This window comes from Saccoglossus kowalevskii, chromosome 11 (genome assembly GCF_978046115.1).
Source record: "Saccoglossus kowalevskii chromosome 11, keSacKowa6.1, whole genome shotgun sequence".
Lineage (NCBI taxonomy): Eukaryota > Metazoa > Hemichordata > Enteropneusta > Harrimaniidae > Saccoglossus > Saccoglossus kowalevskii.
The window spans coordinates 27,948,334-28,020,422 of record NC_140651.1 but is presented as its reverse complement, the minus strand read 5'-3'; the positions used below and the strand labels follow the sequence as shown (position 1 = coordinate 28,020,422).

At 33.8% G+C, this 72,089-nt stretch overlaps 1 protein-coding gene across 4 annotated transcripts; it reads left to right on the top strand.

Moving 5' to 3' along the window:
* Positions 1-16,158: 16,158 nt before the first annotated feature.
* foxO3 (forkhead box O3) lies at positions 16,159-69,398 on the top strand. Of its 4 annotated transcripts, XR_014930818.1 has the most exons (4): positions 16,159-17,104; positions 17,572-19,166; positions 61,661-61,786; positions 68,009-69,398. XR_014930818.1 is itself a non-coding variant. In XM_085504857.1 (3 exons), the coding sequence occupies exons 1-2, from the start codon at positions 16,733-16,735 to the stop codon at positions 19,135-19,137; spliced, it is 1,938 nt and encodes a 645-aa protein (XP_085360983.1). In that variant the 5' UTR covers positions 16,159-16,732; the 3' UTR covers positions 19,138-19,166; positions 20,032-20,416. The 4 variants fall into 4 exon arrangements, 3 of the variants coding, with proteins under 3 accessions (XP_085360983.1, XP_085360982.1, NP_001158440.1); XM_085504857.1 differs by lacking the exons at positions 61,661-61,786; positions 68,009-69,398 and adding an exon at positions 20,032-20,416; XM_085504856.1 differs by lacking the exons at positions 61,661-61,786; positions 68,009-69,398 and adding an exon at positions 19,628-20,416.
* The last annotated feature ends 2,691 nt before the right edge of the window (positions 69,399-72,089 follow it).

The following is a 72,089-nucleotide window of genomic DNA, read 5'->3' as shown; positions in this document are numbered from 1 at the left end:
ATGTAATTTTGAATATTTTTGGTAGTTTTAATTTATAACATTTGCACAGTACATCTGCGCTCCTCGTTTCTATCTATAGTTACGAATATTTACATAAATTACTAAGTTAAAATTATTTATGAGAATACAAGCCAACAAGCTCACAACATTCCGTTGTCTTTTATTGCTAAAATTACACAAAGCTGAAAAGAGAGGAGTTCGAGTTATTCAGTCAATGTTTGTATTGTCATTAGCAGTTCACGTGTGTAGATAAAAAGCACCCTAAAATATAACTATAGGGAATGTTCTGTGTAGAACCCAAGCTGTTGGATATATAAAATGTTGTTTACATTCTGATGTCTAAAATTCTCAAACAAATAAATGCACTTATATTATTAAAGTCAGAAACAACACTGGCACGTTTCACCCTATGCTCATTAAAGGGCAGAGGTTGTCGTGCAGCACATGTGTGAAACTTACGTTGACAAACATTGATTTCCCACAATCCAATTCGCCCTTCTAATCTGACCAGGGAGCGATGTGCACTGACATTACCTACCGTAGTTAAAGCTTAGTGACCTATCAGTTTGTACTTGTTGGTCTGCGCAAACATAGAGAAATACTTTTTGTATTTTTTTAAGTTAACTAGTCTCATTTAAACATCTGTTTTCTAAGATAAGATTGGCATTGCTGTCTTGGTATGCAGTGCTGTGTTCTAACCAGACACAGGACATTTGCCTCATGGATTAAATTTTTGTTAGATGATTTCTATGGACAATTTGTCTAATTTTTTCAGAAGTGCATGCATGTCTCTGCCTCAGGTTCCACATGGATTTATTTTGTCTCATATTTTCTAAACTGATGACAATTTTTTTTTCACATATTTATTTCCAAAGGAGAACCATGCTTTTTATGTTGCATGGTACTAAATTATTTATTTGGTGACTACATAGTCATGGCTGCAAACGTGTCAATAGCTGCAGACACTGAAAGTGTTCAAAGCGGTGATGAAGATGTAAGTTTTTATGAAATGTTAGAGACGAAAGGAAATCCACAAGAAACATATTCCTGGTAGGTGATTATGTTTCACACTTTCTATTATAACTTAAAATAATACATAGTACAATTATACATGGTAACAATGGTAAGTATATTTACTGTGAATTTGGTTGGGTTGGGTACAGGCAAATGTACAAAGTATTTTATTTTGTTGCCAGCTTGGTGTTTGATTACATTTGCATGGATGATTATAATAAGATAAATTGACCATTAATTGTAGGCCAATCTGCCTGTAAAGTGCATATATTCTAAAACCTTAATATACATTTGATTACATTTGCATAGACCACTGTTACATCACTTTTATTTTTAATTGTTTGCATTGTTTACAAATGGACATGATTAGCTTCATGAAGATACTACATAATTTTTCCTGTAGTGTTGGCTACAATAATTATGGTCAGTATCAGGATGAAAAAAGGAGTATACCAAGCTCTGAGAGTCTGCATGAACCACAAAGATTTGACTATGTAAGTCACAGTTATCATTCCAATAACTGTACTCTTATGTTGTATAGGTGTAACTCTTCATCTCCTTAAAAAATGAGATTAACCGAACTTCTAGTTACGGGCAACATAGAATTTTATTTTCGTTAAACGTTCACATTTAGTAACTCAAACTTTAAATAACAGTTAACCGAACTTCTTGTTACGGGCAACATAGATTTTTTGTTTTGTTTCAACATTCAAATTTAGTATTAAAGTAATTTTAAATATCAGTTTAACGAACTTCAAATTACGGGGAATATACAACGTTAACCAAAACAAAAATTCTAAGTTGCCCGGAACTCGAAGTTTGGTAACTGTTAACTGTTATTTAAAGTTTGAGTTACTAAATGTGAACGTTTAACGAAAATGAAATTCTATGTTGCCCCGTAATTAGAAGTTTGGTTAATTGTTATTTAAAGTTTCAGTTACTAAATGTGGACGTTTAACAAAAATGAAATTCTATGTTGCCCGTAACTCAAAGTTCTGTTAATTGTTAATTGAACATCAAATTGCAATTTGGGCGTGGTTTTTGAAATATGGGCATGGTCATATTTGTAACTCAATGTTTTCGTAACTCTATGTCCGTAACTGGAACAATTTAGCATCTCTAAAAAAAAGTCAAATATTATAATTAAAGTACAATCGTATTTGTAAATTATTTGCTCTGTTAGCACATAACAGAAGTGCACATAAACCAAACATTGCAACTTATGTATACAGGATCATTGAAATATGACTCATTTTGACAGATACTCTAGCCCCCTACTAATATAACAAATATTGTTTCTGTAGTGCATGCACTCTGGAAAAAAGTGTGTGTATGTAGAAATAAGGTTTAAAAGAGCGAGATCTTTTTCACAGATTTTTGTGACAGCTTGCATATATCAAAAAATGAATTATTGGTCAACCAAACATTCATTATATTTTTCTCTCATTGTTCATTAAATTTGAAAAAAAAATAAGAACCAACAGTGAACATTTAAATGTAATGTACACGATGACATGCTTATTTTTTTTCATCGTACTACAAAGTCTTATTGCCAATGTATATTTCTACATTTGAGGAATAAATGCAACTTGAACTATAGACTGGCGCAGTCGGGGCAATTAATTTTTTTTTTTTTTTTTAAGTTTAAATAAAATTTAAAAAAAATCGCGAAATGAAGCGGAATCACCTCGATTGGTTTATTCTGCAGGAATGTTATTGCTATTTAATATTCATGATGCACGTATTATAATGAGGTGGGCGCGGAAATACGTGCATAATGAGGTCAACATGGTAAAGGTCACATTGCAGACCCAACATGGCGGCACGTTGAAATTTGAGTTTGTGGTAGTCGTAAATAGACTTAAAAAGTAACTCGTACTAGTCGTAGAATTAAAAAAAATCGGCTGCTACAATCAGTCGACGTCTTCTCGGTCAGAGGTCAGTTTAAGAAACATTGTGATTGGCTTAGATGATTGTCAATTAGAACACTCATTAACATAATTACCTGTTGAAAAATCGATGGGTTGCCGGTTCCTGCAGTGTCGGTTGAGGGCCATGCAAAATAAACCAGTCGGGATGATTTCGCAGTTACAAGGGATTTCGCGCATCACCTCTATTTTGCAGAATTTTTTATTTTATTTAAACTACAAAAACAAATTAATCCTCGACTGCGCCAGTCTACTTGAACAACTACAATATCATTTGTTACATTACCACAGTGCCCTCTCACAATTTTGACTAAAATACTTTTGTTTTTATTTTGACAACATAGCATCCACTGTCATGATAATCACTCTTTTCAACGCTGCTATTCGTGGCACTTTGTTTTTGATTTTGAATCTTGGGTCAGTAGTATAATGTTGATGATACCAAGCTGAAGGTGAACAGACATATTATGTTCAAACTTAAATTAACAATATAATGGAACCTTGATGTGCATCGTTTTATATTTCGGTTTGGGTTCAAACTCACTTACGCACTGCAAATTTTTTATTTTCTCATTTAACAGATTCCAGAAAGTGGCTACAACACAGGCTCTGAGTTGGTGTTTTTGGAACAGTCTAATGAATATCCAGATTATGTGTGTCAGGATCATGTCCAGTATCAAAGAAGTTCAATGGAACCCAAAGAATTATTTTCAGTTTTTAATCATTTAGGTATGGTAACTGAGAATCAATATAAGTCAATCTCTGTGGTAGCTGATATTTATTCTTGATCTCATGCCAACACGCACAATGTTTTTTTTTTAAATATTTTGTGCTAGGTGACACAGTTCCAGACACTGTTGAATGTCACTGTTGTCTCCCCTGCCCTTTTTGTGTGTGTGCAAATATAGTGCATTTTGCCACAGAAATCATATTCCAGCTTGAGACTACATGAAAGGGATGTGTGACCAGCTTCTTATCATAATGCAAGGTCCGTAGCGATGGGAAAATCCTTTGAAAGTCTTTGGATTTTTTGAGGTCTGGATATTAATGATATTTAGCTTCTATTCTGGCATCAACCTGGCCTGGTCGAACATATGCGTCTTTGTACCCTAATGAAGGTTTTTCCAAAGTCACATTTCTTAGTGAATGAATCTCGGCCAGTAGATTTAACCTTCCTATTGAGTATGTGGCACACTCACCCAGGGTAGGGGTGGACCCATTTTTTGAGTTTAATTCCCTGTTAAGGTAGGATTCTAATTTGGGTCTACCGATCATCTACTCATTGTCTGCTACAAAACCATTACACTACCACAAAATGAGTGTGACATATGACATATGCCCACCATTCTTATTTTGCAGATAGTGTTATTAGAAAAAAAGTTAATATCGAAATAGAAAATTTGAGGCGAAATATCCAAAATTTAATAACAGACCAACAAGTACAGTACAGAGGAGCTCTTGGAGTGACCACATCTGTGGAAGATGCGCCTTCTGTAAGTGAATTATAAAGTGATTTGACTCAAATGTAAAACATTTTTGTTTAATTATGCCAATGATACTTATTTGTTCTGAATTATTGTGACCACATTCATAGAAACTTGATTCAAAAGTATTAGCCGAGAAACTAAACTAATAGCAAACATGCTTTGTATATTTTCCTTATTTCAAACATATCTAAACCATCAAATATATCACATATATACATACAGTCCCAAAACACCATGAAACCTGAGTGCACACTCACTGGAATATCATTACGTAATTTCTCAATCATGATAGTTAAAAACCTGACAACCACAGAATCAAATGCTGTTCATTATAATTTGTATAACTGTCATTGTGTTTAATTAAATATTATTTTTTCAGGAAAATACATCTGTTTCACAACATAGATTGGAAGAACCAGATCTTGGTGAGTGTTTGTGGAAAAAAACCTTATTGATACAAAAGACAAAATAATTTGTATAACAAGTGACACCTCTGTGAAATGTTAACTGTCTCTCTAAAAGTTGCCATTAAAATATTCTTTTCAAATAATGTGTTAAAAATTATTTTGAATCACCAGCATGTGTAGTAGGGTTATGGCCTGAAATTATAATGTGCCTGTCTAAAAACTTTCTCAAAAATCGAAAGATAGCAGTCTCTAGCCTTTAACCACAGACTTACAATCAATTTTTCGTTGATTAATTATCATTATTTTGTTTACTGGTAATTTTCAATCAGAATTGGACAGGTTTGTAAAGATTTTGCTTGTCAAATGAGATTTTGTGCCTGTCTGTAGACAGGTGGCTGGTTAAAAGCCTGTGTTTTTTTCTAGCTGAACCTTATCATCAGAGTAGAGAAATTTTATAATAATATTAAAAATGTTGCTTTTTTTTTCATTTTTCATAAATTTGGATATTAAGTAAATCAACAGTATAGATGAATGTACCTCTAGATGTTGTCAGTATTACCAATAAATTTATATTATTTTAAGTAAGAAGGACATATTTTAATAACATTATAGAGAGCATTCTTTGTTTGCATATGATGTATCTTATCATTTTCAGGATGTTTTGAAAATACAATACTGGATGATGGTACATGTGAAGCTATGAATGTGTGAGTCATAATCATGTTTAAAATTCTCAAAGTGTATGTGTATGTACTCTGGCAGTATGGGCTTTCATCAACCTCAGTACACTTGTCGTACTATTTTCATGCATATTTTACAGTATTTTTGTGATCTCATAATAACTATGTAAAGTAGTAATATCTATGTAAAGTAAAAATAATAAAGTCAAACACACTCGCAAACCAGTATCAACTTTCTTTCACCAAAATTGATGTGTAATAATGACTGCACTAAGTATTGACTAATGAAATCAATAGTTATTTTCAATGGATAATATCTAAAAAATATAGCTGCAACCATTTTGTTTTTAACAATTGAGAACCAAAGATTCACCATTTCTCATATGTGTAGATGCTCTAATAGAAGCCTCATACCCTCTGTTGCATTGTAACATTTTAAGAGAAGACTCGGTTTCTAATACACATTTTTCAGTATTGCACAGCATTAAACAGCAGAGAGCTAGATTTGACCAACAGTTCATCAATTAAGCTTCAAATAGTTCAGTTTATTGCCTTTGGCATTTCAATACATGATGATCTGTTTGTGAAAGTAACACTTCTTGGTAGATTGCATTTCTTATAATAAGTTTTAATTGCTGAATTCTTGCATCTTTTTATGCTAACCTTTTCACGACTTTATCTCATATTTTAGAATGAACCCTAATTTTAGAGCCAACAGACAAAATTTTATTAAATTTTCAATTTTTACTCAAAAAATTTGGATATTTTTGTCCAAACTTCTGAAGCAAATTGTGGACTATAAACGGTATTTTGTGAATTTGTGTTGAAAAGAGGGAATTGGTGATGAAACGGTTTAGTAGTCATGTGCATTTCTACCTAAAAATTAATGTAAACATTTTTTGAACAAGCTAGGTTTCACATTTGTGTCATTTTTTGTGGTGATGGTGTTGCAATAAATCTTGAAGGCAGATTTAAAACAAGTTTAAATTTGAAGATATAATTATCAATGGTTTGAGTCGTATTTGAGTAACCGCATTCAAAAAGTGAAAATTGGAAATGTATTTTCTGATATGACGTCTATATTAGAAACCGGTGTTCCACAGGGCTCCGTCTTAGGGCCATTATTGTTCTCAATGTACATGCGTCCATTGGGCGAGTTATTGCGACGTCACGGCGTAAAATATCATTTTTACGCCGATGACACACAGATTTATTTATCGGTTTCTGAAGATGATCAAATTCGCGCCCGGGTGATACTTCAGACATGTATTCAAGACGTTAGCGATTGGATGTCTTGTAATTTCCTACTTTTGAATGTGTCGAAAACTGAATTTGTGTGCATGTCGTCTCGGAGATTCTCACAAGACTCGTGTCCTTTGTCTAGTATCGCAATTGGTGAAGAATTGGTTAGTGCTTCGTCAAGTGCTAGAAACTTAGGTGTCTTGTTTGATTCGCAGCTATCTATGGAAACACACATTTCTACTATTTGTAGATCTGGATATTCCCATCTAAGAAATATTAATCGTATTCGTAAATCATTATCCCAATCTGATACTGAAAAGTTGGTACATGCATTCATATCTTCTCGCTTAGACAGCTGTAATTCATTATTGTCTGGTCTCCCTGTAACTAAGATAAAACCTCTTATTCGTGTACAAAATGCAGCAGCCCGCCTTGTCACTCGTGCTCAAAAATATGACCACATTACAGACATTTTTATTAAACTTCATTGGTTACCAGTTGTACAAAGAATCAATTTCAAATTACTTTTACTAGTGTATAAATCTTTGTATGGTTTTGCCCCAAATTATCTATGTGAATTAATCGAATTTTATGTACCTAGTCGTAGTTTAAGATCTGAATCAAAGTTTCTTATTAAAACTCGTCAGGTGTGTAGTAAAAAGTCCAAGGTGTTATACAAAGACCGTGCTTTTGAAAATTTAGGTCCTAAACTTTTTAATGAATTACCTCTGTCTGTTCGTTCTAGTCCTTCAGTAGACATTTTTAAATCCAGACTGAAAACGCACTTATTTAAATGTGCTTTTAATATTTGACTGATTGTTTATTGTATCAGCGCCTTTGATCTTCATATGTTGGAATTGTTGCGCTTAATTAAATAAAGTTATTATTATTATTATTATTATTACCAGATTATTCTGAGTGAGTTTCTTTTGATAGTTGTTTTACTTTTCAGTGAGGAATCTGTAAGCTCTTGTTATGGCATGAGTGAAAATGGTGAACAGGAATGTTGCAGGTAATTATTAGTAACTTTCTGCTAATGCAACTCTGAAATGCATGATCTGATTTGAACAAAAATGATGTTTTTGCCTGTTCTTGGCAATGCATGGTCGGTTTCATTTAACTTTCACATATAGGTAATACACAATACATTACATATATTGATAGACACAATTTCACAATCAAAGTGTAATAAAAATATTTCATTTTTATATGTCATTTTTAGTCTTAAAAAAATAGGGTGAAAAAGATGTGTTTTTTTCAATGTTTGAGCTTTGCATTGACCAATTTCATTCAAACTTTGAATATATACTTAATATTATGATACACAGCTTTCAAGAGACATAGTTCTGTGATTCAAGCACATTTTTGGGGTATTGTTCAGGCCAAATTGATTCACACACCACATGTACTTTGTCTTGAGGCGGGGGCTATGACATGTCATGTCTTGGATTTTGTAAATGGGGTAATGAAGCAATTTGGTTTTGCTAAAATATTTGATAACCAGCTTGTCGACAGAGAGCGCTGTGCAATGGCAAAATAAGTGATAATTTTACATGTTTGATTGAGCGCTGCAGCCAACAGTAATTCAGTGAAAATGATTCTAAATAGCAGTAATTTTGGGCAACTGATAGCTATAATAATAAGAAACAAAGACAACAATCTAGATTCAATAAATATGCACAATCAGCTGTTTTTGACTCCCATGTGCGAAGCACAAAATGGGAGTCTTTGCAGTTAGTGTGTCTGTATGTGTGTGTGTATGTGTGTCCGACTGTTCCACTGCTATCTCAAGAACCATACATCGGTTTTTGATGAAACTTGGTGCATAGATGCTCTGGGCCAATGCGCAGATTTGATTAGGTTTTGGTAAAAATCCATGCTCGTTAATTACCTAATTTGCATGATAATTAGCTAATTTTTAGCTGTTCTATGACTGTTCCACTGATATCTAAAGAAATACTCATTGGATTTTGATGAAACTTGGTACATAGATGCTCTGAACATATGCGCAGATTTGATTAGTTTTTGGAAAAAATCCGTGCATATTAATTACCTAATTTGCATGATAATTACCTAATTTTTAGCGGTTCCATGACTGTATCTAAACAACCACTCATTGGATTTTGATGAAACTTTGTACATACATGCTCTGAACTAATGCTAGGTTATGATTAGTTTTTGGTAATAATCCGTGGATACTAATTACCTAATTTGCATAATGATTAGTCAATTTTCGGTTTTTCCACTGATATCTCAAGTACTAATCATCACATTTCAATGAAACTTGGTACATAGATGTCATATGACACTGCACAGACCTGATAGTTTTTATGGTAATATCAGTACATATAATTACCTAATTTGCATAATTAATTAATTTTCAGCTTTTGATATAAGTAGTGAGCATTACATTTCAATGAAACTTGGTACTTACATACTCAAGGACTATGCAGAGATTGATTGTTTCGGATAAATATTTGTGTATATTAATCACCTAATTTGCATAATTAGTTAATTTTCAGCTTTTCCACGGGTATCTCAAGTACTAATCATTGCATTTCAATGAAACTTGGTACATAGATCCTTTAGGACTATGCAGAGACCTGATTAGTTTCAGGGTAAATAATTGTGCATATTAATTACCTAATTTGCATAATTAATTTTCAGCTTTTCTACTGATATCTAAAGTACTAATCATCACATTTCAATGAATCTAGATTTATGCAGAGACCCAATTAGTTTTTGATAAATATTTGTGCATATTAATCACCTAATTTGCATAATTAACCAATTTACAACTTTCACACTGATATCTCGGGTACTAATCATCACATATCAATGAATGTTTATACATGGATGCTGTAGGACAATAGACAGACCTGGATAATTGTGGGTTAAAATCTGTACATATTAATTACCCAATTTGCATAATTAACCAATTTTAAGCTTTCACACTGATATCTAAAGTACTAATTTCCATTTTAATGAAACTTAGTACAAAGATGCTCTAGGACAATGTACAAACCTAATTAGTTTGGGGTAAAACTCTGTTCATATTATTTCCCTAATTAGCATAATAATTCATAATTTTTTGGTTCTAATCACATTTCAATTAAACTTGGTACATAGAGTTTTTGTTACATTGCGCAGACCTCATTAGTTTTACAATCAAATCTGTTCATGTTAATTTTCTGATTTGCATAATTAGTTTTCAGCTAAGTAATTTCAAATTATATTTAATGTGTCTCCAATACTCTCAGCACATGGGAGTTCTTTCTAAGCTTTCTTTGATAACAATTATACCTATACAATTGACTTGTTTGATGAATTTGACCTCAAAATTGTGAAATTAGAATGTCAACTATGTTAATGTTATTGAAAAATTAAATTCTTTGATTGGAACTCAAAGCGATGAAAGGATATGTCCCACAATTAATTAAACTAAATATTCATCATATATATGTTGGTATTAATATATCAAATGCTTGTCACAGAGTATATGCAAGCTCCTTCTGATAACATCATTAATTTAGATAAGTGCTCTCATTCCACTCCAACTATTCATTGTATTTTGGCAACTGCATGTATAACATGTATTCTCAATTTATATTCTATATACCTAAAATTACATTACACTAGCTCTTACTGACATGTAGATTCCTTTAAAAGATCTAATGTGTTTCTTCATTCATTGGGAATACTTCTATGTTTTTATACACCTGGGTAGCATATGTCATCTGAGTACCATATGAATCATCCTAAAAACTGGCAGCTTAACAAGGTTAATTTTCAATACTGGAATTATTAATTCATTCTTTTGTCAAAGAATCATTTTAGTTGCATTGTCTGCACTATTAGAAGAAAGTCCATGTTTTATTGCTAAGATGTCCCTCTCAAATACTTTGATTTTCTTAAACACAATCAAATATTTTCTTCACAATTAAATCATTCTGAAACATTGAAATTGGGTGCCCTGGGAATGCTAAAGTTCATCCCTGCTATATCATATATATTTTCGTCATCCAGCTTGAAATAAAATCCCATTAATTTTTTTGTTTCAATTTCACTTACCTTATCGGCTCTATTAGAAGCATGTCTTATCCCTGGGCAGAACCAACATAAACTCAAAATATCACAAAATTTCACAAAGCAGCCATAAAAGAAATACAAATCAAAAACATACATTCTTATTTTAGAAATAAAATTCCTGTGTTTTACATTATTATATTCTCATTCTCAATTTGTTCATTTTTTCAGTGCATCGAATGAAGAATTAAGGAATATGTATTTAATACAACTACTGACATCATCAAGTATCATAACAACCGCTCTCCAAAGACAGGAGTATTCAACCTAATTATTTGATTTATAGTACTAGAGCTCTTAAAATAAACATTACACTACATCAGGTACATGGACTTAGTCTGTACTTAGCTGTTAATACTGTTTACATTGTGAACATGAGGGCTGGCTTCCTGCTCAGTATTGTCAACAAAAAAAGATATTTTTAGCTGCTGGTTGTTGAGTGTGTGACATAGTTACCGTTGCTGCTTTTACAAAATGGTTGCAACAACATTATATGAAAATCATATATATATATATATATACATCATGAGTGAAGATAAAATTGTGTCAATTGTACACATACCATATCTGCACAATTTTAAAAGCACAGATAAACCAAAATTTGACATTTATTTTATACTGGGTCATTAAACAATGACTTAATCATAGACACACCTCTGTCATTTACGCAAGTTCATGTGCTACTAATAGAGCGAATACTTCCACGTTTCCTACCACACGTAATGTAACAAAGTTCTTGAACAAATAATAAACAAGACTTTAAATGTACTCCTGGATACACGCTCTGTCATTAATTACTGATCTTATCAATCAAAAACAATGAATTGGTTTGTTAAATGCAGCTTGTAATCTGTATATTTATATACCGTATATCTGGTTATTTACTTTAGCATGTCAATTAACTGTCTGTGTCATTTGTCTTGTTCTATTTACATCAATACTAGAACTGTTGCAAGACCAGATAGGTTTTGTGCCAATTTATTTATAATAAGGCCAGACTATTTTTATTCCTTGTTTCTCGAGTTTTTATAAGGCAATTTTTTTGAGGAGGGCGGAAAAAACAATATATTAATTCTTTTTTTCCATTAGATTTGTGTGATTCGCAAAGAATTGTAGTTGAGATCATTGATCGGAGAGAAGAAATGAAATAAAAGTTGGCGGGCACAAAAAATTACGCTGAAATAAAATTTTCATTTTCGGCTCCTGTTCATTTGGCAGGCTCGCGAAACAAGGGATAACAAAAGTCTGGCCTAATTAACCTAATTTGCATAATGATTTACCATTTTTAGCAAGTGGAAAATAAGCTCTCTGTAATTTCTGAATACAAAATCAGTATTTAAAATATTATTTCATAAAGCTTTTTAACAATTGGGATTTTTTTTAAATGTAATGGATACCAACATTAGAAAAGGAAATGTTGTGTAAGCCTGGTATATGCACAAAGTTTGTTATTTAATATATTTACTAAACAAGAGATCACAAATTGTGAGGTGTGTATGATAGGTATTTAATTTCAATAAACATTCTTCAAATATATTGTTGTGTTTGATGCTACTTTATGTTTATTTTTTGTCTAAATTTTAGACATTGAAAGTCTAAAAGCACTGCTCAAGTTTTATATAGACTACCTGTAAATTGTAAGCATTCATACAATGCAGTGGACTATGGTCACATCTATAAATAGCACTTTGTATATATACATCTGTAATATCCGAAACTAAAATATGGTGGTAGACTGGAATATGAACAACAAATAATTTAGAACTGTTACACATGTCCTAGGACAGGAATATAGTATTAGGACATTTCAAATGTTAGCGCCCTCTCATGGTGAAAATATAATTCATTCGCGTATACAGCTTATCAGTAATGTCAAGTTTTTGTTAAAGAACGGTTGTCGTCGCGCCGCGTTCTGTTCGACGTGAGAATAATAGTATACAACGCATGTAAAATACATTGTTTATTCACGTGAAATTCGAACACGTGCTGCGCAACGACCACTGCCCTTTAATAACTATTGAAAACTTTAGTATGATTCACTGTTTAATTAGATTCGCAGCTTAGGCAAGACTTGAAGTCTATTTTGCACATTATAATACTAGTTATTTGCAGATGCTGGCTCACGTTCATCTTGAATTTTCGAGTTATAATGTTCCAGCTTGAAGAGAAGGATCGGAGGATACGAAACCGTTCAATTGGACGGTGACTAGCATCCATCATTACATGGGTCGAAACGCATGCGAGCCTGGTATAAACATCATGAATAAATAAACCTTGACAAATATTTATAGAAAACGCGAACAAAATCAGCTGTGGTCGTCACGGTACCATTTATTGCGTGGTAATCTTTCCTCGATTAAAATTCTTAACGATGGGTTATGCATTGGTTTCACTGTGTTTTTTCCATGATGATATAATCATGTTTTTGTTTGCTTGTACATTTCGCTCGATCCGAATCAAAAACCACAGTCACTCGATCCGCAAACACTTTACATTTTTGTTGTTTCAGGGTATTAATATGCTAGGTACATTGGTGTCGGGTATGGTGCGACATCAAGTAGACATAGTGATTTGTACCTCGGGGGCTTATTGCGCTTGTGGATTTTAACCCGGCTGTTCACTAAGATAAATTTTCAATTCCGTCTTTTCAAAGTTTCGTTCATGTCATATTTGCAGCGAAGACAACGATTTTTAGGAACAGACCGAGAAAATATGTGATCTTTTTTTTTTTCGCAAACTAGTGTACTCGTCCCATATTACGGTGTGTGCATTAACCAAAATTAAATCTCTTTCTAGACAGGATTGCATCGGGTCACGGGCAGCGTTTTAGCCAGCCACCAGTCCACCCACCAAACGGACTGCCAACTTTGATTTGGGACTGGCAACTTTTTCCCATTTTTCTGTTTTTTCCTATTGTTCTTTGATAATTTTACCAAAATAAATTCAAAACCATCTACGTTTTCATGAAGTTGAATTGTTTTGGACTGGCAGTTCCTGGCTAATAGCCTGGTCACGGGAAGCACGTGATGAAAGTGATTATAATTTCGCATACATGTCATACACTCGGTCGTTCTGTTGAATATTTGCGGATGCTAGGTAACCGTTATTATACGGTGGCATCGCATTTATTTCTAGGAGATATAGCGTTTCAGATAGTATTTCAGGCGTGTGAGCCGGGGTGTGTGTTACGCGTACCAGTGTTCTTATTTTCTACAATCTCTCACTCTGTTCAGGAAATCATTGAGAAAGGATACTTTGTCCGAAACGTCTGGTTACAATTCAATATTACCGAAAACTACGATTACCTACTATTATTTCCCATATAACATAGGAAGTATACGTAATGTTTGCTCGGACGCAGTTAACACGAGTAATTAAAAATAGTCGTCTTAAATTCGAAATGCGTAATGTCCATACAGAAAACATATCAAGAATTTGGGTGCATCTCGAATTAAATTTTAATAAAAAATGCTTCACATCAAATATTGATTGTTTAATATATTCGATCATCGATCAGAGAATCCGGAGGGCGATTTGTTTGTTTTTTCATGATACCCTAAGATGTTGAAAACTCAATCATAACCGAATCCACAGTTATTGTATGTTATATAGTTATTAAGTCATTCTTATGCGGATATCTTGCAAACACAGTAGCTATTGAACTTATTGTAGTCATATATTACTTGTCCAAGGCTTAAAACAAAATTGTACCCCAATACAACTTCCAATATTGCAAACATGTAATTAAATTGTTAATTTAAGTGATATTGTGCACTCCATATGTGAATATTTGTTTTTATTTAGAAATTAAGCAACGCGATCACTCTTACAGCCGCCGGTTTCCAACTGTGTTCATTGTGATCAACTTTTAATCATGAAAACATGACGCCAATGTCACTGGTTATTTTTTAAAACTCCTCGTGTATATGTTATAATAACGCGCATTGCGCATAATGAAACACATGTCCCTCGTTGATTTGGACATAATACTGGCTATGCATGGTCAAATGTTTGATCCGTAAGACCACGGCTACTACTTTTTAGTAACCGTGGTAAGACCAGAGATGCTGACTGGTTGGTTCCATCTGAGACGAGAACTTCTTACCACGTGACTGAAGTCCTCCGATGCACAGGGCCACGACTGGGTATCACGCAAAGCCTGCAGTGCTTTAATATGGAGCTCAGCTGCAAGTCCACAGCAACAGGTTACCTGTTTGTCATAGACACTACAGGTTATTATATACACCATAGTCTTAACATCTTTATAGAGTTCTTTTGTTCAACGTTTCAATTTAATTGACTTTTAAACGGCTTCCTGTCACGTTGGCAAGGTCAATGACTCGTTTATCTGATCCATTGTCTTATTCTTATAACTGTCGGGCGCTACGTTTCTTGCAATCAAAACATTGCAACCGAACAATAGGACACCGGTGGGTGGGTGGGTGGTTGGTATTTGTTTGTTTACGTTTTGAACACCGGGTGTGTTACGTGGTGCGTGACACTTTTTGTCAAGCCACAACGCAGGCGCAACACGAGTCTCGTCCATCATCATGGCGTTATCAAGTAAAATACAATAAAACTTCGGGATTATACGATGTTGGGCACTTGCTGTTAAACTTGTGTTCTAATCTAACGAGTCCAGAATACGCCATTGCACCACACTCACTTGGGCTGCATTCCACGCGTTAATTCGTCCCCGGACGGGCTGCGAGTGTTTCATGATAAGGCCCGGTGATAAGGAAGCCGGTCGGATTTTGCATACAATGTACATTATAGTGACGGTAAAAATCGGCTACACGTTTTATGGCAGGTCACTGTACACACTTTATAAAACGTACAGGCGTTACATTTTTGTTTAACAGTTGGTCAAAGTTCATTGTCCTGGGTTCACTCCAAAACAGTAGTGCGTGGTAATGTTTTGCTTTTTTGCAACTGTATACGACAACTTTCCCCCGACTCTGTCTTCCATTAATTTTCAATGTACGCAGTTGCTGTGTAATTGGTCCGTATAAATATAGTAGTATAAAACATTATTGTTCTACATGTGAGTAATTTCCGTAATTTGTCGCCAAAAATATGGTATGTAAATAAATGAGCAAACGTACTCGTTGTGAAAGTCTGGCATTTCGCCAAGCGATGTGTGTATTTTAGGGTACGTATGTATGTGCGTGCTTTCTCTTTCCCGCGGAAAAAATAGTTTGCCCCGCCCACCTCCCCGGCTCACAACAATGCTTACTATTCCACAAATTTGCATACTTGCGTAACATGAAGTTGTTATTACGATCAGCCTTGACCACAAATCAAAACATTGGGTCTGGGTGCGGTGGTGTGGTAGTCGTCCCGAAGCACGATTTAAGTGTATATACGCATGTGTAGGCCGCGCATTCGGCTCATGTAATGCCCGATATGTTAGAGAATCTAGGCGCAAAAAACAGTGGGTAGCGATTCTGTGCACAACCCGTTTTTTATCATCTAGTGGAAACTTGTGTCAAACTATAGTGGCACGTGTATGTGCGTGAGACCATCACGCCATTGGCCGGGTTTCGTGTGATTGACAGGCGGATGACGTTATCGCCAATGAAATCAATGGTAGTATGGTAATTGTCGAACAAGCCGGGCTATGATAGGTTGCTCAGTTGTCTTCGTGACCCCTTATGACCTCAGCTACGTCACGCAGCAATATGCAGATCGCCAGCGAACTCATTATGCCACAGCTCGCAGAGAATTGAGCTCGAGTGGTTTTTCACAGCGTCCGTGAAATGCTGGATTGAGCAGACTGTCTTCGCAACGTCTGGGTTGTAATATTACAGCGTGTTTCGTCTCTGTTTTTAGTACGTGGTACATCAATATTTACCAGTACATGTAATTGTGTCAGTTTCGGTGGGAAAATGGCAGATATACTGGAGATCGACCCCGATTTTGAGCCGCAAAGTCGTCCGCGATCGTGCACATGGCCCCTCCCCCGACCCGATTTCAGCGCACAGAAACCATCGCCTCCGCCGTCGGATCAAGCAGCTACACCTGAGACCGAGATTCCACAGGAAGGCATCGAAATAAAACAAGATCAGAGTACACCTAGTCGTAAGAATTCTTCACGGAGGAATGCCTGGGGAAATTTGTCATATGCCGATCTGATCACCAAAGCTATTGAAAGTGCACCAGATAAACGATTGACCCTATCACAGATTTACGAATGGATGGTCAAAAGTGTGCCGTATTTCAAGGATAAAGGCGATAGCAACAGTTCGGCTGGATGGAAGGTGGGTTACTTAAATGACATCTAAACTTGTCTTGCCTCTGTATACTATTTAACATGTAACTGTTATGTGATAAAAATACAAAATGAGGCGGCGTTTCAGTGCATGGCAACCCCTTATACCATTGCATTGACAAGACGTGTGAATAGATTAAACTAGAAAGAAGTCCGCCATCTTGACCAGAGAAATGTTAACTCGTGCCTGGCTGAAATACGACCTCGGGCACTAATCTTGTATGATTGCATTGAATATTCTTTTGCAAAGTATTATTACTACACTGCATCTGCCGAAGGAGATCGGAATAAATCACTCTATGTTGTAACGTTGTGCAATCGTTGGTTTTATATTACACCGGCCGTGTTTTGACTTTTTTGAAAGAAAAAAATGTCTGTCACTCACACGCTTGCACGGGTTTCTTTATTTACATTGTCATAATATTAAAGCCCTTGCTTTATTTCCCTTCTCTGCAGAACTCTATTCGCCATAACCTGTCATTACACAGCCGTTTTGTCAGAGTTCAGAATGAGGGAACTGGGAAAAGCTCCTGGTGGATGATAAATCCGGACGCCACTAAGACTGGTAAATCGTCTCGCCGTCGTGCAACCAGCATGGACACCAGCAACAAACAATTTGAAAAGAAACGTGGTCGTGCCAAAAAGAAGGCTGCCGAACTTGCAGCAAAATTAGCCGCTGCTGGTGAACGGCCCAAGTGGAGTCCGCAGACCCCTGATGGTAGCGACACCGGTATGGTAGAGTCACCGCTGCCAGCTTTCCAATTAAGCCCAGATTTCCGCCCTCGAACAAGTTCAAATGCAAGCAGTTGTGGCCGCCTATCCCCCATCATGGCTAACCAAGAATTGGATGACATGCATGACAACGAAGTGCCACCGATGTCTCCTGGGCCAATTGACTGGAACAGTACAGTGCCAGTCTCAAACTACCCTGGAGCAGAATTGTTACGTCAAACGACTGACCAGTTGACAAGTGCATTAGCTGAAACGATGACACTTAATTCTCCAGATCCAATGACTATTGACCAGTTGACACTGTCACCTCAGCCGCAGATCCAGCCAGCGCAGTCGCCAAGTCCAGGATTACCGGCAGTGTATACCAATCAGAACGGCAGCACATTCACACTATCAACACAGGCGCCGACTTTTGGAACCCAAAATGTCACATTGGCTAATACTTCTTTGTTCTTACCTTACAACACACAATCCGGCCTGTGCATGACTCAAGCTGGACAGACGTCACCATCTTCCTTGGGAATGATCTCTGAAAACCCATCCCCGCCACAGCTCAGCATGTCTAACATCCAACAAGTCTCTCAGACCCCACTGAATGAAGCCATGATTTCCCAAAATGATCCTATCCTACCTTCGGACTTGATCATTTCACAACAAGATCCCATGCTTTCGCAAATTTCTGGAAATGACTTGATGCTGCAGTCAGATCCTATGTTATCCATGGCACAGGAACAGAAATATGTTCCCAGTCGCTTGAATTTCAATATACCTTCTAGCGTCAATCTTACCCAACCTAATGTGATGACAGGATTTGGAAACAACTTGCAGCCATTCCAACAACAGCAACAACAACAACAACATAGTCGCTTACTGGCGCAGCTGATAGGTGGAAATGCCTTACAACAACAGTTGCAGCAGCAGCAGCAGCAGCAGCAACAACAACAACAACAGCAGCAGCAGCAGCAACAACAACAACAGATGTTGTCTAACCAGCGCACAAATTTTAGTATGCTGCAGAGTATGAACATGAACATGAACATGCCCGGATTGGCCACTGACCAGCTGACAAATATGCATGATAAATTTCCGAGTGACTTGGAACTGGACATGTTCAATGGAGGACTTGAGTGTGATGTTGACAGTATTATACGCAATGAACCCGATATCACTGAAACTGCTGCTTTGGATTTCAATAATTTGGAGGGAAATACCTCATCAACAATGGGAATGAATCTCACGTTCTCTACTAGTAGCGCTACATCTTCGTCTACCCAAAGTTGGGTACATTAACCAGGAAGTCACAATTAGTCGATAGTTAGGTAAGTCTATCTGCCAACTAATCAATTAACTATTTTGTTTGGAGGCCTTTTTTTGTGGGTAGAATCAAACAAAATCTGTACATGTATTATATTTGTTGAAAATTCATTTTTACTTCAGCTGTAATGTAAAAAATAGTCTTCATACTTTTCCATTCTATAACATGTCAGCAGATAGTATGAGTGATTACATTGTAAATTTATATAAAATTCAAAAAAGGTTCAATATTTCAATTACATAATATTGCAGTTATATTTTTTCACCAAAAATGTACATATAATCAGCTGCTGAACAAGCACTAACTTGGTTGACCCAATTAAGCAATTTAAAAATCACTCATCTCAATGCAAACACATGATTGTCACTGTTGCTATGATGTTGCTATGGGGCTGTAGCCTATACTGGCTTGTACATTTCAACAGTTTATTCACAAATATTGATTTTTGATGGCTTTATTCTTCAGTCTAAGAAAAAAATGGTCAGTGGTGGCTGTAGAAAAAACAATCATTTCAAGATCTGTAGTCATATTGTTCTGCCATGGTCACAGTACATTATGTGTCTATATATAGATGTGACAAAATCTCCCAGGGCATTGTTTCTCAAGTGGTCTTCTGATGTTTGAATGTGTGGACATTGTTCATTGGTCAATTTTAGGTTAATATCATCTGTAATGTTTAATATTTTTCTGTCAAACTACAATTAGTGTTGTCCCATTTACTACAGTTGGTATTCGGGGGAAGTGGTTTAATTCGGCTCATTGCCTAACTCTGCCAAATTATTTTTACTCAATTATTCATTTTTAATACAAACATAATGGCAATTACATTTTCACTTATACATTTCACAAATTATATTATTTTTTTAAAGGTGAAATGAAAAGAAAAACTCCATCGTACACCCTCCAAAATATTTAACCAGAAATAACCTTTTCTCAAGTGGATTTTTCTTACGGTAATTAATGTTTTGGGCTTGGGGTTTGTAAAAAAATATAAATAAAAACTTTTTTTTGTGAAATATTTTACATTTTATATGATAAATGATTATCAATTAAAGAAAACATAATTTTGATGTTGGGTTTATTTTGATGTAAAATTGTATAGAAATATAATGGCACTTATATAGTAAGAATGTTTATAGATATATATATATATATAAAGTAATGCTTTTATTTCAATTATGGATCAGCTTTTATTTGCAAAATTGTAGTTTGAATGAGTTTTAAGCAGACAAATATATTTACAAAAACACTTAACTTTTCTTCTTTCTTTGTATGGGGAATGTACTAGTGAAGATATAGTCGGTTACAAAGCCTAAAATTCTTTGTTATAGTGCATTTCATTGACGTAAAAGGATCTAGGATGTGGAATGTGTTATGCAATGCAATGCAATGCTTACATGTACAGTGAATAAGTGATGCAATGCTGGCATGTACAGTAAATATGTGATGCAATGCTGACATGTACAGTAAATAAGTGATGCAATGCTGACATACAGTGAATAAGTGATGCAATGCTGACATATACAGTAAATAAGTTATGGAATGCTGACATGTAGTGAATAAGTGCTGCAACGCTGACATGTACAGTGAATAAGTGATGCAATGCTGACATGTACAGTGAGTAAGTGATGCAATGCTGACATAAACAATAAATAAGTGATGCAATGCTGACATATACAGTAAATAAGTGATGCAATGCTGACATACAGTGAATAAGTGCTGCAATGCTGACATGTACAGTGAATAAGTGCTGCAATGCTGACATGTACAGTGAATAAGTGCTGCAATGCTGACATGTACAGTGAATAAGTGCTGCAATGCTGACATGTACAGTAAATAAGTGCTGCAATGCTGACATACAGTAAATAAGTGCTGCAATGCTGACATGTACAGTGAATAAGTGCTGCAATGCTGACATGTACAGTGAATAAGTGCTGCAATGCTGACATAAACAGTGAATAAGTGATGCAATGCTGACATGTACAGTGAGTAAGTAATGCAATGCTGATATAAACAGTGAATAAGTGATGCAATGCTGACATGTACAGTAAATAAGTGCTGCAGTGCTGAAATATACAGTGAATAAGTGATGCAATGCTGACATAAACAGTGAATAAGTGATGCAATGCTGACATGTACAGTGAATAAGTGATGCAATGCTGACATGTACAGTGAATAAGTGATGCAATGCTGACATGTACAGTAAGTGCTGCAGTGCTGATATGTACAGTAAATAAGTGCTGCAGTGCTTAAATATACAGTGAATAAGTGATGCAACGCTGACAAACAGTGAATAAGTGATGCAATGCTGACATGTACAGTGAATAAGTGATGCAATGCTGACATGTACAGTGAATAAGTGATGCAATGCTGACATGTACAGGAAATTGCTGCAGTGCTGATATGTACAGTAAATAAGTGCTGAAATATACAGTGAATAAGTGATGCAATGCTGGCATGTACAGTGAATAAGTGATGCAATGCTGGCATGTACAGTGAATAAGTGATGCAATGCTGACATAAACAGTGAATAAGTGATGCAATGCTGAAATGTACAGTGAATAAGTGATGCAATGCTGACATACAGTGAATAAGTGATGTAATTCTGACATAAACGGTGAATAAGTGATGCAATGCTGACATGTACAGTGAATAAGTGATGCAATGCTGGCATGTACAGTGAATAAGTGATGCAATGCTGACATATACAGTGAATAAGTGATGCAATAATGACATGTACAGTAAGTGATGCAATGCTTACATAAACAGTGAATAAGTGATGCAATGCTGACATGTACAGTGAATAAGTGATGCAATGCTGACATACAGTGAATAAGTGATGCAATGCTGACATACAGTGAATAAGTGATGCAATGCTGACATGTACAGTGAATACAGTAAGTGATGCAATGCTGACACAGTGAATAAGTGATGCAATGCTGACATACAGTGAATAAGTGATGCAATGCTGACATGTACAGTGAATAAGTGATGCAATGCTGACATACAGTGAATAAGTGATGCAATGCTTGCATGTACAGTGAATAAGTGATGCAATGCTGACATGTACAGTGAATAAGTGATGCAATAATGACATGTACAGTAAGTGATGCAATGCTTACATATACAGTAAATAAGTGATGTAATGCTGACATGTACAGTGAATAAGTGATGCAATGCTGACATACAGTGAATAAGTGATGCAATGCTTACATGTAGTGAATAAGTGATGCAATGCTGACATAAACAGTGAATAAGTGATGTAATGTTGACATGTACAGTGAGTAAGTGATGCAATGCTGACATAAACAGTGAATAAGTGATGCAATGCTGACATGTACAGTGAGTAAGTAATGCAATGCTGACATAAACAGTGAATAAGTGGTGCAATGCTGACATGTACAGTGAATAAGTGATGCAATGCTGGCATGTACAGTGAATAAGTGATGCAATGCTGACATACACTGAATAAGTGATGCAATGCTGACATGTACAGTGAATAAGTGATGCAATAATGACATGTGCAGTAAGTGATGCAATGCTTACATAAACAGTGAATAAGTGATGTAATGCTGACATGTACAGTGGATATGTGATGCAATGCTGACATGTACAGTGGATATGTGATGCAATGCTGACATGTACAGTGGATATGTGATGCAATGCTGACATACCTGTACATGATACAGTGAATAAGTGATGCAGTGCAGGATGTGAACTGTAATGCTGGCATAGCTGGAGTAGGCTTGGTGTGATAAATTTTCTCTAACACTGATAAAATTAAGGCACACCACTGCAGTAAACATGTTGCAACTCTGGTCTAGCTGGCAAGTCTGTATGCAAGCATGATGCTCTCATTGTTTGTAAAACCAAATGTGTCCATATGATCACACTAGTATATACTCCATTTAAGAAACATTTTTACAATCTGCCTGTTAACCCTTTGAGTGCCAAATTGCTTCTAGTTTTTAATCAAAATAGTTGACTACAAATGAAAGTTCTTGTGGATGGTGCTTGAAGTTGACTATGACAATAGTGATTTTTTTTAAATGATTTTTTGCCCGGCGACATTTCTGGACATTGAATGTCACTGTTGTCTCTCCTGACTTTTTTTTGTATGTGCAAGTGCTAGTGCTGACATATAGTGCATTTTTGCCACAGAAGTCATATTCAAGTTTGGGACTACATGACAGGGCTGTGTGTCCATGTCTCTATCAAATGGCAATTTAATGCGCTATCCTGGCATCAACTAGGCTCGGACCTCAATCAAGGTTCCCCTAAAGTTGCATTCATCAGTGAATGAATCTCTGCCAGCGTAATTGGCCTACCCATTGAGTCTGTGGCACACTCACCCAGGGTAAGGTAGGATTTGAACTTGGGTCTACTGATCATGAGTCTGATGCAACAACCACTATGCTACCAGTGACCGACTAGTTATTGCCATGGGAAAAAAAACTCTAATTTTTAGATCATTTTCAGAATGGTATTAAAAATATATAAAATCTTCATAAGCCTATTATATCATGGATTGAGTTTAAAACATCTGAAATAAAATTCTGTAAAAAATCTTTGAGAAAGTACTACCATTACAATATATTACCGTATAATATTACAAATGCATATGACCATGCAGATTTGAATCCATGTACAATAGAAAAGTTGAATTGAAAATCAGCCACTATATGCGGAAGTAATAGAAAGTATGTGAGAAATCCGAGAAAGCATTTCTTTTGAAAAAGAATTTGTAAGCAACTTTGTATGCAGATCACTGAATTCTATTGGGAATAGGGAGGAATGGTCATTCGAGAAAGATGTATGAAACGCTGCACAGCCATCATGGCTTCTAAATAGGTCAGTTTTCAGACACAAGAATTAATTATTAGGGCATGTCAAGACTTGGGTGTTGAGATAAGATACAACTGCTCTACAATGATTGTCTAGTGGGTTATCAAGCGTCGCCGTCTACAGTTCCCTTTATATTTTACACGTTTTCAGTTGTGCAGTCACCAAACCATGAAAGAATCACTCCAGTTAGATCACCGAGGTCAAACTGAAATCGAGGAACTTAACTAACCATTGAATAGATGTGATTCTCAGTAGATTTAATGCAGATGAAATTACCAATGATGTGCTTTGTTGAGATCTCAGGAAAGAGGAGACTGGGTCATTTGAGTTACCAAATAGTCGTTTATATATATATTATCTAGCCCTGGGATACTTTCTAAAATAATGATCAATTAAAAATTGAGTTTGAGATAATTTTCACGTCAAAAACTTTGTGCATATATTTCAACTTTGTGTAAAATTTTCACTAAATTACATACAAACAGTTTCAGATATTGCTTTTAGTTTTTGTTCAAAAGGTTTGTCAATTTTTGTCAACATTTCATATGGGGGAAGCAGACTTAAGAATCAGTTTGTAGACGATGCCAAAAGTTGACAATGGTACTCAAAAGTTAACAAAAACAAAAATGGCATCAAAAATTTTGAGTATACCACTGCCGTTGGTAGATGTACATGTATGCTCTTTAAATCCATTGTAGTTTATATTCCTAAAGTAATTTAGAAAAATTTATCCAATTTGATTTTTGTCTTAACTGAATGCTAAAGGAATTGTTCGATTAAAGTGAGAAGGTTGTCACCTGTGCACGCACAAGAATTGAGTCCCAAGTGACGATAACAACACATACTAAAAACGCAAAAGTTCATGGGTATACGCTTGTTTATAAACAATGACACGCTATGGCTATCTGACGCATGCGCAGGTGACAACTCCCCCGCTTTAAGTTAGAGATGTGCGGTTTTATGGATGTCTTTTATACAATCTCATCTATGCAATAAGGACTTTGTTGTTTCCTTTTTACACAGGGTCTATGCTTTTATATAATTTTAAAACATTTTAAATTCTATTGATTTTTCATGAAATAGACATGTCAGGAATTTCCGAGGGCTATACCATGATATGGGCTCACTGATTGACACTGAATAGTCTTGACAGTATACCTCAGAAAAATGGTACATACTTACTACATGCTTTGTTCCGAGTAGGTCAGTTTTCAGTTGGTTTTATGAAAATTTGTCATTCAGTTATATGTAAAACATGGACAGGACTAACTAGTAAAATGTTTGATGTTTTGCTGAGCAATGTCCTCCATCAACGAATGAAAACAACAAAGGGCATAAACATGATAACTGAACTAGTTTGACAGGAGAAAATAGTGATTTTCCTGCCAGCTATATTGAAAATTAAAAATGGACAAAATGCATACTTAAGTTTAATTCAAAACCTTTCTTTTAACCCAAAGTTTTTTTTTCAGATTTTCGCTGAAACTACAGGAAATTGCAGTTCACAAGTGTTTTATCATCTTTATTAATACTTGTCAAAAAATGTCCTTGCCCTTTATTCATGTCAACAAAATGTTTATTACAGTTAAACACAGATTATCAGCACTCCTGAGTTGAGATAAATAAGTTTGGATGACAGTTCATATAATTGATCACATAATATATGACTTACTAATAACTCTGTTAAAAGTGATTAAAATGATCGATACGATATATAGAATGGTTCCTGTCGTAACTGCTGTCTGGAAACTGATCCCTCACCACCTTAGACAATAGTTTAAAAAAGGCACATTTAATTAACCTTGAACGCTGTAATAAATTGAATGTAAGATTTTCAAATTTTTAGCTCTGCTGTCATCAAGAATGACAGAACGAAGCTGTTCATATACAGATGATTATCAGTTGTCTGTCCGTTGTCTGTCCGTTGTCTGTCAACAACTGCATTTTCGGCGTCTTCTTGAAAACTACTGCTTCAATTGCTTTGATACTTGGTATATAGGTACCTTGAATGGACCTCTGTCAGATTTGTTCATTTCTTAACAACATCTTTACCATACTTCCCCGAGTATAAGCCCAGGGGCCTGAACATGTAAAATCGGGAAAATTAGGGGGTGGGCTTATACTGGAGGAATTCCTCAGAAATGATAATTTTTTGGGGGGTTTAAAATTGTAACCATCTTCCCAACCTTGAAAACTATCCAAATTCCATTTTTCGTTCATAGCGCCGGTCTCGGAGAAATATTGCGTTTTTTTTATTTCCACAACACTTTACAATGAAGAAACAAATATGTTCATAAAAATACACACATTTTATTACAATACGATTTACATACCATCTGAATTTACAGTGCAAAAATAGGTAGGGTCTGTGGGAAAACTGTCGAAGGCAAGATCTTTATCATTACGTTCGTTGTGGAATGTTTTTGATCGTACGCACACTCTCGATACAAAGCAATTTCCGCCATGGTGTTTTTCATCATGATTTGACCTGAACAACTTCTTTGACCTAACAATCAAAATGCTGTATCGTACCGACGAAGTTTCTCGATTATTGACAAAGTAATTTTTTCAACATAATGCGGAAGTGAATTACCGAGATGTTAAAATGCAATCTGATTTCAACAAAAAAAGGTGATTTTTTTCCTAAAGCTGTTGATTCGCAATTTTAGAAAGGTAAACTGAGGGTGGAGGAAGTATTTAAACTTTTCACCGTTGCCAACAAGTCATGTCGAAGAATAGTTTGCTCGTTCACGACTTGGCGATCACATTTTTGGCATTTCTAAAGTACTACTCAAAAGAAATATGGATTACTTCAGTATTGCGACATCGGGACTCATCGTGAGTAAATAACAGAATAGAAAAGGTGCGAACTATGTTCCCTACGTTCGCCGGCCATGCACTCTGAAATTAATGCAAGTTTTCTTGTAAAAGCAGGAACCAAACTACCATACCAATCACGATTATTATGCAATAAAATACACTTTTTACATGCATATTTTAATAAATGTCGTCGACGCCCGGTAAAAACACCCTAGCCGTATACTCAGGGATACCATCAACTTGTTAAATGTCTAAAAACAGAGGGGTGGGCTTATACTCGGGGAAGGGCTTATACTCAGGGGAAGTACGGTAAATGTCTATTTTTGGAGAATATTTTTGTCATTTTGGTAAAAAATGCTATTTTCGATTTCTTCTTGAAATCTACCGGCTGAAAATTTCTAGGAGAAGTTTTATGGGTATGCATTGCTCAACTTGTCTACCACAATGTCCTTGTAGGACAGTGGAATTGTTATATATTGGGCTATAAACTATATTGTGGTTCTATAATTATGACTGAAAATTTGAAAAAAATATTATGTAGGTTTCTTTTGTGACATTCAAGGGATTATTTTTTTTTCTGTTTGACTGTAATCCTGCTTTCATCTAACAATAATGTTCCAACCCACACACTTTCATGTGTACCTGTTTAACAATTTTCCTGTTCTTGACTGATGAGGTGTTTGTGAGAGAGGTCCAATGTCAGTTGTCTAGTCTTGTTCTTATAACGGGTGATTACTAATCTAATCCCACTGAAAACTGAAATTAAATTCATGGATTTACTTTAAACTTAATTTTACATAAGAAAGGAAAATCATATAAATGTATTTTTTTATCAGTGAATACATACATTTCAATCATATAATATTTAAATGTCATATTTTTATTGACAGAATTTTGGTGGGAAATATTTTACAAATTTGTATCTTTCTATCTACTTGATTAATTTTGAACCAAATGGACATAATTCCTCATTAGTGACAAAGATAAAATGACCTCAGTCAAAGCTGTGCACAGCAACCACCAAAAGAATGGTTGTTATAGACAGATAGTCCTATGTAAAGTTTGAATTATTTTTTTTCGAGATCATCATTGTACATTTGACATAAAGAATGAGATGAAACTGTTGCAACAAAAATACATTTATTTAAGTTGTTCAAAATCACACAAGTTTGACTTGAAATTAGAAATTAGAAATTGTTTTTTAAACGCGCTGCTACATTGGTGAATCTGCGAAAATATTACTGAAAGTGGTTGTCACTAAGATCTTTATACACACAATGATACATTACAATTGTCTTAGGACAGTATAAAAGTGATTACGATAGACATGTGGCCTTTTCACTAAACAACAGCAGTTTGCATGGTGTCATGTTTTCAAAATGTCCTTATGTTTTAAATTTATGTCAAATGACAAAGATATAATGGTTTACAGAGTACTTCAGATGAAAAATGTAGTCTCTAGAATGATATAGAACTCAACATGTGGCTGAAGGAGACGAATTTTTCTTCCTGTAATATATATTATCCGGTACTGATAGAATATGGTAGAATGTGGCTGAGCACAGGAAATCTTTTGCGCAAAGGCACAAACGCCATATTCAAAATGTATTATTTGTATTAAATGCCTCTTAGCTGATACAGTCTCCAAAACAATCACTAACATCACTGGTTAACAAAATTTAGCTTAACTTTTGCGACTGCCGCCATCTTGAACGAGCATTCTCTGCATAGCAATGCTGTTCGTACAAGTGACACTGGACTGCAAAATATCTATTCTAAACCATGTATCGAATTTGAATGAAAGTGAAAGCATGTATTAAATGCATCATTGTGATGGAAAATAACCTGTTAAAAGGTAGGCCACTGGGATAAAAAAAGTAAAGTGAAATAAAATCCCTAAACACAGATGTTGGCGTAGGTGGATAAACTGAAAAAAAATCACTGCATCCTTTACATGTACCAGACTCTGTATGAATGGTAGTCACAGCTACAGATATAATATGCTAATTTTGTGTTTCAATTTCATGTTTTCGAAACTATCCAGATTGCCAAAATGAGCTTGTCCTATCTATATGCATATGATAGTGTAATGCCAGGGCTAGACATGGTGCCATTGAACCGATAGACGCATAGCCTGTAAATTGTTTTCCTGTCAAGGCATGTCTAGCTGTCACTCTTTCTGCTTAGCGTCTGTCCGCATTGTTTCTTCAGTATTGTGTTCATGGCCATTAAGTGTGCTTAAGTACAATACACATAGCTCTCAGGTGAACTGGTATGTAGTTATCATTGTGGTGAACGTCCACATTCCCTGACCTCCTTTGTATGGGCCAGTGTACATGACTGCAGCCTACCTGCTGTCTGGACTTATGTTGGGTTAATTAGATGTTTCTGGTGCCCTTCGTCTCTTACATACATTAGGTGCCAGTGAAACATTTTTTTGTGAACTTGCTTTCATGATTTCAAAAAAAAAAAATTATTTTTTTTTTAAACATAAATTGTCATTAATCTTTGATGACTTTTTTTCAAAATTGGCCCATATTTTTACTATTTTTACTTTTGTGTACAAATGGAAATGGATATCAGATGTTTATTATTGGGAAAGGTCAAATAGAGAGGTTTATTGTTTCTAGAAACTTCCTAAAGTAGCAGCAGTGGTGTGAGATTAAATTTGTAATATACATTGTTAGTTTGGTATAATAGGTATGATCTCAGAGACCTTGATATTATACTAACTAAGCGATTACATCATGGGTAAATTCCAGTCACTGTTTAAATAGTTGGCTGAGATGAAAGGTTATACACAGTCATAAGGAGGATTGGAACCGGTTTTACTATGTTCTCACTAGAAATGGTTACATGGATGCAAATTGTATCCTATACCAGTAACAAAGATCTTGTAATGTGTGTTCACACCAGTGTTTGTAACAGGGGGTATAAATATAGCACTCACTGAATAATGCCACACTGACTCACAGATAGACAATGTTTCGGTTGACCAATCAATATTTCTGTCTTTTATGCACTTTTGCAATTGAGCACTAAAAGTTGACAATTCTGGATCATGTAAAATTTTTTAATAATATAAATGAAAGTATGCTGCATATTTTGAAATTAGCAATGTACACAGGAAACTTATCCTTTTCACCGCCAATTTCCTTTTTTCATCGCAATTTCTTAAAAATAGTCTCGTTTATAGTCTGCATTTTCCTTCAAAAGATTGGGCCAAAAATACGCAAAATTTTTCAGTAAAAACTGCAAAATGACTTAAAATTTGTCTGTTGCCTTCAAAATTAAGGTTCATTTTCAGAATTTTGGCAAGAATGTCTGGTGGTGAAAAGGCTGAATAAATTTCCCTGTAACATTCAAATTTTGTTTAGAATGTCAGTTGTGATTGGTCTCCAGTGCTGAATTTGTTTGTAAATTGTCTATCACCTATGCTTGTCCTGTGACAGTGCTAGAAATCTAGTCAGTATTACAGAAGGAATGTGATAAAATGCTGTGTTTGATGTAATATATGTGACAACTACATTGTTATACAGTTAAACAGAATGTCTGGTGGTGCAAGGACTCTCAGATTGCATCCAAAATTTTATTCTTTTTAAAAATACATTGTAATTTATCTTGTAGTAAATAAGTAAATTTGTGTGATTTATGGTAACCCTGATATATTTCAAGAATTAAAATTTGTCTTAACGAACATGACTTGGTAGCATGAAAATAGTTTTGTACCCACATACACAGACAAATATGTTGAGTGTAGGTTTCAATACTGCTATGTTGCCACCTAATTGACACATGTTCCCATGACAATAGTCCCATGGCAAAACTGACTCAATGTGACATATATGCTCAAAACCACCACCACATTAATGATTAAAAATAGGAGTAATAAAGCATAAACTCTTTTAACCAGTGGGTGTCTTGTTTTTTAGATTAATGATTTCAGAATTAGTTTTGTCTGTATTCTTTCAAATATTATATTGCAATTGTTAGTTTTACTAGTTCAAAGTAAGTTACAACATGAAATATATAATTGTGTCTGTGTTAAAAGTGATATTCAGGAAGTAATGTTAGTGCTGAAATGTGTCACTCTCTAGACGATAAGGCATATTGAAAATCCAGTTAATCACTGCAATTCAACCTGTTAAATTGGGTGACGAATTTATTTAAGTATTGTTTTTGAAAAAAATTAAAAATTTTAGAAATTTTCCATGGTAATCCATTTTAAAGCATTGTAAAATTATTGAACTTATACTCCAATATTTTTTTGATAATAATAAAGGATCGTTTTATATTACGATGTATATTCAAAATGTGGAGATATAGTAAGACTGCATCGTAATATCCAATGTGAATTTTTCATAAAATGTCATTTAATATATTATTTCAAGGATGACCTAATTTTTGTGACAAAAGTGTAAACCACTTAAAATAAAACCACAATGTAGAACTTAAAAAAATCTGATTTGTTTTACAGCGGTTCTAAGAATTATTCAATTCCCATAAAATAGTGAATCTCACACAGCATGCTATTAGTCAAATGGCACCCTTAATTCTAGAACAAGTGTTTCGTAAAGTTTCAAACCATCTTGCTAACTGACTCTCTGAATAATTCTCTGAAGCCGTGTGATGGTACTAGTAAGACCTTGATTATATATAGTATATGTACTAATAGTGGTACCAGTGTTTATTATGGGTTCTATGCAACAAATAAAATGCAAAGATTATTTGTTTGTATGAAATTCCTACTGTTACACTTTACGAAAAACACCAAAAAAAATGATATACATTTGACTGTGTTACATTTCGAGAAAATTCAAATGTAATATTATAATAACTAATTATGTGAAGTATAGCAAGTTTTCAAAATATCGCAGAAAAACACTCTTCCACATACTGTTATAAGTGGGAATGCAATTCTGACCCCTGACAACTAGAGAAGTACCCACAAGGAATTCATTTGTGTGTAAAGTGAGACTGAATAGTATTCAACTCCTCTGTACTCTCTCGTTGAAACTCTCTACAAGGAACATGTACAGAATGCCAGTTGCATTGTGGGTAGTGAAAGGTATACTGTGTGTATGTTTCACCACTACTATTTCCAAGAGTTAAAACACCCCATCCATTGCAAATTTGATTTCTGCTAAACGTGCTCAATATCCCTTTACAAGGATACATCAATACGACTAATGGCTTTGTATAGACATTGTCTTGAAAAGTGTTGACGCAGTAAAAATGTCAAATTTCAAGTAGCGGCTAACAAGAAAGGCACTTAGACAAAGGATCAAAATGATTCTAGTACAAGTTTTTCTAAGTTATTGTCACGACGCCGTAGCTACCATGTGCATTATGCTGAATTTTGGCTTGATGCCATCTATCGAAGAAAATGTGTGCTGTACCGCATCCTAATGTCTTAGCCTTAGAGAGCTTCATAGTGTTGTACAGAGGAAGTAAGTTGAAAACCATAAAATGTCCCCAAACCATGGTGGCTTAACTCCAAATGGAGATGATTATAAAAACCATGTTGTATAACCCATTTATGTCATGTGACCTTACACATTATCTTAGTGAACCGTCTGCAGTCTGTACCTAATAACTGGAATTTGAATTTGTTGGTATTTATCATGTGCTAAGTACATAGACATGAAGTACCCATTGTCTGTTGTGTGGAAGCTGGGTTTCTTTCTTCCATTTTCTACTGACCATTTGCTCCATATTTAATCTGGAAAACAGGTAGTAAGACATTGTGCTGCTAGTGCTCAGCGTACATTAACGTACGAGATTAACGTACTTGCTTGGCTTTTGGGTTGGGTTAACGTACTTGATTGGCTTTTGGGTTGGGTTGACATGCTTGATTGGCTTTTGGGTTGGGTTAACGTACTTGATTGGTTTTGGGGTTGGGTTATGTACTTGATTGGCTTTTGGGTCGGGTTAACGTACTTGCTTGTATTTGGGTTGGGTTGACATGCTTGATTGGCTTTTGGGTTGGGTTAACGTACTTGATTGGCTTTTGTACAGGTTTCTTATGATGGTTTATTAAGACATCAGTGTTCTTCAGTGAAGCTGTAACCACACCCACTACACATACATGCAACTTTAATTACCAATAAGTTTAAATTCACTTGAGGCTATTGTGAACTTTTTTTAAAACCACAGTCACGATTAGCAGCTTGTGTTACAAGCATGTAGGCTTATTTGAAGAAATTGCCCCAAGACACTATCTTACAGAATTAAACAGTAGATACATCAGAAGTAAACTAATTGTTATTGAAAATAGCCATTTGTCTTGTTGTGCATAATACTATGAGGTTATTACAAGGATACTTCGAAGTATGCACAAAGACAGTATAGTATCAACCGACACACAGTGGAGGTCGATGCGACCGTGTACTGTCTGATGTATTATACATCTTCTCCTCCCAAGAATACATCATAAGAATGCTGAAGTTTATTTTATACAAATAAATTCATAACTGTCTATTTCTATGCAAATTATTTCACCAATCTAATAATTTTTTATTTCATTTTATTATTACCTCCTGTTTAAGTGAATGAAGCAAGGCTTAATACATCTCATATTTAAATCTGTAGTTAACCCTGTGACTGTCAGATATTTTCCAACTCAAAATTCAGTACAAATATTTTTATTTTTTGTAAAATTTTCATTAAATGTCATCATCATACAGTTTCAGATATTGCTTTTAGTTTTTGATCAAAAGGTTTGTCAATATTTATCCACATTTCATGTGGGAACGAGTAGACTGTTCACAATCATTATGTAGATGCTGCCAGAAGTTGAAAATAGTGCTCAAAGGATTAAACCAATATGTATGGCAGCTTCTGATAAAATAAAAAACACTACCTACTTCACAATAATTTATTTGCCACGGACAATTAAACTTTGTTTCATATTTATGCATATTGGGTTACAAATGCATGTTTTCGGACTTCGTCCGAACGGGGACTTATAATTTGGTCTCCGTCTGTGCGTCTGTCCGTCCGTCCGGAGTCATATCTCAGAATCCCTTGGACCGATTCCGTTCATTCTTTGCATGTGCCTAGTACTTTATGTGGGACATATGCATATGCAGTGGTTTAGCGATTCGATTCAAAATGGCCGACTGGCAGCCATCTTGTTTTTTTAAAATGTTGTATTTTGGACATGCTTTGTCAGTTTTCATTCAAACTTGGTACATAGATTATACATGTTGGGATACATGTCCATGACAATTTATTTCACAATTGGATCAAAGATGGTCGACTGGCAGTCATCTTGTTTTTTTGAAAATGTTGTATTTTGGACATGGTTTGTCAGTTTTCATTCAAATTTAGTACATAGATCATACATGTTAGGATACATGTCCCCAACCATCCGTGAGTTCCTGAGTCTGTCCGTCCGTGTGTCCATCCGTCCGTGCGTCAGTCTGTTCAGAGTCATATTTCAGAATCCTGTGGATCGATTTCGTTCATTCTTTGCATGTGCCTAGTACCTTATGTGGGACATATGCACATGCAGTGGTTTAGCGATTCAATTCAAAATAGCCGACTGGCAGCCATCTTGTTTTTTGAAAATGTTGTATTTTGGACATGCTTTGTCAGTTGTCATTCAAACTTGGTACATAGATTATACATGTTAGGATACATGTCCATGACGATTTATTTCGCAATTGGATCAAAGATGGTCGACTGGCAGGCATCTTGTTTTTGTTTTTTTATGCGGTGTTTTGGACGTGCTCTGTTAGTTTTCATTCAAATTTGGCACATACATGTACTTTATACATGTTAGGATGCATGTCCATGACAATTTGTTTCAAAATCTGGTCAAGGGTGGCCGATTGACAGCCATCTGACTTTTTGGCCTTACTGCTATATTTCCACAATTTATGTACACATACATCATACATATCAGTGTGTTTCATAATCAGATCAAAGATGGCCGAATAATGGCTGTTTTTATTTTTGGCCATATTACTACTACAATGAACTCGTGTTTTGATGTAAATAAACAATCTGTTGTATACGCCACTTGGAACTCAAGTTTCAAGGACACGCTCGCGATAGCCCCTCTGCTTTAATATGACGAGCACAAAGAGAACTTTCCAAAATTCAATGGGAACTGTGTCATTTTCAATGACTTGTTTTTTTGAAATTTGAACAAAAATGGCTGACTGGCGGCCATTTTGTTTTTATTCATGTTCATGCTGATTCCTCCCTAATATATTGCCTGATTCTGTTGAAAGTTTGCATACAAGTACTATACTCATAGGTAATATACCATAGGCTGTGTTATTATATGTGACTTGACCAAATTTATTGAATTACATTGTAATGGTGGACATGAAAAATAATGGAACATTATATGAGTGGTAGAAAACAAGTCTTGCGGTTGTACGTGTCACTGACAAAAAGGTCTTGGCGACCATTTCCATCTAGTGACTATCATCAAAATTTTCTGGATGAATAATGAAATATTATGACAACAAAGACTTGATATGGGGGTCCTGAAGACAACCATAGTGATACCGAGAAATGTTGATCTTGCTAATGCTGTCAAATTATCAAAAAGCAAAAATTTCTAGCGACAAAAATTATAATCCTGGGAACCTGCTGCAGAGTAGACAGTAAATTAGCTACATGCTCAACTTCACATCCTTGTCTGGATTGGATTTTACGAGAATAGAAATAACTTGATGAGAAATCCCCCTGGAATAACTGAATATCTCTGTCAGTATTGTGCATGTAGTGTTTGTGTAGTTGTTAAAAGCCTACTATGTACCACACCATCATTTCCTGATTAATCTCTGATAAAAAAAAAATTATCCTTTCGCTTTTATTATCCATTTCTATGGTTCAATTTATCTGTCCATCAAAAGCCTTGAAAAATTAATCGTTTATCATGATCAGCTGTAGGTTGAGGGTTTTTCAGATTATTCAGTGTTTGTTGAAATATGTTTCCAAGAAATGCAGGTACAAATCCCATTATGAATGTATTCTAGTTTAATATCACTTTTCAAAGTTCAAAGCTTCGTATCATGCTCAATATGGGTTCCATTTGATGTATACAATGTATGTAAAAGTACATTGTTTGCTTGTAATTTTAACACATGCTGTGTGGTGAATGTATCCCCATGATTTTATGCCTTTCACTTAACAGAATCTACTTTGACTTCCTTTTTAATTCAAGTTATCAGGAAGAAAATTCATTAAATTCACATAATAGATGAAAAAAAGTCTGCCATCAGATTTTGGCTACTTTTGAATAATCAGTTTTGAAAAACTGTTTTTATTATACAAATTGTGGTGAAATTTTGAACTAAAATCAGTGATTACAAAAACATTAGATGGCATACATAGTGCATCATTTGTTGTCAGAAAATCAACATTTCTGTCAAAACACAATCACAAATAAAAGCTATTCAATATACAACTTTTTATTGCCGTGAATTTTTTTTTTTTGCACTATGGGTAAAATATGTCTTATCAGTTTAATATCATCATGACAGCTTTAGAAACTATTTCAGTGATTGATTTACGTGTTTATCAGGTGTTAATCACCTCTTTGAAAAATGTTGTGCAGCAAAATCAATGTATTATAATCCAACTTGATAATAATGAATTTTACTTCAGAATAGTTTATGCAATTACCGGTATATTTATTCAACCACTGTAAAGAGTACCACAAGGTATTCTGATGTGATAGTGCATTCTTGCAGATCAGGTCAAAAAACACAATGACAGGTCAACTCTGTTGAAGAAAACATGGCAATACGGAATTGATTGACAGTTCTAAAAGATTTGGTCACAATAATAACGACTTAAAAGTTTGCATGCACTTCATAGCAAACTAAAAAAAAAATAATATTTTCTGGTGTTAAACCATGACTGAATAATAACATTTGCTGTTATTCCCCCAGAAAAAGCAAGTTTTGTCTATGTAGATAGTAGGCGGTGCTTTGTAAGATGTTTTGATTTTCTGGTCCTCATAACACCATGTAGTGTCAGTTAGGGTTTTTCTTTTTAAAGTAAAACCTAAATTAGAGTCAAATCGTTGGTTTAACAACTAATATTAGGTGAATCATATTTTGGAGCACAATTCTTCAATCATTCAAAATTCTATTAGCTGATAAGTTATGATAATCTGCTAAATAATTAGGTGGTAAAATTGTTAATAGTAGGCAACATTTTAGAGTTGTTACGGTATTCAATGTTTCAAGATTTTGGTAACCATTGTCATGTGATGCAAAAGAAGCACACTCATTGGTTATCAAAATTGTTGGTTACTTTACCCATGCATAATTTAATGTCACTCATTGATTATTCGAATAATTAGTTATTGTAGCAATACACTCATTCAAGTCCCTGGTTATGCAAATTGTTAGTTGCTACAGCAAAGAATCAAATTATTCAAATTATAGGTTGCTATAGCGATATAAATTTAAATGACACTTATTAACTATTCAGATCCTTAGTTGTTAACACTGCTTTGAGATATTCTACTTGATGAAGTATTTGCATAATCCTATTAAAAAATGATTCGTGGCTGGATCGCTTGAAAATTTGTCTAAATTCTTCCTACCATAGGGCAACTATAGTTAATTCAGTACTACAGTTTTAAAATAAATAAATACGTCTATTATAGGCTTCGTAATACTTGCGCAATGTTTCTTTGAGATTTGACTGGATTATACTTAAAGTTTATAGTTTTACTTGTTTGAGAGCGTTGACCTACTGTCTGTCCTACTTATTCCAAGATAATTTATTCACAGACATACTTAGCTGGGTAGCTGACAAGCCAATTAATGTCTGCAACCCCTTGTCTAACTGGACTTTACATGGTTGACTTCCAAACTATGCCATTGTGCTATATGCCATTGTCACTACTCACTTTTAATTCTGGGCTGAACTTGGATTAATTTAATTTTAGAAATTATTCCTGATTAGAAAATAATTATCAATGAAGCAAATTTTAAAAGTCTGTCTTCTGACCCATGATTACCAATAATTGATTGAATTGCAATTTAGTTGTCAATGATTAATTAATCACTCATCTACATTCAGAATAAGACTTCTATGGTTGAACAATAATGGAAGTAATTTTTGCGGCATTTAAAATATATTGACTGTACTTATTCTAGTTATTCTGAAGAATTGAGTTGCTTGATGTTTATGTCTCTTCTTGGATGATAATACATATTGGTGTTTTTTTATCTGCAGTACTGTCAGAATAAAATTAATCACCTGACTCTGGCATATTAACCCATTTCTTTATAGCTATACATATAAATTGGGTTTAATTACGCTACAAAGTAGTTCAGCTTCAATGGTCGAAAGAAAGAAATCTAGTAATGTAACGATTCACTACCTAGTAAACAAATCTCACCAATATACTTCCCTGATGTGAATTCAACTCGTCCTCATTTATTCGTTGTCGTTAACCACAGTCAATAAATTTTCATAGTTGTGCAATTCTGTCTAGTGTCTATTTAATACAATGATGTAACAGCCGATCAGTAATGTTAAATGTGTTGACCTTTGCCCTATGGATGTCATGACCTTCCTATATTGAGCCTTTATATCCAGTTGTCTGAGTGTGTGGGATGTGGCTGTCGCTAACGCCCCTGGGTCCAAGCTTGCATGGTAATTATGACTTTTATAGTCATGTTACCATAGTAATGGTCATTACTATGGTCTGTAATGCAATCTTTTGGGCATGGCACTGCATAAATAATGTGTGTGTCTTTGTGAATAAAACACCGATTGTTGCTTAAATTGAGTCATAAGGCACGGTTAAATGATATAGGATATTATCCACTGAGTGCAAACTGTACATCAGCTGTTTGACCTTTGATGATTCAGAAAAGTCTGGGAGAGTGCAGCTATGATACCTGCTCATGTTATATTGTGCTAGTACATGACATGTGAAAGCATGCCAGTCACTTAGCGATGGTGATGTGGCAGGTAGATGGTAATGGCCAATGATTTGTAAATGGTGACACAGATATTCTTTGTGCATATACAGTAGTAAAAAATAACTGAGAAGAAAGTAATGTTGCATCTATCTTTATGAACAAGCCATGTGTGACTGTTTTTAAAGTTGGGCTGAATACACTATTATGTAGTTGTCATAGAAACAGTAGTCCTTACTGTCTAAGGCAAGTGATCAGTGCACTCGCTTAAGCCTATACCCAACAAGTGGCAATCCCAAAACCATTTTGAGATATTTTACTGTGTTCACAAGAGCCATTTTTTTTCTAGGCCATTTTCAAAATCCATGTCCAGGTAAATGATCAACCACTAGCCAATTGAATTCGTCTATTTTAAAAGCTAAAAAAACAAAAGTCAATTCCCTGACGGTTTTAAGTATTGTGTTGGGCTGTCAACAGTGTAGTGCCGTTGTAAATAATGTCAACCTGAGTGTGTAATTTCACTTCTATGACTGTGTTAAAGTTGGGGAGCCACTGATTAAGTATTCTATAAGTTACTTTATCTCTACCAACCCATTAAGTTCAGTTATTCAAAGAATACTGATTCAGTCATGAGGTGTATGGTGTAAGTATACATGTATGACATTTGATGTATTCACAATATGGTAATAGACCTTGTATTTAATCCAATCCACTGAGTGACAGTGCATAGCTGTAACATATTAATTAAAGAACATCAATTGTTGTTTTGTATTTTGTAAAACATGAGCCTGATCTTTTTAGCTCCGCTGTCGACTTTGTTGAGCGGAGCTCATCATATGAGTGATTGTCCGGTGTCGTCCGTCGTCCGTCGTCCGTCGTCCGTGTCAATGTTTTACTTTTTCGACTTCTTCTTGAGAACTACAAGCCTGAATGCTTTAATACTTGGTGTATATGTACCTTGGGTAGACCTCTCTCAGATTTGTTCATTTCATGATGATATCTTCAATTCTCTAATTTTGGTGAATATGTAAAAAGTGATATTTTCGACTTCTTGTTAAAAACCGCAAGTGCAATTGCTTTGATATTACATATATAGGTATTACATGTGCACCTCTCTCAGATTTGTTCATTTCATGATCATATCTTCAATTCTCTAATTTTGGTGAATATTTTTGTCATTTTTGGTAAAAGATGATATTTTCGACTTCTTGTTAAAAACCGCAAGTCCAATTGCTTTGATATTACATATATAGGTACTGCATGTGGATCTCTCTCAGATTTGTTCATTTTGTAATGATATCTTTAATTCTCTAATTTTGGTGAATATTTTTGGTAAAAAGTGATATTTTCAACTTCTTGTTAAAAACCACAAGTCCAATTGCTTTGATATTACATATATAGGTACTACATGTGGACCTCTCTCAGATTTGTTCATTTTGTAATGATATCTTTAATTCTCTAATTTTGGTGAATAGTTTTGTAATTTTTGGTAAAAAATGATATTTTCGACTTTTTGTTAAAAACCACAAGTCCAATTGCTTTGTTATTACATATATAGGTACTACATGTGGACCACTCTCAGATTTGTTCATTTTGTAATGATATCATAAATTCTCTAATTTTGGTGAATATTTTTGTCATTTTTGGTAAAAGTGATATTTTTGACTTCTTGTTAAAATCCGTAAGTCCAATTGCTTTGATATTACATATATAGGTACTACATGTGGACCTCTCTCAGATTTGTTCATTTTGTAATGATATCATAAATTCTCTAATTTTGGTGAATATTTTTGTCATTTTTGGTAAAAGTGATATTTTTGACTTCTTGTTAAAATCCGTAAGTCCAATTGCTTTGATATTACATATATAGGTACTACATGTGGACCTCTCTCAGATTTGTTCATTTTGTAATGATATCTTTAATTCTCTAATTTTGGTAAATATTTTTGTCATTTTTGGTAAAAAGTGATATTTTTTTCTTGTTAAAAACCACAATCATTTATGGTGAAAAATGATATTTTTGAATTCTTGTTGAAAACAGCAAGTCCCATTGCATTGATACTATCCATATTGTTCATTTTCTAATGATATCTTATGTTCTTTAATTGAAATGTGCATCGCTAACAGCGGAGCTATCACAGCCAAAAGGCTGCTTGTTAAACTTTCTCAGCTCATTAATTATAGCTGAGCAAAAATTATGAAAGGAAAAAGCACTATGTCGTATGTGTGTTCATTTTAATCTAACCCTATCACCAGAGTAAAGTTTGAATAAACTCAGATGGTCTGCTTAACCAACCTTCCTCCCCAATTTTTTAATTGGCCAATCCCTTAGAATTTTGGAAAAGCTGCATCTTGTGGATCTAGTTGTTTCTCATTTAACCCTGCAATTAGTCATTAGTGTTACTGTGTTCACTGTCTGTCACATTATACACTATTTGTCATGTTGAGTCATTAGTGTTACTGTGTTCACTGTTTGTCACATTATACACTATTTGTCATGTTGAGTCATTAGTGTTACTGTGTTCACTGTTTGTCACATTATACACTATTTGTCATGTTGAGTCATTAGTGTTACTGTGTTCACCGTTTGTTACATTATACACTATTTGTCATGTTGAGTCATTAGTGTTACTGTGTTCACTGTTTGTCACATTATACACTATTTGTCATGTTGAGTCATTAGTGTTACTGTGTTCACTGTTTGTTACATTATACACTATTTGTCATGTTGAGTCATTAGTGTTACTGTGTTCACTGTTTGTTACATTATACACTATTTGTCATGTTGAGTCATTAGTGTTACTGTGTTCACTGTTTGTCACATTATACACTATTTGTCATGTTGAGTCATTAGTGTTACTGTGTTCACTGTTTGTCACATTATACACTATTTGTCATGTTGAGTCATTAGTGTTACTGTGTTCACTGTTTGTCACATTATACACTATTTGTCATGTTGAGTCATTAGTGTTACTGTGTTCACTGTTTGTCACATTATACACTATTTGTCATGTTGAGTCATTAGTGTTACTGTGTTCACTGTTTGTCACATTATACACTATTTGTCATGTTGAGTCATTAGTGTTACTGTGTTCACTGTTTGTCACATTATACACTATTTGTCATGTTGAGTCATTAGTGTTACTGTGTTCACTGTTTGTCACATTATACACTATTTGTCATGTTGAGTCATTAGTGTTACTGTGTTCACTGTTTGTCACATTATACACTATTTGTCATGTTGAGTCATTAGTGTTACTGTGTTCACTGTTTGTTACATTATACACTATTTGTCATGTTGAGTCATTAGTGTTACTGTGTTCACTGTTTGTTACATTATACACTATTTGTCATGTTGAGTCATTAGTGTTACTGTGTTCACTGTTTGTCACATTATACACTATTTGTCATGTTGAGTCATTAGTGTTACTGTGTTCACTGTTTGTTACATTATACACTATTTGTCATGTTGAGTCATTAGTGTTACTGTGTTCACTGTCATGTTGAGTCATTAGTGTTACTGTGTTCACTGTTTGTCACATTATACACTATTTGTCATGTTGAGTCATTAGTGTTACTGTGTTCACTGTTTGTTACATTATACACTATTTGTCATGTTGAGTCATTAGTGTTACTGTGTTCACTGTTTGTCATGTTGAGTCATTAGTGTTACTGTGTTCACTGTTTGTCACATTATACACTATTTGTCATGTTTCCTATTGCCGTGTCATGCACAATGTTTATGTCTTCTGTGTTCAGGGGGTTTTTCTAAACTGCGGAATAGGGATGCAGCACCCTGACATTCTCAGCTTGCGTCCTTTTAACGAATTGCCGATTGAGCTTTCAAGTCATAAATATATTTCTTGAGCCGCGCACTTCCGTGCTGCCGTACAACATAAAATCTTTCTCAAATATATTTTTCTCAATGAAAACTTCCAATGTGTCTGGACACTAAATACACTAAAATTACTTCAAAAATATTTCAATGGCGATAGATTCACCATTAAAATGGTGCAGAAACTTTCTGATATGGCATTTCCAGGTTGATTTGCCTGTGTGTGCTCCTACTTGTTCATTTTTTCTAGAAAAAACCCTGATGTTCAATAGAAGTTATGTGTTTATTCATAAAAATATTATGGTTAATGTGCTATGTTCATCATGTGTCATGTTCCTCATTTGTCAGAATGTTATGGTAAATGTGTTATGTTCATCATGTGTCATGTTCCTCATTTGTCAGAATGTTATGGTTAATGTGCTATGTTCATCATGTGTCATGTTCCTCATTTGTCAGAATGTTATGGTTAATGTGCTATGTTCATCATGTGTCATGTTCCTCGTTTGTCAGAATGTTATGGTTAATGTGTTATGTTCATCATGTGTCATGTTCCTCATTTGTCAGAATGTTATGGTTACTGTGTTATGTTCATTGTGTTATATTTATCAGTCAGACTTCCTTATAATGTGCTATGTTCATCGTGTGTCATGTGGTATGTTCCTCAGTTGTCAGAATGTTATGGTTAATGTGCTATGTTCATTGTGTCATGTTTTGTGTTAAATAAGTGATATATGTTTATTTGTCACCATATGTGTTTATTTGTCATATGTTGTTTTGCCATTGGTCATAGCCATCCACAGTTAGCGTAAGTGATGGTTATATGGAATGTCCTAACTCCATCCGACCTCATTCTTATCTTGCTTTCTTCAAAATAAAATTCTTGGCAGGCCACAATGGAATTTTACTTGAATTACAGTGGGGTCATATAATAGTGTTGTTGTTTGCTTTGAGTTTCGTTGAACTGTGACTTAAGATCTAGGGACAAATTGGCTCTGACTTGTTTGTGCTGAAATTAAATACTAAATTAAACATTTGAATGTAATTAATTAAATATTGGGGTTGAGTAGTATTTTAATCTGTTAAAAATGTCAAATAATGTTCAAATGTCTGTTATCTGAACTGTAATTATCCTAATGTTTCAATATCTTAACTACTTTTTATGGCCTAAAGTGTATTTCATCATCACGTTTTGTGGATGATTATCCAGAATTGTAATTATCTGAACAAATTTTGATTGGTCTCAAACATTTTGATAATTTGGCAAGGTTTGAGCGGGAATCACATATTTCTAGAATTTGTGGAAAAAAGTGCAAAAGATTTGTCAGGAAAATAATTCATGCAAACAGGTGGATGATAAACTTGCTTTTGATTGGATACCAAATACCTACTCAGTTAGCCAATCAGATAATACTTTTGGTTGTTTACAAGGTTCGTTGACCTAAACACAAATTTGGGGCTGGAGTTAATATTTCTATGGACTTTAAACAAACATTTTTTTGCTTGTTGAAAAATTTACATGTGATGTGCTAAGTGACTTACAAACAGGATGTAGAATCTAGGGTATTGTTACATGAATGGATGACTCATATGGTGGTTTATGCCACTGTATATTGTGTACAATACTAGTTATCACTGGCTATGAGACCATATCGATGACCTTGGGACTATTGCCAGCATCTGCTAGTCAGTGAGTGATGGGGGACAGAGTGTACAAAATGTAAACAGTTCATTATTATGATGAAAAGTAAAGCTTGTGAATGAATTCACCAACTCAAAGAGGTCGATTTTTTTTTTTTTTTGGAAGATCTTGTTTTCGTTCCACTTCCCACTATGTATGTCACATGCATCTCTAATTAGCATTTCTGGTTTGGGTTCTCCTTCCGATGGTGTGCTTCACCTAAGCAAATGTTTTTTGTATGACCATATGTGGGTCGTTACTTGTGATTATGTACATAGATGTAATATTTCTTTTTCAATAAAAAAAGCATGAGTTTAGTAGATATGAATTGATGTTACAGTAGTTTTACTGCCAACTTCTTGATACCATTTCAAATCTTTTGAAAATTTGTGGTAAAAAGTTTTACAAATAATTATTGCTGTAGTTGCTATATTCAAAGAACATTTGTAACTGTTTATGCAATTGAAAGGTGCTTGTTGTCGCGGCGCCACACACGTGTGAGATATATGGGACTCAAACAAAGACGGCGACTTTGACTGTTGCGCAGATCAACGAGTACAAACTGAAGTGTTACCAAGCTTTAATTTGGTATTTTTTAAGTGATTGGAAGGTATCGATGGAGTCACTGGTGATAATTAGTGCAAATCGCGCCAAGGTCAAACCTCATACTTATGATTTTCATTAGAAGAGCGCATTGGATTGTTGGAAAATAATGTTTATCAACATAAATGTCGCATATGCGCAACCAACGACTATGCAATGCAAGCTTCAAAATAAGTTATTTACATAACATTGCTTAAAAATTACCATCATAAAATGTGTATGGCACATTATTAGCCATCAAAATACTCAAAATTACGCCGAATTTTGTATGATGTTTTGACGTCACTATGTTGCCATGGTTACATTCGATTTCTCGCATACTTTGAGGTGTCACTGTGAATGGAAAATGATCTATTGTCAAAGTTGAAAATAGACAATAGTGAGTTGATGTGAATGGTTTCATAGAAAGGTAGAAATCTTTAAACAAAAATAAAGATTGATTTGTTTGAGGGTGATCTGAGATAAGCATTAGTTACGCCATCTTTATGAGTTACATATATGTATTCAAGATTACTATCAAGAAGTTTTGTAAAGAACACCATCTTAAAATGTATTATACATGTACGTATGCGGCTAGGAAAAGCAATTTGTCATGATTACAAACCTAGTAGATTATTCTTAAATCAATTTCTTGTCTGGAGTTTATGACACTCAAGTAAGAATCCAGATTTATTATATGCAACTCCTGGGGAGTAGGGGGTAGCTTGTGTCCCAGGCAGGAAGTGTCCAAAGAGAAGACAGGAAGTGTCCTAAGTGAAGAAATATCCCAGGTGGAAAGCTACATGATATGATTATATATGCTGTCAAACAAAAACTATTGATAGTAAACAAATACATAAATGCTGATGTATCTCTGGTGCTATTGAAGCTGATTTCAAAATAGTTGCCATCCATCACCAAGGAATAGTCCTTCTATTTAGCCACCACAGTTAAGCACTACGAATAGATCAAATCTATTTAGCAAGCCTAAAGGATATGTTTTTTGTGAGACCTAAATGTCTTCACATATAATTTAACATTTTATCATATGCTTATAAACAATTTGGGTTAAAGACACTCAAAATCAAAGACAAATATGGAGAACACACTGCAAACAATCAGGATTGACTTGCAGCCAGTCACTAGTCTTTTATTTAGTGTTCTATATCTTGGCTCCAAAGCTAATTAAAATTTTACAGTAGGGCTGATAAGTTTAGGAACATGGTGGCCCAACAAGTGCATGCTCCTTGAGTTTGTTGATGACTGTAAAATTTTTAAATACATGCAAAATAACATTTATGGCAACAAATTCCTCCTCGACTCATCAAAACTTAGCATGCATCTATCTACTTCTATTTTGTGTTCATGTTTTTTTTGATTTGACAACAACTTTCAAGTAGGGCCATCAACTTTTTCAATTTGCAAAGCCTGTAGACATCAACTCATTCTGATGGTTGACAACCTTGGGATTGAACTACCCCTTGTCCCCAGTTAGTCACTGTTCAAAATATTATTGTGTGCAATGTACTTGTAACCATGAAATCTAATATGGCATCTATCAGTACAAGTATCTGGGGGAAATGGGACAGATTTATTGTGTACAACACAAACCAAGCCCCTCCCTCCCTCCCTCGCCCTCCTCTCTACTGCTTTTTAATATATGGCCTGCCCCTGGGTATTTGGCCACACAAGATTGGTTGAATCCCTCTTAAATTTTGAATTGTATTTGAATGTTCACTAATTGTTAGTTTTGTCACCAAATGATTTACAATGTATCCATAAATATACCTCAGATGTTTGAAACGTCATTGTTCATTGATTAGTCATGGGTAAAGATATCTATCTGTCGTGTGGCACTTAAGTTTTCACAGTGACTTTAAAGTTACAATTGTAATTGTTGTTTGGAGCATGCTGTCACTGTAAGGCCATGGACAAGAACTACATTTTAAGTGACTCGACTCAATTGCGTTCATGGCCAGGTCAAGAACTTATTTATAAGCGTGGAACCACCTATTTGTGAACCCTATTCACTGTAAACAGACCATTTTAGTCGTGATGCAAGTACTGTTTACCTGTGTAATGTAAAGGGGTTATTATCTATAAGTCTAATCACAAGCTTGTATGTCTGAATGATCCCTAAAGGTCACACATCCTGGTACTTTCTGTTACCTGCTTACAATATTTGTAATGTGGTGTATCGATCAATACACTTGTTGTATGTGCTGTATTTACTCTTAGCAGTTGAATCAAACCAGCCAAACAACCAGCACAGTGTGCAACCACGTCATTTGAAAACATTCTAATGTTATTCAATCGGCCAATAGCAACCTCTCGTTTCAGTTTGAATTATGAAATTTATAAATATTTGTTGCACAGAGAGAAACTGTTTTTTTTGTCTTCAATGACTGTTGTATGTATGTGTTAAGGCATAAGGCCTATTTAGTTAACAGGTTGAAATAACAAGGAATATAAAAAACTCTGCAGATCAATCTCATTTTTGGTAAAGTTCTATGGATTGAAATCTTGTGTCATTTTATACAAATAAAACAGCATATTTTTTTTAACAAATGTTGATAAAGACCTGCAGCCAAATGCAAAATAATGTTGTCTTTTTGGTTCAAATTAAAAAAAAAAAAAAAATGCAGAAAAATTTACAAAAAGTTGCAGAAAATATTTAATGAGAAAAATTATATCGTTCAAGAATTTGAGTACTCTCAAAATTTGCAATGTTATTCCTGTTGCAGAGAATTTCAAGTTGTAGCATTAAAAAAAAGGAGTTGAAGACACTTTTAATGAGGTGACCTTGAGGTGCCCTTTTTAAAGGTCATGAATGCCTGGAGGCTGCAGTGACATCTAATTGAACTTTTCAATTTCTAAGCCAAGATTTTGCAAATTTCGGCACATTATATGATAACAAATTGGGCACAAAGCCATGTTTTCATCCCAAGTATCAATGGTGTTAAATGCATTGCTCAAATTAAAGTATGTTGTCAAAAACTTAGCTCATAACCATGAAATGCAAAATTTATTTGCCCTGACCTACATGCTTATATAACCCCTATTTAGTCGTAATGTGTCATTTGGGATTTCTAACATGGAACATAGATAATTTTATGTCAACAACGTTTACCATAGTCTTCAAATCTTCTCTTAGCAATGGTTAGCAACAATGACATTTACTGAGAATGATAGTCTTCATTTCAATGATGCAGACTAATTGGGTGCTAGGCTATTTATCTTAATCAACCCATAAATAACTGTCTATTGGTTTAATTAGTTAATAATTCATTGTCTTAATTGCTTAGCTGTCTTTGTAGCAAGATGTGCTAAACCAACTTACCCATATCAGTGCATTAGCTAGTGTCCAAACTACTCAAAACATGCACCATAAAATGTACCATATTTGCTCTATTAGAAGCTCATCTTTTGGAGAAAAAATGATATTTTGGTGGAATGTTAAATAAAACCGACTCATAATGACTAATTTCTGGCAAATTTCAAAAATTCATGGATAAAAGGAAGAAAAAATAAATGAGAAAATCAAAAAAAAAAAAAAATTGGAGCCTGCAATACCTACATCAGCTTTTAATCAGATTAAAGTTTATATTGGGAAACTAAAATAGTTGTATGAGATTTTACTACACTGATCCAGTCATATTGGAAAGTGAGTGTATTTCAAATTCAGTATGCTGCTGAAAACAACCATCACCCCATCAAATGTGTTGGTCCGTCCCTTAGCATGTGAATTTTCTTAAGCATTCCAAACATCTAGGGGTTGACAATCTTGTGATTAATGTTACACCTGCATCAAAGTGCATATGACACTTTATCCTCCACCCTATTCCTAGAATGTCTTACCCTGTTCCACCATTACCCACAATGCTTAATGTTTCATCAATCAGTGTTTGTCCAATAATCTCAAGTTTGTTTCATAATGTTATAGTGCATTGTTCATTTTTTAAGTGTTTATGAAATTTGATGGAACCATGCGGGTTAGACCAAATCTTACTACAATCAGATATTTTTTGACTGATTAACGTTTATTTAAACAAATTTAGTTATTTTTTTAATTTTCTGACTGTGAATGCTCAACAACATGTTTGTGATGATCTCAAATAACCAGATTAGTCAACCAATCAGAGGCCTTGTAATCAGTGATTATTTGATTTGTCTCCAAAGTCCAACCATGGCTGTATATAAAGTCTTCTCTGATTGGTTAATTAAGTTTGCTCGAGTTGAATAAGATCTACTATGAAGGTTGTTCAGTTCTTTGAGTTTTCACAATTGCACAATTATAAATACTAAAAATTACACCAACTTTGATCTAAATTGGTCTGTGGGGTCAGTCATTTCTGATAAAAAGCTTGGCACATGTCAAAAATGGTGATTTATCGCTTTTACATAAAATTGGGTGTCAGTTGGCCATATTCTATCAACCAGTATGTACTAAGAATAAACAGAAAAGGTAATTTTATTCATATTGGGTTACAAGTGCACATCTTTTTTTGAGATTTGACAAAATATGGTTAATTGGTAGCCATTTTTTTATGGTGTAGATGCCAGTTTCTTTTGAATGCAATGATCGTCTCTGTTTAATCTTTTTAAGTACATTGATAGAATACCAAGAGATGTGCCAACAGAAAGACTAAGCTTTGATAAAATACAGGATGATATATAATGACTAGATATAATGATAAAAACAAAACAATTTATCATTTCGCAAACTTATTTTAATTACTTTTTAAACATTGTTTAATGATATAGATATAAACCTCAAGTTGCCTCACTTTCACTTGTGATCTATTTTTCATTGCTATGTTTTATGTTGAGCACATAAAGACAATGTTGACAAAAATTTACTGGGACTGTATCATTTTCAATGACTTGTTTTTTAATGTCTTGAAGGCAATCTGATTGTGTGATATGTTAGTATCGATAATTGAATTTTCAGATAGTAAATCGTTAATTAACTACAGAGTATGTTGTGTTACATTAGATTTTTTTCTGTAATAAGGAAAGAATTATAACCCTTTGAGAGGCTGAGTAATAGAGTTTGAAATTGACAATAACAAGATTGATATTTATCATATAAATGAGTTTTGATAATCATTAATATTATAAATACAGCAGCCAACTCAATTTTGTCAACTTGATTATATTCACAATGTTTATTGTTTGCATTTTCACATCAAAGTTTCTCAAGATTTTTAATCATTGCCCAATTATTTCTGGAAGTCATTTTGTCAGTTTTGATGAATATATTTCAGAGATGTTTTTAATATTTGCTAACTGTGTTATATTTCTGTTTCTATATTTTGTCTGATTGTTTAACTATATTACCAGGTGTAGTTAACCAGGATTAGTCTCTCTCAATACTCTGATTTATGAAACTAGTCTCCATGGAAACCATATATGAGAATAATAACCTTGGCAACATGGAATAATTATAAATGATGTAAATCGATTATACCTGTACACTGTCAACTATCTATCAACAGACTTTGTGAAGCAACAACTTACATTTTTTTTCAAACATTTTTATTATGAATTGTAACCAATAACAAATTGTGTTAATCTAAAATTAACAAAGAAATTACTTAAAATATGGATAATTTTGGTGTCCAAAAGACTAATCATATATAAAACTGCTGCTATGTGAATGGTGTATGACGTGATGTATTAGAAGACGAGTACTGACCCGTATGACATAGTGGGTGACATTTTGCCATGAATTGCACCATATGGTAGCCTGCAAATAAAAATACTTTGACATATTTATTTATATACAGCCAACAATTTATATTAAGATATCATTTTCATTGTTTTTGTGTATCTGTAATATATAACCATCCTGTCAAGCTTGTCCAGAAGAGTAAGTGCACTTTAATTAACATTTATATGTAATGAATGGCCTTGCTTTGTAATGGTAATAATTCATCTCATTCATCGTTGCTGTCAGGAGTTGGAATTCAATTATAAAGCACATATATTTGAATTAAATGAAGCTTAACAAAAACATTTTTATATTTTCCCATGTCATGAGAATTGATTCGTTTTTCACTCTTCTTATTAAATCAGTTCAAACTAGGCAAAAAAATGGAGAAATGTGATTATGCTTTTGTGATTTTATTGCTAAGCAATTAATTTCAGTGCATGACAAAATAAACATATTATAAAGTGCTTGTTTCCATGGAAATCAAGGAATTATGTCTTGCCCTATACATGTAGATAGGCATGTAGGACATTACTATGTAAGGAAATTCAGTGAAAATTTAAAGTTCATTCCACCGCGTCGTGTTTGATATGGGACTCATAATGACATACACAACAAATGTAAAATACATTGTTTACATGAAATTTGAACACATCCTTTGCAATGATCATTGCCCTTTAACTTCAGTGTCACATGCTTTGCAACGACCACTGCTCTTTAACTTCAGTGTCACATGCTTTGCAACGACCACTGCCCTTTAACTTCAGTGTCACATGCTTTGCAACGACCATTGCCCTTTAACTTCAGTGTCTCATACTTTGCAATGACCACTGCCTTTTAACTTCAGTGTCTGATACTTTGGTCTTGGAAAAGGTATGAAAAAATAGGATTCATGTAAACACATGCTCAGCCCCCATTTTCAAAATCAAGTAACATGCATGCTCATTCATGTCTTGACATCATAAAAACTTGATATAGATAAATATTATTGCAGTGAAAATTACTAATACTAAAAATTAATTTGCTTCTAAAAAATTGAGGCACTTAGCTCTTATTAGTTAAAAAGTTGCAGGTGTTCAGTGGAGTAGAATTAGAACTTCGTAAAAACCTAAACCTTTGGACTTTCAACTTTGACGTCTTGAATCAACTACATTCAAACCTATATATTAGTGACCAAGAATATTTCCTCAAGTCAAACTTATTTGATTTTTTGATCAATGTAAATAAATGTATTTTTGTTGTTCTGGTCAAATATTATATTAAATGTACGAGTTGACAATCCATGAAAAAATAATTCAACCTCCATATAAAGACCACCTGTGTATAAAGACCATTATAATGAAGTCCCTTTAGGTGGTCACTATACACAGGTTTGACTGTCAGTTAGGTGGTCACTATACACAGTTTTGACTGTCCCTTAGGTGGTCACTATACACAGTTTTGACTGTCACTTAGTTGGTCACTATACACAGGTTTGACTGTCCCTTAGGTGGTCACTATACACAGGTTTGACTGTCCCTTAGGTGGTCACTATACACAGGTTTGACTGTATAATGTCACTATCCCATCTATTAGTGTTAGCATTTATATTGGCTAGCTTAAAAATTTAATGGAAACAATTTTGCTGGAAAATCATTTTTATTATGTATTCTAAATGGAATTTGATCTAATAGTATTTTACTATATTTCCAGTTAAGATGTGCATGATTTGTGGTTTATATTTTATCTGATTCAGCTTAGAACTCGCTAGAAATTTGATTTGAACATGTGTTGCTGCAATGTCCTAAACCAACCAAGCCTTTATGCATACTTTTTTGTATTTTCTCATCAATAGCAGTCTGCTGAAAATTGCAAATTTGCTTCATTTTGCACAATATTATCAGAAAAAATTCTGAAAAAAACTGAAAAATTAGATGCTTTTTTCAAACAAATGTTAGCTGGAATACAACCCTCTGTAAACTGTCAGCAATATTCATTATACATGTACGACCGTTCAGAATGAGTTTCAGTTTAAGACAACATATGTGTGCAGCCTTCCATCAAAGTGTTGTGCTTCTAGGGTGTTTCAGAAACATTAAACACATTTTTAATAATTTTGAAAATATAGGATTATTGAGCTGATTTTTTTTTCCTTCCCTTCCACCAAAATTGTATATTATCGGGCATAACCATTGTATAAATGCCGATAACTGTTGTAAAATAATTACAAATTTAATTTTTTTTTTCCTTCCTGTACACAGACTAGTAAGTAAAGATTACACTATTGTGCTTCATATTTGAGTACAATTATACTATACCCTACAACTATCTAAACACCCCCTCTCCCTCTCTAGGCTAAGCTAGATTAATACAAATAATTGGTGGTATGATAAATGACCACTTGACTACTAATGGCACCATGGAAATTAGTTTTGATAATTACTAACATGGATACTGTGATATGACTGAAGTGAATATTGATGATGTTTAATAGGGAATGATTTCTCTACAATTTTATATATATATATATATATAAATACTGGTACTTATGTTAATTTTTTCAAAAATATTGCAGGGCCTTCTCTAGGTTGAAAAATCTGATCACCAAATTACTATTTTTTCATGAAATTCAGGCCAGCCATAAATACTACAACATTCAGCCAAATTTATTTTTAGCCACTTATCAATAAATGTATCCATTAGTGAATGGGTAGTGGGAGATGAGAAGGATGACAATGTTGGATTTTATACATATTCTTGAATAATTTACTTATATGTATATAAAATATATTTTAAAATAACCGGAAAAAAATGTGGGTTTTTGATCTTCTTTTCAAAATATAGTTACCAGGTATCACAAATATTACCGAGTTCACCAATTTAAATAAAAAAATGAGAAAATGGTCACCATTTTAAGTTTTTAGGTTGTATTTTTGGTATGTGTAGTTATGTGCATCATAAAATAAATGCAATAGCTAAATGTTCGGTGTAATTGAACATAAGATATCAACTTTAGAAGTGTCTTACTAGTAGCCAAACATCACCAAGCAGTCCATAGACTCACTTTGGAATTCATATTCAGTATCTTAGGGTGTCATCAAATGTCATGTGGGAATCTTTGTTTTATGATCCAATATGGACCAGTCCCGCAAAATCAATATTTTATGTGAAGCATTTTCTCTTTTCCATGTCCGAGATGCATGCACACTTGAGTTGTTTCCTGTATAGCCATTATGTCTACCATTTTTTAATCTGTATGATGACTATTATACTTATGTTGTCGCTGTTTTCAACTGAGCTTTGAACATTTCATACTTCCTAGATCAGTTGTATTTAGTGCACTCTGGAAACAGAAATCAAAATATCAATGTATGACAAGATTTATTGTAGTGAAGGCAATAAATACTTTCATCGATAAACAGCGCAATATGTCTGGTTTTGATCGTAGTCATTTTCAAATGCAGTAACTTTCAAATTTTTATTTGAAGTTACTCAGTATAGGAAGGGCTTTCTATTAAATGTTGTTTACAATACATCTTTAACACTGTAGAGATAATACCAGAATGTGACTTTAGTGGAAACAAGTTCATCAGGGATTCATTATTATTTTTCTCTGTTTTAAATCTGCTGGACAAAACAACAGATTGTACACGAAATGAGACATGCATTCCTACATGCTGTATGAGTTGTGTCATGTATGTTCAAACTTCATGTAAACATTTTTATATTATCGCTGTATAAATTAGTCTCAATGTGGCCCATATCAAACATGATATCCATCTACCCTTAATTTGCCTGCAGAAGAAAGCACTATGGTATTTTTTAATTAATCAAGCCATACAGCAATTTTTAATTAATTCATTAGCTTAAAGTAATTTTTGATACTCTTAAATAAATAGGTTTAAATATTAATACTTGTTTAAATCTATTTAAATATCCTTTTAGCCTCCAGGACTTATGTAAAATTATTGTAATTAGGTATTAATTATTCAGTATGTTTTAAATTCATTAATCAGTCTAAGACTAATTAGTGAATTGCCCTAATTAATACCTGCTTGAATACATAAAACTACACTGTGACATACAAACGACAAAATCCAAAAACTTAATTTTCGCCGCAAAAATAAAATCCATTAAAATTACATTTTTCTCTATATTTGTACATAGTGTATTTGTTCAAAAAGAATAATAGTGTATCAGTAATAGTAGTGTTGATAAACTAGAAATTGCATTTTTACTCTATTTAATCATTAAAACATGATTTACCTTATTTGCTTTATTATCAATCTTCTCATCACCAGTATTTTCTTTTCATCACAAATTCACAAAATAATACTTTTTATAGTCTGCACTTTTAGAGCATAATTGGGACAAAAATAGCCAAATTAAATTTTGTCTGTTGGCTCCAAAATTAGGGTTTATTTCTAGAAATATAGAAGAAAATAAGAAAAAAGTGTTGAACACATGGTGAAAAGGTTAAAAGCACTTATACAATGTAAACCAAAAATCATATTTTTTGGAAACTGAATCATTAAATTATTACTTATTTTGATAGACACACCTCTGTAATTTACACAAACTTATCATAACAAAATAACGAGATTACGGGTAATAATTTGAACAGATATTGACATAATCGTCAGAGCTACTAATAGAGCAATTACAGTATAACTAGGGAGTCATGTTTTAACAAAACCATATTGCTGCTATCATCATGTATTCTCTATAGTTACTTTTGTTTGCAGTCAGACACATATCAGAAATATTTAAAATATTCTTGAAACCAGAATTATAATGAATGAAATGAACAATTAAAAACTCATGAACATGCTTGATCTATTTATAGATCATTCTTAATTCTCATCATTAATTGACACTAAATTAATAAACAAGGTCATGTATTAAAAGATTGAAAATTGAATTAGTTAATTGGCGTACTTGTATCTTGATGTCACATCTGGATGGTATATTCAAAATGCTAGTATGTATTCAATGTTAGACAACCCACTGTATGATATCTTTGTTTACAATGTGTTGCCGTTTGTGTGGGGTAGTTCAATTTTGACCGAGTGGTAGAACCCCAAACCTTCTCGCCAAAATATTGGTGTAACGTTTTGTAAATTTTTATGTATTTTTTTATTTTTAATTTGATACTAAATAGACTTTATTTTTTATTGGCTACAGATTTGGGTCAATATTTTTGAAAAAAATGAGGAAAAGAAATTATGCATGATTTATTTTGTGAGAGGTGATGACAATAGTTCACTTTTAGGCTCAAAGGGTTAAAAAAAACTACCAGAATGCATGTTTTAATCTAGCCACAATGTGCAATGAATAATAACTCCTTCGATTCAACATCTTTGGTAATATTGAACCAATATTTCGCAGATGTGTGGCACAAATACTGCCACTCGTTAGGTACATTCAACAATATCTCAAAACTTCTTCCTTTCTTTCTTTGGTTACCATGTTTACTATCATTCAAACGGTTATTTCCATGGCAACAATACTTTTTTTTTTAGCATTATCCTTCACTCATGATGTTACTCTTTTGGAGACCAAATGGAAATCTCTCGGTAGTGGAAGCGAAAACTGAGCAGAAAACCATCAATAGAACAATTTGTGTGTCTGCATGTTATCCTTATGAAATGCAAGACAGATGATTTAATAATGTTGGCTTATTGCCATGACACACTGACACTGGAATGTAATGATAACATGCTTGGCTTGTGACGCAGTTACTTGTGGTCTTACCAAACAGATTTTGTTTTATAAATCACCTGTTTGTTTACCTAAAAAAACGAATCTTTCTCAAATGTAGGTAATTAAAGTATCGTACAAATTATCAACTCAATGTTCAAGGTGATATTCTTCCTAAAATCGTGTTTATTTCAAATCACAACATTTCTAAACATTGTAAACAAAATTTGATAATACATTTGTCCAAACTTAGCCCTGGGTGAAGTAAATTAGCCACTCACGTTTCACCGCATTTTCCTTAGCACATGAAAAATTTCCATAGACGTCCACATCCAAGTTGAAAAGTGACATTAGTCTGGGGTCAAGAAAATTTGGTATAAAAACACAGTATATAAGATGAAAATGTAAATTCCTCTCAAAACTTCCAGGTAGCCTGGAAAGCAATAAAACAACACAGATTGTTATTTTATGGTTTTCTTTAATATGCAGTATGATCATTCAGCTACAGAAGGTCGTTAGTCAGCGTTTATACCTTTGTATGTTAGCAATTTATTCCTGATATGTTTGACACATTTGCCAAATTTGTATTCACTACGGGTAGTCTTGTTTCTCAGTATGTGCAAATTATTATTATTAAAAACATTCAAACTTAAAAGATGAAAATAATATCATTGTTTTTGTTTTTTTGTGATTATTGATCATGTGTTTAAAATATGCGAAACGAAAAAAATTTAAGTGTCACCAGATAATTTTGCATTTTATCATTTATTCGTGAAACTAATTCTGAAATATTGCTCTGTGACATGCTGTGAAAATTCAACTATATAGTACAATGTATACACCGGAAGGTTTTCTCCCATAGTGCATTGCATACACATATGCTCTACTTTAAAATAATTTATTTTAGCTAGAATTAATTTTTGCTGAAAATACATTTTGACTGTTTTGTATTGAGTTTATTTTCACTGATTTTTGAGGAGTTGGAGTTACTCAGTGGATTTTATTTTCACTGAATCATCCTGTCAGTAAAAATAGTGAAAATGAATTCCAAGTGAAAATAAATTACTTTATAGTACTTTAATATTAAAATTCTGCTCAAAATCTTTCAATAGTTGATTTTAATACTTTGTCTTGAGAATTACAAAATACATGCAGAGCACCATGACCTACTCAAGTTTATTATTTTGTTAGGCAGAATGTGATTGGTCCTCAAACCTACTGTAACGTATTCCTTGATTGGCTTGAATGTTTGGGTAACTAAGGATTTGAAACATTTTCTTGAAATTATTGTCGAAAATAGCAGTTCCATCCTGTTGGGTCAGCTATCATGGAGTATGTGTCCAATCTTGTTTTTCTCTCATTTATTTGTATGTAAATTAATTCTTCAATCGTAAAATACACAATCTAAATATTACTTTCATGGGAAGTGTGAATGTTCTGGGTTTATACTTTGAATTGCCATGTTTAAATGCTGTAATTGATTTCACCCTACTGTGTAAAATGTAGGTTAATTCAACCTGTAATGTCTCAAATGCCAACAGGCGTGAATTAACGAGTGATTTGCACGGTATGGTAAGTAACACATGTAGATATTTCCAAAACAGTGTGTGTACGTGTCAGGTGATTTAAAATAATCATGACACAACATGAAAAATATCAAGATTGTGTGACTACTAACTTGTATCGCTTATATTTTCCGCTGCTTGATTTTTATTAACTGCTGCTGTTTGACTGTAATGTCCTTAATTTTTTTTTTTATATCAACTCAAGAACACATTTTTTTTTTTTTTTTTTCTGGTCATAGGCGTTTACCCGCTATTTTTTGTACGTAGTGTATTCTCTTGATTAGCAGGACGTTAATTATGGTAGTCGCTTTAACCAAAAATTGTATTTATTGTACTTACCCAGGGGTTTTTCTAGAAAAAAACTGCAAGAGGGAGCACTGCAATTTAGTGGAGCCACCAAGTGGGGGAGATAGGGTTCTTCCTACCAGGGTGTGGAGTTTTTGATCATTCTAAGTTGAACATTCTATGGCTTCCTTGGGGCCAAAATTACTATCAGACAGGTCACAGTTGAAGACTGTGGCCACATGTGATCCCTGGTCAAACAGAATTTTATGGTTGCCAGAGGATCTGCTCCCAGGGTAAGGGGACGCATGGCATAAGGGCACTGCGCCCCTGTTCCCTTGATTAAAAAAATCCCTGCTTACCATATTTATTTTATTAGAAGCGCACATGAACCAACATTTTGAATTGTTTTATACTGAACCTTAAACTCATCAATTTGTGCTCAAATACTGGCGCTACATATTCCATGTATTAACAGAAATATGAATCACAGTTTTTGGTCAGAAATAATTCACAATTTCAATTGATGATATTCTTGCTAACAATCGGGACTACAAAATGGAGGATGGCTAGAGTTGAAAATGGTGGTGAAAGGGTTATAAAATCACTACGCAAGTAACAAGTCCAATGTTTAATATAGTTCTGGAACTTGAGTGTATAGACGATACATGTATGTATTAAAACGTGTAAGGCCAGCAACAACAAGATTGTTTTCAAAATTGATTGTCTTTGTTTTGGCTGAGAATGAGTTATGAATTGAAAATGTTTACTGATTTTAATGAAAATTTGCTTTCATCAAGGACTTTTTGAGAGCCCTACTAGTATAGGTCATTTCACCTATCGTATTTGAGTTTCCCTAGTTATTTGTAAAGCTAAATAATAAAAAGAAATTACAAATTTAAATGGCATAAGCTTGTTGCTATTTTTGTTTGATACATGTAATACTGGGCTAGAATGTAAAGACCCTATAAACATGCAAACATTACCTAGACATCTGGCTGTGCACATGTAAACAATACCTAGACAGTTGGAAAGCAATTTGTTGTTCAAACAACAATTTTCAGCTAGATACATGTACATTGTGTTACATGGTAGTTCGCATCAAATTATGTGTTTATTAACTTGTTAGTCATTTAGGGTGAAAATTACATGGGGTTGAATTTTAAAATGGGTAATTTTTGCCAGAGAAGGCCGGCATACTCAAATTTAAAATTAAAATGCAGTATGTGATTTACGGCTTCACCAGAAACACAGTGATTACACCTTACGGTCACCTTCAGTTGAAAACAAAATTTGGTCGAATGTTACTACTACATGTACAACATTAATAATTAAAATTATAAAAATAGAAACACATTTAGTATCGCGAAGATAAATATGCTTCGACGTTAATTTACTATTTGTGGATGTTGCCAGATACATGTATTAAATTTAACTTGCGTACTTAATATCGTGCCACTAATTTAGAATGTGACATAGTGAAATCTGCTGGTCTCCTTTTGCTGAATTATTCATATAAAATACTTGCGTGACCTAATTTCCATGATTGGAATAAAGCCTCGTAATCTATTTAAGTATCATACAAAAGTACATCGTGTTGAGTCAGAACACAAGGTCACACAGGCAGTGTCATTTTAGTGATTATTAAAGATTTAAGTATTTTGGGTAAATTATCCATACCATATTTGTTCTATTAGTAGCACATGTAAATGGTCTATGGTCAAAATAAGTCATATTTTGACAATATATACAAATTTTCTCTTACTTGCATTTCTATTGGAGATATGTTATCTTGTTTAACCGTCTCTCAGACATCAACAGACATTTATTTGTTTGTTTCAAGGAGATTATGATCTTTTTATTGTTATAATGTTTCACAACTCAATATTTAATATTTTGCATATTTTATGTTTTTCGAAAGTTTTTTTCTTAATTTTAAACCAGATTAACAAAATTGCCAATTAGATGCATGTGATTAAAATCTTTGGATTCAAAGGGAAAAATATGCAAATTTATGAAAAGTGCTAAATGTTAACTCTTTCTTTCATTTGTTTTCATTTGTGAGTACTATGGCCACATTTAGCAATTGACATTTCTTGCATATGTCAACTTATATGGTTGTTTGTATATTTTGAATTCCCAAATCTGGAACGCATTACGAATACCATCAGTTTGTTCAGTGCTGCTACTTGTTGAGAATTTATCATTGTTTTGTCCAAAAGAGTTTTGACCTATGGGTTTGACCTATGTGTTTACTGTGATATATTGTATAATTAATGACCGGTACTGAACTCCATCTCATTCAATACAGTCAATCAGTTTGAAATGTAGTGGACATGTAAGTATGAGGTTTAACCTGGGTGCGACTTGCAATTATTACCACCGGTGACTCCTTCGATACTTTCCAATCACCTAAAAATACACAATTAAAGCTTGGTAACATCTCAGTTTGTACTCGTTGATCTGCGAAATAGTCAAAGGCGCCATCTTTGTTCATATAAGACCCATATATCTTGTGCATGCATGGTACGAAGACTACCAAACTTAATATGGGCATATTTATTTTATATACAAAAAGGTGGTGTTAAATATTAGTCATATATTAATGAAGCAGTATACAATAAATGCGGTTGTTTGGTTTTTGTACCCTTATATTGGAGATACACTTCTAATAGAACAAATATGGTATATACAGTTTTGTAGAGTGAAGGATTCAAAGACTTCATAACTTCATATATAAATGTTTTTTTTTTATTATCTATTTCTTTAGGGAGTTCAATATTTTCCTTCATTTTGTCTTGATAATTGTTGTATGGATGACAAACCATGAAGAAATGTAATCACTTTGATCAGTATTGAATACCTATTGTGTTTTATCTAATATGGAAGGTATGAGGAATGGTATGAGAATAACCTAAGGATATCATATAAGGGTGATATGGGGTGATTGGGGTGGGGGTTAAATCATGTCTGCGTATACAAGTCCACCTTTGCAAAATCATCACAGCTAATGATTGCAATACCAACACAAGTACTTACATGTTCTATGTACATCATATGGGAATAGTATCTGTATCAAACGACTACCGTATTTCAATCAATGTAATAATGACAAAATCTGAAAGTCACCGTGACATTGAGGACAATGTCTTCAATTAATATTCATAACATGAGTAACACATGGTATATTGCGTGGATGACTATGTTAATTAAAGAATAACTTTTTCTGAATGATTCGTTAAAGAGAGAGGGTCGTCCCCTGCACATATGCGGGAATTGAGTCCCAAGCGACGATAACAACACACAAATGCAAAGGCTCATGGGTATACGCTTGTTTGTAAACAATGACACGCTATGGCCATCTGACGCATACGCAGGTGACGACTCCCCCGCTTTAAACTTTCAAATGTTTTTAGCCAACATTTTTAATTACATTTTTTTACAGACTTTGATCAAAATTTATGAAAAATATCTGGAAATAAAAGATGGTTTGTTTTTATTTTGTTGACTTTGGCATCCAATTGGTTAACTGTTAAAGTTGATATTATTGTACAAACTAACATGTTTCTGTTTCTTTACTTTTTTTATTACAGGTCAGAAATCATACCAGGATAATGTACTTGTTGTGTTTGAGCTGCCAACCAAGTACAAGTGAGACAAAAACAAAGAAATTGGATTTGTTTGAGTACAAAGAGCAATGTTCAACTATCCTGCGACAAGTAAGAAACTGATTGCTGTTTTACTTGCAGTTCAACATTGTTCAAAAAGTATCTCTTTATTTTTATAATCAAGGGTGAACAATTTATTGTATGTAGCAATTACACAATTTAAGATAATAGTACCAAAAAAGTCAGATCACTGTACAATCCTTTCCAAATTTTATTTCATGTTTCTTTTTATTGTTAATGTAAATATTTTTAGGTGACAAATGTAAATACAGTAGTGTGTACAGAAAGTAAATAGATTGGAAATCGGACTACTGGGGTGACCAACCTATCCTCCCCTGTTAAATTAATGGAATGATCTACTTGGATTGTGCCATGTATATTAAATATGGGGGTGGAAGGTTAGCTCTTTTGAGTGTTTTATAATAAAGATAGGTTGCTAATAATGTCCAAGTGAGATCCTCATGAAGGTTGCCTTCGAACCCCAAATTCATAATGGAATGGTCAATTGTAAATGTTTTTTTCTTATTCCACATATCATGTGTTACCAGATTTTCATACATCATTTTATACCTACCCTTCCTATTACCACAGTAGAATAGTCTACTGTTGTCACTATTCAGGTCTTTCCACAACAAATATAGGGGCGGAAGGTTAAATGATTTGTGTACAAATACTGCTAAGAATTAATAGTTGATGCTAATATTACTGCACTGCACAAATACATTTTGTAAATTTAAAAAAAAAAAAAAAATTTAAAATTCAAATATCCCAATCACTTTCTACACATATGATCTATACATGTATCTGAGAAAGTTTGAACTAGTTGTAAGATTATCGCTTTTCTAAATGATGAATTTGAAACCAAACACAGGTGTAGAGAAAATATATTTAACCTACATCTTTTGTAAAGAACATATTTTAATCTGGTCATTATTCGAGGTTCAGAGATGAGTTAATCTGATTGTGATCGCCATGGTAACCATATTCTTTTCTGGATTCTTGTGGTAGTGATATTCGTTACAGAGGGCATGGTATGGTGCCCTTTTATACATGATGTGCATATCATAGAAATATGCAAGTAGCCATTAATATCTAGAGTATAGCCATAATGAACATTGCTGGTATTAGAATCCTGTTAGAATTTTGAAAATACACCACACATTGATTGTAATTACATCACTGCTGAGCTCCTCAAGGTCCTTCTAAATGACTCTAGATTTGAAAAAAATATACTAAAAGTACAGAATTTAATGAGCTGTTATTCTAAATGTTAGATTGGAAACATCAGGATTTAATCAATAATGTGGAGTACTTATCATCTATATTGCCCTTGTTGCGTGGTATTTATTGGTCTTATTGCTCCAAGGTGGGGTACATATTAACATTAACGCTTCTTATCGGCTATCAGGCAGGGAGAATATTGGCCTAGATATATGTAATAATTTACTGTTTATTGTCAGTTGGTTTCACCAAAAATAGGTGCAATATGTTAACTGCCATTGTATACAAAGCTGCTTTCTTTTATGTAATGCACTCTTGAATCACTCCACTCTGCCCACCAACACCCTCCCTGAACAGGGTCAACGAGTTAAAAAGTACTTAAACTGAGGCAGTTTAGGAAACTCTTTACTAATTGGAGTTGGATTTATAATTTTAACATTTTGGCTGCAGAAAAAATTCGTAGTAATTTGTTATATTTTGTCTTGTAAAAAAAACGTGTATAATGGTACTCTGATATTGAATGATAAAATAATCACCTCCATTTGATGAATTGGAAAATAACATGTCTGCCTGACTTGTATTCATAGATTGACCTAAATTTAATTCAGCTACTGAGTTAATATAATATTTATTGGCAATTTATTTCTGCTAAAAAATAAATCGTAGAAATCTCTTTTGCTTTCATTTGTTACTTCTTTGTGTGAAATATTGGACAAAAGTAATTATTACTGGATAAAATATTTTAGAAAATTTGAGCAGAAATCAATTTCCTTGAATAAAAAATGGTCTTTTTTGTCTAAAATTGAATAATGAGTGGGAGGAAAAAGTGTCTCTGAGTGACCTTAATCTGGCCTACTTTATCATTGAGGAGGTTAATGGTGTCCAGCTGTGGGATATCAGTACATGACCTATTCAACCTTGCATTCCATTACCATACAGCACTGGCCATTGCCTCCAGTTTGGGTCATTCCATTTAATGAGAAGGGTGTGACATCTTCCCTTCAATTGCAGGGATTCACTCATGTCTACCAACCTCAGTTTGGTCATTCCATTTAATGAGGAGGGTGTGAAGTTTTGCTACCTGTATCCATCTCACCTACCTCAGTTTGGATTGTTCCATTTAATGATAAGGGTGTGAAGTTTTGCTACCTGTATCCATCTCACCTACCTCAGTTTGGATTGTTCCATTTAATTAGAAGGGTGTATTGCACTGTTAACTGTACTGTATTTCCATCAATCTCAGTTTGGGCTATTCTATTTAATGTGCGGGATGTGTAGCACTACTACCTGTACCCATCCTTACAAACCTCAGTTTGGGTCATTCCATTTAATGAGAGAGGTGACATAACAAAATTGGTTATTTCATTGATATGATTTGGGTGGGAGGCTTGTTTCTATATGAGGATTTCACAGGAATGCATATTTACAGAAACAAGGATTTTTGTTTGATTTCTCGCTTAATATAAAACATGCATGGTATTGTAATAAAATCTGCTTGGATGAGTATTTCTCTTTGACAAAATCTGTATTTCAAAATTTTAACTTTTAATCAATCCATGTCATTTTTGACATTGTTCTGTTTAATTAACCATGTGTGCTTCAATTGTTAGGGTGTCTTGTTGCTGTTTGAGTTAGGTCTACATTTCTTTGCCAGTTTCACCACTGAATATATCCTGCAATACCCGTATGCACTTTGTCCCTCTGACCTGGTGCTATTTATGGTATTCATCTTGACCGTCTAACCTAAATAAAAAAAGCATTGGTGCAGATAATGGTAGTTGATGTACACTTACATGTATATGTCATTATTAAGACTGAGAATTATGGCTATTTTGAGGATTTTAGTATGTAATTTGATTTATTGTGGTAAGTAACGCAAGCCAATACATAGGGTCACATTACGTTCTTATAAATTAATTCAGTCCCAGAATAAATAACAATAATGACATTTGTACCAGGAAGATTATCTATCTCCTAAAAATAGTCAATGATTATAAACAGTGTCTATCGGTAAGATTAAAACTTAGTGGTCTAATCCATGTATAGAAATATTTTGGTATTGAAAACATAAAACCTGCCCTTTACCAATTTTTAAAATTAATGTTCAGAATTTAAGTTTAAGTTCATGATTTATCACTTTCTAAAAAAAAGATTTTCTCAGCCATCATGATCTGTAAATGTCAAAATTGATTCCTGTATTCCAATCTGGTGAAGCTGGTAGATTCCATTATCAGTGTATAGAGAGTGAACCTTATAATACTTACTACGTTGTGCAGCATTGTGTCCATGATTGAGAATGCCTATCATTTTATGTATTAACTTATTATTCTGATTTTATGATATTAAATAATAACAAAATAAAAGTATTCTAAGGCCACATCTCTTTGAAAAATTGTTATTACTCTGCACCTGTGATGTCATTTTGAAAAACTTTGTTCATTTTCAGCAGGGAAACTTTATACTGTCATTTTGGGCTGATTGGTTATATTATTGAAAAGTGACCATGGTTTTATATAAAACTCACTTTGATTGGTCTATGTCATCCATCAACTGGTCTTCATCCAATCAAAAAACATTAAGATCTTTTGTAAGACTTTCAGAGATTGGATTAAATTTCCAAGCACCTGTTTCACTAACCAATCACATTAGGTATTTCTTCTCACTGCTCAGGACAATTCTTATATCAGCTCGTGTAACATGCACTGTTATTATCCTAATCTAATTATACTTGTTGACCACTTAAATGCCAAAATCAACTTTTCAACATTGAAAAACAATTTTAAAAAATGTTAACAAGAACTGTAGTCAATGGTAAATGTCTATTTGGTTTAAAATTAAGAACAATACAGAAAAATCTGCAGAATGTTGCACCAAAGGTAAGAAGGGTAAGATTATGGCATTCAAAGCATTTCTGGGAAATTTTCTTGGAATCTTTGAATAATTACAGAGATAATGTTTATGAGAATACTACTTTAATGTAGTTATGGGAACAGAATTGTTTCTACTCACACACGCACTCACATCAAAATTCTCAATTATAAAAATCTGCTTGATTTAAAAAAAAAATGGCTCTTTACCTCAGACAACAATAAATTGCAAAAATAGAAAAATAAAACAACGTTGTACCAGGGCTTGAACATCCAGTATTCTGTATAAGGTGGCTGATTTCATGACCATTTCTAGAATTGATGTGAAATTATGGAAGAAACATTGTACTTTTTTAAGGGAATTATGAATTTTATGTCTTGTGTACCATTTTGTGCCAGCTACTTTTTACAACAACTATTGAGCTTGTTAATACTACCAATGTGAGTAGATTGCAGCATTAAGAGGTGAAATTGATTCCACTATCTCTTTACAATATCTGTTCAGTTTAATACTTAGATGTAGGTTTGTGTTGTATCACTATGGTAACTGATGTAGTTAAATATTTTTTCCTGAACTAATGCTCATTTATGTAGTTAATCTAGTGGTATCACAAATCTGGGTGAATCTGTCAAATTGAAACACCTAAGCTGAACACTTGGTTGAACCTGTCACAACTAAATATGATTAAACCCAACACTTGGTTGAACCTGTCAAAGCTGAACATTTGTTTCCACTCGTCAGTATTGAACACACATTAACCTCTCTAAACTGAACACTAGATTAAACCTCTCTAAACTGAACACTAGATTAAACCTCTCTAAACTGAACATTAGATCAAACCTCTCTAAACTGAACACTAGATTAAACCTCTCTAAACTGAACATTAGATTAAACCTCTCTAAACTGAACACTAGATTAAACCTCTCTAAACTGAACACTAGATTGAACCTCTCTAAACTGAACTGAAGTCATGGTTAATCTTTCATAGAGGTATATTTTTCAATTAACCTTACAAATGTTAAAATGGCGAGTGAAATCTTCGGTTCGGTGTTTGACGTCAGCCTCATTTTAGACAGCAATATACAAGTTTTTGTTGCCAATGTAAATGTAATTATACTTGAAAAATGAAAATCTGTATTCTTCTGAAATTGTTCAATTGCGTAGCCACTGAACCTTGTATTTTACAATTTTCTCTTTGCACTATTCAAGATGTATGTACAGGTAAAATGATCTTTTGAACAAAATATATATCATTTGTTTGTTTTTTACAGATGAATAATATTTGTACTATATTTACTCCTTTAGAAGCACATCTCTGTAATGTTGGATTTCAAGCATACCTTGTTACCATGTTGTGAACTTCTAATGGAACAAATATTGTAATTGAGAAACTTTTTCATTGCTTTTTGATTTTCTTCTAATTTCTGTATTATTTTCAATCAAATAATGAAATTCACATGTTTTGGTCAATATTTTAGCAGATTATTGTCAAAAATTATGAGAGTTTTTTTTTCCTCAGCGACTGTGGTGCCAATAATAAACTGTACATCCGCTATAAGCAGTATATATATTTAGTCAAATAATAGTAAAAAACATAATTTGTATGTTTTACAGTTATAATTATCATGAATTTGAATGGCTTGACTACAATATATAATTATTCCTTTTTTTTAAAAAAAAAAAACGTTGCCTAAATATCATATATGGTGTATTTTTTTTAGCAACTTTATGACTAAAGGAACTTTTTGAAGTAATTAATAAATGCACTTTTAACAATTATATGTCATATTTTAAAAAAATGGAAATCTGGAGAAAAACTAAAGGTGTTTTTATCATGTGACGTTCATGTTATTTTAAGCTTAAAATTTTAATGTTGCAGATGTTGACATTTTATGAAAAAAAAGAATTAATATGTCATTTTCTTTTTTATCGTTTAAGTCAATTTTATCATACTATTTAGGTTTTCTTGGTATATAATCCATGCTTGGTATGACTTTTCAGCAGTGCCTGTAAATATTTACTAGTTGAAATTTTCTTTTAGTTTCCTTTTATGGGTATATCACTTATACATCAACACACATTTATGGTATTATTTGTACAATCAGAGTTCAGTATAAAAAGAAAATAAGTCATTATTATTTTTGTTTCTTTATTGAATCTTCCTTTTTACCTCTGACCCAACAGCAGGTCGTGCTGCCCATGCTGCAGAGGGATGCTTCCCTCCATCATAGAAGAACTCTTACTTTTCCCGCAGAGGATGGCTTCCATTTGTTGCAGAGGGAACTTTCTTTTTGCTGCAGAGGAGCGCTTCCATTTGTTGCAGAGGGAACTCTTACTTTTGCCGCAGAGGAGCGCTTCCCATTGTTGCAGAGGGAACTTTCCTTTTGGCGCAGAGGAGCGCTTCCATTTGGTGCAGAGGGAACTTTCCTTTTGGCGCAGAGGAGTGCTTCAATTTGTTGCAGAGGGAACTTTCCCTTTGTTGCAGAGGAGTTCTTCCCTTTGTTGCAAAGGGAACTTTTCTTTTGTTGCAGCGCTTCTATTTTCTACAAAAGAATTTATTCAAAAGTGATATTTTTTGATTACTTTGATGTTTAATATATAGGTGCCTCATGTGGCCCACCCTCACATTTGTTCATTTCCTGAAGATACAGTATCTTCAATTCTCTAATTTTGATGAATTTGTTTGGTAAAAATGGTATTTTTGAAACCGATTGCTTTAATATTATACATATAAGTAATACAGGTGGACCTCTCTCAGATTTGTTCATTTCATGATGTCTTCAATTCTTTAATTGAAAGTTGCATTGCTAACTGCGGATAGACTGCTTGTATAAATGTTACCCTAGAAAATGGGTGCCCTCTTGTATCTGTTGTAGAAATACTGGAAACCAAGGTTGTACGAAACTACATTGTATTGTGGATGGATTTTATTCATACATATAACTATAATAATTGCCAGCACCTTTAATCTGTCTCATAAAATAAATAATTGTATTCACCTCTTATTTCTTATATAATTCATCATTTATCCTGGGATAACTATGAATATTTTAATATTTAACTCGGGCGCAAAAATTATTTTCATGCTCAAAATCGGTGTAAATTTATTTACATTTCCTGTGGTTTTCACTGAATTCAGTCTTAATTTTGTACCAAACAGAATAAATATGACTAAGTATGCTTTTAGTTTTTGAAAGTTTTTGTCCACATGTAGAAAAGGACTACAAATGAAAGTACATTATGGATGGTGATGGAAGATAACTTTGGCAAGGTTTAAGACAAGAAGACGCAGTGTCTTTCGTCAAATATCATCCTTGTAAACTCACAGGAAGTTTGTAATTACAAAATTTTGCTTAGTCTTGTACTAACAGATCTTATTGGTAATTGACCATTGAGAATTCTTTCAGAGCAAGGGAATCACATAAGTTGTTTTTGCCCTTCAAATGAAGTTCCATTTTCTATCGTCATGTCCACTGACCTGCTGACCTATGACCTATGTAACTGTGGAATTTGAAACATTGTATGTGATGATAACCGAGAATGGAAAGCAATAAAAAAAATTATATAAAAATAACCAATGTGTATTTGGTTCCAAAATTAATTGAAATTAGTGACAATTACAAAAATAGAGAATGTAATGGTGAGGGGGTTATGTTAGTGTGACAGTGGCCCCTCGCCCATTATCATCTTTAATGAGGCAGCCTTTGGCCCCTCCCCCATCATCTGTAATGTGACAGCCTTTGGTCCCTCCCCCATCATCTGTAATGTGACAGCCTTTGGTCCCTCCCCCATTATCTGTAATGTGACAGCCTTTGGTCCCTCCCCCAATATCATCTGGAATGTGACAGCCTTTGGTCCCTCCCCCATTATCATCTGTAATGTGACAACCTTTGGTCCCTCCCCCATTATCATCTGTAATGTGACAACCTTTGGTCCCTCCCCCATTATCATCTGTAATGTGACAGCCCTTGGTCCCTCCTCTGTTATCATTCGTGCTGCAACAGCTGCTGACAAAATGTGGAGCAATATTAAAACTGACATTGTATTCATATTACCCAAATATAGTTTATTCGTCGTAATTGTTAGCAGTAGCAGTGATCACTCTTGCCTTTATGTGCATGCATCTGGTTCCGTATAATACTCGCAACATGTCTGATTTTGTCATTTTTTTGAAAATGATAAAGTTGCCCAGTTTGAAATTTTCTGGTGTCCTTATTTAAGTAAGGCAAATGGTAAGTTGGCCATACAATGTTTTGAAATAAATGGTACAATTTCTCAATGGGCCCAATTAAAACACTGAGTGATCAGCTGTAATAAGTTACAGTGTGAAGCACTGCCACACCACCACCCGGCCTTCCTATCCAAATCAGTATTTTTCATTAATTATGTTAATTCAATATTGGCAGACAATATTTATATTCTCACAATCCAATGTGGTCTTCCAATGGAATTCATGAGTACACAAGGTTTTGACCTGAGTGCAAAGTGCACTAATTACAATTCTATACCAATCACCAAAGTAATTAGCTAGTTAAAGGCAATGTTGCCATTTTTGTTCAAATGAGACCCATATCTTGCGAATGAGTGGCACGACGAGCATCTCCCTTTAATTTCAGGAGACACTGTGAAATGGGCTGCCCTCAGTTTCCTAAAATAATTTACATTAAAATGTAAAATATTCATACAAATCAAACACAATTGTCACAAACTATATGCGTTGTCAAGTACATGTTGTCATCATATTAAAATTCAGTATTAGTATCAAATAGCTTTAAAATGTCCAATCACCTTTGTTGGTGCAGCGATAATTGTGCAGTTAAAACTAAGAAATGAATAACAATGACTAAGTCATTTGAAAGTGCTGCATCTGGGTCTACTGATGACATTTCATTTAGATCCACTCTGTATGACCCCTACAGGTCACTTATCCTGCAACTTTCTGGAGAGGGCTGTTTCAAGTTAAAAATGTGACAAAAATGTAATAAGTAGGTATAAGCATTATTGCTGTATATATACTCCAATGAATACCTGTATGCCTCTAGAACTATGAATATACCACTATTACCATATATTTGGGATATAACTATACCTCCATAATTATATATACCTTAACATCTTTCATGACTATATTCGGAATATACCTCTGACTATATATACATACATGACTATATTTTCAGGATATACCATTGACTATATAAACTTTCATGAATATATATTTGGGATATACCACTGACTATATATACTTTCATGACTACATATTCAGGATATATCATTGACTATATATACTTTCATGACTATATATTTGGGATATACCACTGACTATATATACTTTCATGACTATGTATTTGGGATATACCACTGACTATATATTTTTTCATGACTAAATATTCAGGATATATCATTGACTATATATATTTTCATGACTATATATTCAGGATATACCTCTGACTATATATACTTTCATGACTAAATATTCAGGATATAATTTCATGACTATATATTTGGGATATACCACTGACTATATATTTTTTCATGATTATATATTCAGGATATACCACTGACTATATATACTTTCATGACTATATATTCGGAATATACCACTGACAATATATACTTCCATGACTATATATTCAGGATATACCTCTGACTATATATTTGATAAATGTATGTGTACAATGGCTGTACCATCCTGGGTTTGATAAGTGTACAATAGCAATTCCATATTGGGTTCAATAAGTGTTCAATGGCAGTGCTACCATGGGTTAAATAAGTGTACAATGGCAGTTGGTGCGATATGTGTACAATTTTAGTGCCACCATGGGTTCAATAAGTGTTCAATGGCAGTGCTACCATGGGTTCAATAAGTGTACAATGGCAGTACCACCATGGGTTAAATAAGTGTACAATGTCAGTGCCACCATGGGTTAAATAAGTGTACAATGGCAGTACCACCATGGGTTAAATAAGTGTACAATGTCAGTGCCACCATGGGTTAAATAAGTGTACAATGGCAGTGCCACCATGGGTTCAATAAGTGTACAATTTTAGTGCCGCCATGGGTTCAATAAGTGTTCAATGGCCGTACCACCATGGGTTAAATAAGTGTACAATTTTAGTGCCGCCATGGGTTCAATAAGTGTTCAATGGCAGTGCTACCATGGGTTAAATAAGTGTACAATGGCAGTACCACCATGGGTTTGATAAGTGTACAATGGCAGTGCCACCATGGGTTAAATAAGTGTACAATTTTAGTGCCGCCATGGGT

Coding starts and splice junctions, on each gene's coding strand:
- foxO3 (NM_001164968.1), top strand. CDS start 16,733: ATGGCAGATATACTGGAGATCGACCCCGATTTTGAGCCGCAAAGTCGT. Junction 17,105..17,571: donor ACAGTTCGGCTGGATGGAAG/GTGGGTTACTTA, acceptor CCTTCTCTGCAG/AACTCTATTCGCCATAACCT.